Source organism: Hordeum vulgare, chromosome 3H (genome assembly GCF_904849725.1).
Source record: "Hordeum vulgare subsp. vulgare chromosome 3H, MorexV3_pseudomolecules_assembly, whole genome shotgun sequence".
Classification (NCBI taxonomy): Eukaryota; Viridiplantae; Streptophyta; class Magnoliopsida; order Poales; family Poaceae; genus Hordeum; species Hordeum vulgare.
In genome coordinates, this window is record NC_058520.1 from 156,359,506 (window position 1) to 156,431,594 (window position 72,089).

Below are 72,089 nucleotides of genomic sequence, written 5' to 3' on the forward strand. Positions count from 1 at the left end.
TTGTTCTCTTTTCTGGTGGATTCAATTCAAGCTTTTAGTGTTCATCATATCCTTTCTATTTGTTCAATGCTCCCCATGTTGGTAATTATTATCAAGTCTTCTTGTTTTTCATCTCTCTCTCTTCTATCCAGAGTGTTCAAGATATCTCAGAGTTTCTTGTTATGAATCCTTTCAACTATTTCGAGGTTCTCACGTCATCAAGTTTTCATTTGTATCGTTGCAATCTCTCTTTTCTAATCAATTGTTTCAAAGGTGGTTTATTTTGAGTGGGCCCATAACCCACAGGTTTTTCCCAGGATCTTACCTCGCTATTCTAATCTTTCCTTGAGATCTCTAATTCTTTTCAAGTGTGACATAAGTATGATTTCCGTTAGTCATATTTCTTCTTCAAGACTGATCTGAATTAATATGCTTCGTCGGCTCAAATTTTCCTTATTCATTATTCTGGAGTGTCTCAGTAATTTTGGTTGTGTCCCTTCTCATCATTCTAGTCTTGGAAGGCCGAAGGAGTGTTTCTATTAAATCTTGGTCCATTCTTTTGAAGATTTGTTAATTCAGCTTGTTGCTACCATTTCAATTGTTTCCAATCATGAGAATTCCTTCCATATCTATCCGGTGCATTTCAGATTTGTTTTTCTTTTCTTGATCCTCCAAAGGCCATCATTTCAGAAGATTTCTTCGTTCTTAGCTTTCAGCTTTCATTCTCAAATTCTTCTCATTTGTTGTCTCTTCGTTTATATCTCAATTATTCCGGCCCCTTGTTCAAGTTTTCTCTCGGGTGGATCAAGATGTCTTCATTCTCATGTATCTCCATTCAATCTTGGTATCCTTATTCATTTGCAAATTCTTACTGATGGTCTGTTAAATCTTTCTGTAATCGATCCATCCTCTTTTGTCCTCATGTAGCCTAGTTCATTTGTGTTATCCTCTTTCATTCCAAATTCTTACCGGTGTTTCTTTCAAGACTTCTTCAGTTTGTGCTCCATCTCTCTCTCCCGAATATTTTTCAAGAAGAATAAGTGTTATGCTAAATCTATTGCTTGTCATCAATTTAACTTGATAAAGGATGAGAATAACATAATTCTTATTCTTTTTCATCAAGGTGATTTCAATTCTTCTCCCGGAGTGGTTCATGATATTAATTCTTTATCCCAAGTTCTTCATCCTTTCCTTCCGGAGTTCCAAGTTTTCTCTGTTATCTCTTTGCGAAGCTTCATTAAATGTTTGCAAGGCTTCAATCTTATTCTTTTCAACATTCAACTCTTTATATCGTCCTTTCATCACGGTGTTCTCCAAGTGGTTATTCATGGTGATTCATCAAGGTTTCAATTTTTTCTCAATGTGTTCTTCAAGATGCTTGTTGGATACCTCAAATTTTTCTCTCTCTTGCATTCCAAAGTGCAATTCTTCCTCCTCTATCCTTTGAGGTGGTATGATAGCATTCTTGTTAGTGGAGGAGTCTCGAAGAGAATTTGTTTCAAGAATGAGATAATTAAACCCACCAATTCTATGGTCATGAGATATTTTTCAACCCATGATTTCTTCATTGAGCTATCTTGGTTTAGATTTCACCTAAAGCTTGTCTAAGGATTGTTGCTATTATGTACCTTCTTGGTGATAGAAGTTTTTCATATCTTGTTGCTTCCAAACACTCATTGTTTCCGCTAGTGGTTGGTTGTCACCTCATTATTTGAGATGGTTTCCATATGCCCACAACAAACTTGTTCTTTTCGTTGTTGGTTTTCCAACAACTATGTTCAATTATTCTTTCCAAGGGTGCTCTTCTAGTTCAATAGTGGTAGAATGTGTAATTTTCTTCCCCATTCTTTTCTTTCCAATGCTCAACTTTCAATTCTCTTGTTTGGAGATGTTGAGATCTTGCTCTTTTTATATCAATCATCTCGGGTTGTCAAGATCATGTTCTTTCCTTGCTTATCAATTTAGTTGGCTTGTTGTGAATCTTGTCAAGATCTTTCCATCTTATCAAATTTTTGGCCTCAATTTCCTACCGAAGTGCTGCCGAAATTTTGTGTGAATTCTTGCTTGTTTCTCATATCATTCTTCATCTCACTGCAACCTTCAAGGATCATTGGTTTCACTCGTTTGTCAAGAAGCAACTAAGTTTACCTATTACTCTTTCTCTTCCTCTTCCCCTTTCATTCTTAGATCTCGGTGCGAGATCTATTGTTAGTGTAGGAGAGTTGTAACAGCCCGAGACCGACACTCCAGAAGATTCCCCTTTTATTCTGTTGCTGCCGTGTGATTTGGCTGTTTGACACACTCATCATCGCATCATTCACATCATCCGCATTGCATTGGCACTCCATTGTCGTATGTTTTCAAAACTTGCATCCGTTGTTAGTTGCCAGTTCTCTCCGTTTTGGTCGTTGACCGTTTTGAGCCAAACCACACTCGCACGCGCCCGTGGCATCGTTTAAATTCTGTTTTTAAAGGTGTGTATACAATATTCTTGGATTGGGCCAAAAGTTGGCGTGCGGTCTTATTTAGATGTAGGTACGCTGCGTGCCAAATCTCGTCGCAATCGGAGTTCATTTGATACCCGAACCGTTAAACCTATAGCGGCACTATAGTCGATTTCTTTATCGGACGTTTTTCGGTTTTAAAACTATGTGCTGGGTCGCAAAGTTCCCTCTCTTCTTGCAGCCCGGACACTCTATACAACCCAACACCACCCACCTAACCCTAAACCCCCCGGCTTTGGAATTGTCTGATCGAGATAAGATGGTAAGAAAACGGGTGAAACTAGCTAACCCTAGACCTACCTGCTATAAATAGCAGCCTACCCCTGCCTAAGCTGAAAATCTAGATGTCCACCTCAATTTTTGCGCCCCACCAACCCAACCGCCACCTAGCTGTCCCTGTCTCCACCTCCAACCGCCAAGCCCGCCTGGACCCAGATCGGGCCCTTAGAAGGCCATCTGGGCCCGGATCGCTGCTGCCCTCATGCCATCGCCGCTCCACAGAGTTGAAGCTCCCGCGGCTGCAAGGGGAGGAGGCCCTCGACTCCGTCGCCGCGCCACTCCGGCGAGCTGCCGCCACCGGCGACCACCACGCCAGTACCCTGCGCCCCATCCCTCCTTTTCCCCATTCCCTAGCTCTCTTTAACCCCCCCTCTCGCCCTTATCGGCCTGCAGGAAAGCCATGGCCGCCATGGGGCTGCCTCAAGCTCTGCCGAGAGACGCCTATGTCGTCCTGCACTTTGGCCGGACCCACTTGTTGACCTGCCCGCGTCTACAACCACGTCCTCGCTGCGGGGACGATTGCACTGCCGCCTTCGCTCGTCCAGCCACCGCACCGCTCCTCCTGGTCGAGCACCTCGCCTGGATCGAGTCGGGTGTGGTGACCCAGCGAATTGGACTGCCTTGTCCCTAGAATCCCTCGACCGTGTTGTCCTACGACCAAACATGGTAGCCTCGTCCGCTGCACCGACGTGTCCAAGACGCAATGTAAGCGTGAGGGTATGCTGCATATGCTGTTAATATCCAACTTTACCATAATCAATCCGTAGCCCAACTAGTCAGCCGCGCAATGATTTATGTTCGCCCACCATTAAGTTTTATCTAGCTCAGTGCTCCTATGTTGGACACAAACACAACGCTAGCACACTGGCATGTGCCTTGTAGTGAGACCTAGGGGTCTTGGGTTCAAATCCCAGCTGCCCCATCTTATTTTTTTCCCTATGTTTTTTAATTGCTAAAACTATTAACGTGTTGTTTGCATTGGTTTGCTGATAATGTGCTAAAACGGTTTAATTCATAGCCAGTTAACCGTAGCTCCGTTGGAGATGAACTACATATGTAAACCGACTAGAATGGCGTGTAGTTTCACGTGCACCTCTTTTTTGGCTGTTTAACAAACATAAAACTTGTTTAGGTCAGATCTGGACAAATTTTGAAATTAACACATGGGGTCAGTTCAGAGATGCTATATGTCATTTCCGACCTCATTTAAAATGCCTAGATAGGTAGTTTAGTTGTGCTTCACCTCTTGCCATGTTTAAACAACATTTAATATTGCCATGTACCTAAACAGGAGTGAACTAAATAAGTCGAAAGCGGAGTTTCGTCGATATGCAACTTGTTGCATATTGAGCTTCACTTAATGTTTAGTGTTTGATTGTTGTGAATTGCCATGCCATGCCATGCATCATAATTTTAGTGTTTGATTGAAGGAGCGATTGACTACCCAAGGTGAAGGGAGCAATCAGTCGTCCATGCCGCATGAGGCCTAATAAGTCTTGGATTTGAAGATTGTGTAAACAGTACAACCACATGCTATATGGGCACTGGCTTGGTCAAGTAAGCTAGTCAGCCTTAGGTGTCGATGTCGCCGTACCGCAGATGGGATAGCTGCCTTGAGAGGAGTATCCTCGGCACATATGGTGGGACCGGTTTGAGGACGTACTCTCAGTTCCGTGCACCAGACTCGGTGGGCATGTCACATCTTTGGGGGATCTAGTCTAAAGACCTCGTCACAATCTCCCTGTCAGTATACCAAATGGTGTACTATACCAGCGGCCACTGGTGGCATCAAGACGAGATTGTGTCGTGTGGGTAAAGTGTATAACCTCTGCAGAGTGTAAAACTATTCGAATAGCCGTGTCCACGGTCATGGACGACACATGAATCTTTCTTGACATACAGGACCTGTCTTGCTTTTGCCTCTTTGCCCCAATTGTTGGAACCTATGATGAGTGTGAGCTGATCGAGGATCCTCACTTTGATGAAAGTTACTCTGGATATAAACATGTTCTCATCAAAACTACTTTTATCCAAATGCTATTGTTTTCAAATAAAATTAGCTTTTATGCAAATGAGCCATATAGCCTTCCTTTGAAGCCACATGTAGCTATTAGGACCTTCTCCAAAGGAGGCATGTTGAGTACGTAATGTACTCATCGCAATACTTTTGTTGACAACAGAGTTACATGAAGATGAAGATGACGACTACGACTACTATGGCGATTCGTAGGAGTGAGGTTACGTGGACTACATCGACTGCCTGTGGCTGAGATGGAGTCGCTACGCATTGTATTTTCTGCTGTTTTCTAATTGTAATAAATGTCATGAGACATTTTTCAATGTATGCCTTGGGGCTATATGTAATAAAAAGATTTTACGTATTGTGCAATGATACCATTTCGCTGTGTTGTCAACAATGATCCTGGGGTTGACAAATATACACAGGAGGGTCTGGAAGTAAATTCCGGGTTGCCACAGTGAGGGAAATACTTACTGCTCCTGTGCTGCATCACCCTTTCCTCTTCATGGGAAAAACCAACGCAAGCTCAAGAGACGACAGAAGGATTTCTCGTACCATTGCCGGGAAAGGACTTTTGTTGCTGTAGCAGAAGAATTTGTGGCGCCGTTGCCGGGGAGGATCAAGTCAAGAACTCATCCAAGTAAGTGTTGCAAACTCATCTCTTGCATTTACTTTGTTTGCCAGTTGCCTCTCGTTTTCCTCTCCCCCACTTCACAAATTTCCTTTTTCGTTTGTTTTTTCGTTCGCCCTTTTCTCTTGCCTACTCTTTGTTCGCTTGTGTGCTTGCTTGCTTGCCGAAGTCACCATGAATGAAAACACCAAACTTTGTGACTTCTCGAATACTAATAATAATGATTTTATTAGTACTCCGATTGCTCCTGCAACTAGCGCGGAGTCATACGAAACCAATGCCGCTTTGCTGAATCTTGTTGTGAAAGAGCAATTTTCCGGCCTTCCTAGTGAAGATGCCGCATCCCATCTCAATACCTTCATTGAGCTTTGCGATATGCAAAATAAGAAAGATGTGGATAATGATGTGATTAAACTGAAGCTTTTTTCCTTTCTCGTTGCGAGATCGAGCAAAAACTTGGTTTTCGTCTTTGCCCAAAAATAGTATCGATTCTTGGGATAAGTGCAAAGGTGCTTATATAGGCAAGTATTTTCCGCCGGCTAAGATTATCTCTCTCCGTAATGATATCATGAATTTTAAGCAACTTGATCATGAACATGTTGCACAATCTTGGGAGAGAATGAAATTGATGATTAGAAATTGTCCCGCTCATGGCTTGAGTCTTTGGATGATTATACAAATCTTCTACGTTGGCTTGAATTTCGCTTCTAGAAATATCTTGGACTCCTCCTCAGGTGGAACATTCATGGAAATCACGTTAGGAGAAGCCACACAACTCCTAGACAATATCATGACGAACTACTCTCAGTGGCACACTGAAAGGTCACCTACTAGTAAGAAAGTACAAGCTATAGAAGAAATTAACTCGTTGATTGCTAAGATGGATGAGTTAATGAATTTGGTTGCTAGTAGAAGTGCTCCTTTAGATCCTAATGATATGCCCTTGTCTTCCTTGATTGAGAGTAGCAACGCTAGCTTGGACGTTAATTTGGTTGGTAGGAACAATTTTGGCAACAACAATACTTTTAGAGGAAACTATGTTCCTAGGCCTTTTCCTAGTAACTCCTCTAATAACTTTGGCAACTCCTACAAAAACACTCATGGAAATTACAATAGATTACCCTCTGATCTAGAGAGTAATATCAAAGAGTTTATCAACTCACAAAAAAAAATTCAATGCGTCCATAGAGGAAAAACTACTCAAAATTGACGATTTGGCTAACAGCGTTGATAGAATGTCTAGTGATATTGATTCTCTGAAAGTTAGATGCGCTCCTCCCAAGATCAATATGGATGAAACTTTGAAAGCTATGCGTGTTTCCATGATTGAGAGCAAAGAAAGAACCGCCCAAATTCGTGCTAGACATGAATGGGTTAAAAAAGGCGTGTTCTCGTGATAAGAATCAAGAAGATCTTAAAGTGCTTGGTGTGACTCCCATTGAATCTTTGTTTTCTTGTGTCAAACCTAATGATGATGGGGCTGGATATGAATCCACTTTGGTTGAAAAGAGCCCCAATGATTCGGAGTCCATCTATCATGATGCTAAAAGCATTGAAAGTGGAGTAGAAGATATTAAAACTTTGAGTAGTAATGAAATTACTACTTTGGATTTCAAAGAATTCAATTATGATAGTTGCACCTTGATTGAATGCATTTCCTTGATGCAATCCATGCTAAACTCTCCACATGCTTCTAGCCAAAACAAGGCCTTTACCGATCATATCGTCGAAGCTATGATAAAATCTCTTGAAGAGAAACTGGAATAGGAAGTCTCTATCCCTTGAAAGATTCATGATGAGTGGGAACCTACTATCATAATCAAAATCAAAAACTATGAATGCAATGCTTTGTGTGATTTGGGTGCTAGTGTTTCCACGATTCCAAAGTCTTTATGTGATGTTCTGGGTTTTAATGAGCTTGAAGAGTGTTCTCTTAATTTGCATCTTGCGGATTCTACTTTCAAGAAACCCATGGGAAGGATCACTGATGTTCTTATTGTTGCAAATAGGAACTATGTACCCGTGGATTTCATTGTGCTTGACATTGATTGCAATCCTACTTGCCCTATTATTCTTGGTAGACCTTTCTTAAGGACTATCAGTGTTATCATCGATATGAAGGAAGGGAATACTAGATTTCAATTTCCTTTAAAGAAGGGCATGGAACACTTTCCTAGAAATAAAATAAGATTGCCTTATGAATCCATGATGAGGGCCACCTATGGTTTGAGCACCAAAGAGGACGATACGTGATTCTATCACCTTATGCCTAGCTAAGGGCGTTAAACAATAGCGCTTGTTGGGAGGCAACCCAATGAATTTATCTTTTTATTTCTGTTTTACTGCGTCCGCGCCAGCATAATTCTGTTGTGATTGTGTTTTTTGTGTTTCTTTTTGTGTTTGAGCCAAGCAAAACCTTTATGACTAGTCTTTGTGAGGGTTGTTTAATCCTGCTGGAAAAAGACAGAAACTTTTGGCTCACGAGATGATTTTTAATTTTTATTAAAAAAGATCTTTTGAGTTGATTCTTTTTGTTGTTGGTTGATACACCTTTTGCCCAGGCAGTCGGAATTTTTCAGAATTTTTGAGGTACAAGAAGTATACGAAGTATACAGATTGCTACAGACTGGTCTGTTTTTGACAGATTCTGTTTTTGTTGAGTTGGTTGCTTGTTTTGATGAAACTATGGATAGTATCGGGGGGTACTAACCATGGAAACGTGAGAATACAGTAGCCCAACACCAATATAAATAGAAATCAAGATTGCTACAGTACCTAAAGTGGTGGTAGTTTGTTTTCTTGTGCTAATGTTATCACGAGTTTCTGTTTAAGTTTTGTGTTGTGAAGTTTTCAAGTTTTGGGTGATGCTCTCATGGACAAAGAGATAAGGAGTGGAAACAGCTCAAGCTTGGGGATGCCCAAGGCATCCCTAGCCAATTCAAGGACACCAAAAATCCAAAGCTTGGGGATGCCCCGGGAAGGCATCCCATCTTTCGTCTTCAATCCATCGGTAACATTACATGGAGCTATATTTTTATTCACCACATGATATGTGTTTTGAGTGGAGCGTATTGTATCTTAGGAGTCTTTTCTTTTTGTTGTGTCACAATCATCCTTACTGCACACCTTTAGAGAGAGACATGCACTCATCGTGATTTTGCTAGAATGCTCATCGTGCTTCACTTATATCTTTTGAGCTAGATAGTTTTGCTCTATGTGCTTCACTTAGATCTTTTAGAGCACCGCGGTGCGTGACTTGGTAATTAGCTTATGCTATGAAAGTATTCCCAAGTGTGATAGGCATCCCAAGAGGATATAAAAACCTCCATCTTCATGTGCATTGAGTAGAAAGAGAAGTCTTGATTCCTCTCAATTAGTTTTGAGACATGGATTTGGTAATATTAAGAGCTATGTTAGTAGGGTGTTGTGAATCTAGAAATACTTGTGTTGAAGTTAGTGATTCCCGTAGCATGCATGTATGGTGAACCGCTATGTTAGGAAGTCGGAGCATAATTGATCTATTGATTGTCATCCTTTGTGTTGAGGTCGGGATCGCGCGATGGTTAACACCTACCAATCCTTCCCCTAGGAGTATGCGTTTAGCACTTTGTTTCGATTACTAATAAAAACTTTTGCAACCAGTATGTGAGTTCTTCATGACTAATGTGAGTCCATGGTATAGATGCACTTTCACCTTCCACCATTGCTAGCCTCTCTAGTGCCGCGCAATTCTCGCCGGTACACAAACCCACCATATGCCTTCCTCAAAATAGCCACCATACCTACCTACTATGTCATTTTCATAGCCATTCCGAGATATATTGCCATGCAACTCCCACCGTTCCGTCTCATGACTTGTGTCGTCACTTTCATATTGCCATCGCATGATCGTAAGATAGCTAGCGAGATGTTTCAACGTCATAAGCCAAGCTAGATCGTTGCACATCCCGATACACTACCGAAGGCATTTCCTATAGAGTCATCATCATCTTGAGCTGTGAGTAAATAAAAGTGTGATGGTCATCATTATTAGAGCATTGTCCCATGTGAGGAAATAAAAAAAAGAGGCCGAAGAGCCCAAATAAAAAAAGAAAGAAAAAGAGGCCCAAGAGCCTAAATAAAAAGAGAGAGAGAGAAAAAGAGAGAAGGGACAATGCCACTATCTTTTTCCACACTTGTGCTTCATAGTAGCACCATGTTCTTCATGATTGAGAGCTTCTTGCTTTGTCACTACCATATGCTAGTGGGAATCTTTATTATATAACTTGGCTTGTATATTCCAATGATGGGCTTCCTCAAATTTCCCTAGGTCTTCGTGAGCAAGCAAGTTGGATGCACACCCACTAGTTCTCCTTTTGATCTTTCACATACTTATAGCTCTAGTGCATCCCTTGTATGGCAATCCCTACTCATTCACATTGATATCTATTAATGGGCATCTCCATAGCCTTTTAATACGCCGAGTCAATGTGACCATATCCTCCTTTTTGTCTCACAACCACCGCCACACTCTATTCCACCTATAGTGCTATATCCATGGCTCACGCTCATGTATTGCGTGATAGTTATAAAAAGTTTGAGAAAGTAAGAGTGCAAAAACAATTACTTGGCCAATATCGGGGTTGTGCATGATTTACATTAGTTGTGTGAGGATGATGGAGCATAGCCAGACTATATGATTTTGTACGGATAACTTTCTTTGGCCTCGTTATTTTGAAAGTTCATGATTACCTTGCTAGTTTGCTTGAAGTATTATTGTTTTCATGTCAATTGCAAACTATTGTTTTGAATCTTACGGATCTGAACATTCATGTCACATGAAAGAAGTTGCAAAGGACAACTATGCTAGGTAGCATTCAACATCAAAAATTCAGTCTTTATCACTTCCCTACTCGAGGACGAGCAGGAGTTAAGTTTGGGGATGCTTGATACGTCTCCAACGTATCTATAATTTTTGATGGTTTCATGCTATTATTTTGTCAAACTTTGGATGTTTTATATGCCTTTCATATATTTTCTGGGACTAACTTATTAACTCAGTGCCAAGTGCCAGTTTTTGTTTTTTCCGTGTGTTTGACCCTTTTTAGAGGAAGATTTGAAACGGAGTCCAAACGGAATAAAATCCCCGAATAGATTTTTTTTCGAAACAAAAGAAGATCGGGAGACGTGAGAACCAAGGCAGGGGTCCCCAGGGACCCCACAAGCCCCTCAGCCCCGGTCAGGGGGAGGCCGGGCCTCACGGGCTTGTGGGCCCCCTGGATCTCCTCTGCCCTACGTTTTGCGCCTATATATTCTCTAAAATCCCACAAAAAATCAGGAGATCATAGAAAATACTTTTCTGCCGCCGCAAGCTTCTGTCTCTGCAAGATCCCAACTAGGGCACATTCTGGTGCCCTGTCGGAGGGGGGATTCGGACACGGAGGGCTTCTTCATCAACACCATGACCTCTCCAATGATGTGTGAGTAGTTCACCATAGACCTACGGGTCCATATCTAGTAGCTAGATGGCTTCTTCTCTCTCTTGGATCTTCAATACAAAGTTCTCCATGATCATCATGAAGGTCTATCCGATGTAATCTTATTTTGCGGTGTGTTTGTCGAGATCCGATGAATTGTTGATTTATAATCAGATTATCTATGAATCTTATTTGAGTTTCCTATGATCTCTATTATGCATGATTTCATATCCTTGTAATTCTCTTTGAGTTGTGGGTTTTTTTTGGCCAACTAGATCTATGATTCTTGCAATGGAAGAAGTGCTTGATTTTGGCTTCATACCGTGCGGTGACCTCACCCAGTGACAGAAGGGGTAGCGAGGCACGCATCGTGTTGTTGTCATCAAGGGTAAAAAGATGGGGTTTTCATCATTGGTTTGAGATTATCCCTCTACATCATGTCATCTTGCTTAAGGCGTTACTCTGTTCGTCATGAACTCAATACACTAGATGCATGCTGGATAGCGGTCGATGTGTGGAGTAATAGTAGTAGATGCAGAAAGTATCCGTCTACTTGTCTCGGACGTGATGCATATATGTATGATCATTGCCTTAGATATCATCATGACTTTGCGCGGTTCTATCAATTGCTCGACAGTAATTTGTTCACCCACCGTAATAGTTGCTATTTTGAGGAAAGCCTCTAGTGAAGACTATGGCCCCCGGGTCTACTCCACACCATATTTTCAGCCTTACACTTTTACTTTGTTGCACTTTTCGACTTCAGATCTCACTTTGCAATCAATCTTGAAGGGATTGACAACCCCTTTATAGCGTTGGGTGCAAGCTCTTTTCTCTTTGTGCAGCTACACTGGACTTGACGGGATTCTCCTACTGGATTGATACATTGGTTCTCAAACTGAGGGAAATACTTACTGCTCCTGTGCTGCATCACCCTTTCCTCTTCAAGGGAAAAACCAACGCAAGCTCAAGAGACGACAGAAGGATTTCTGGCACCATTGCCGGGAAAGGACTTTTGTTGCCGTAGTAGCCGCCCGGTCGTAAGCCGCCCGGGACTCAGCAATCCGGTCGTAATCCGCCTGGGACTCAGCAATCCGTTTGTAAGTAGCCCGGGACTCAGCAATCTGTTTGTAAGTAGCCCGGGACTCAGCAATCTGTTTGTAGGTAGCCCGGGACTCAGCAATCTGTTTGTAAGTAGCCCGGAACTCAGCAATGTGTTTGTAACTAGCCCGGGACTCAGCAATCTGTTTGTAAGTAGCTCGGGACTCAGCAATCCGTTTGTAAGTCGCCCGGGACTCAGCAATCCGTTCGTAAGTCACCCGGGACTCGGCAATCCGTTCGTAAGTTGCCCGGACTCAGAAGCCCATGAAGAGAAGCCCGTGATGGAGAGTCATAATATGCTAAGCCTAAATCCAGCTTGGACTCTATATGTAACTCGCCCCTTCAGCTTATATAAGGAGGTGCGAGACACCCCAAGAGGGTTAGGTTTTTTAGACATCTCAATAGACAGATTCACAGCTTAGGTCTAGACAGGACAAATCATGAGATAGAGAGATTAGACACCCACGAGATTAGTGGTGCCGAGTCTGCATCCTTATAATCGAGATCATCATCTTCATCAATGAAAAACAAGCAGGACATAGGCTTGTACCTCCATCGGAGGGGCCGAACCTGGGTAAACTCGCGTCTCTCGATTCCGACCAACCCCTTCACACCTAAGTCCTTGTACGAGAACATCTGTCGTGACAAAACCACGATAGTTGGCGCACACTACGGGGCTGAGCCCACCGTGTATTGTGTTCTTGAAGGGAATTCTTCACGGACCGAGAAGCTCGCGATTGTTCAATGAAGAAGAGCCAGAGATTTGTCGAATCTGGATTAGTGTTTGCTGTTCTGCATGTCGATGTGACGCGATCAGGTATGTTGAATCTGAACAAGAGATTTATTCCTGCCACCATTGTTATCGCGCGTTGCAGAGCTCGGCATGATTTCAGCTAAGCCGCCGTTCGGCCGCCCTATGCAAAGCCAAATTCGATGTTATTGAGCCGCCGTACTCCGCGTCATATCAATCCACTGTATTCCGCTGTTTCGCTACCGGACGAGATCGATTATTTGTTCAGCTGCCGCGGGTAATTATCTCTATACTGCACCCGAGGCACATCTGGCTGTATTGTCGTTGATCCCATCAACTCCCAAGGCAGCAGTTGTTCTTCTCGTGAAGGTCGTCGAAGTAAACAACGCTGTCAGATTCAACCCAATCATCAACTACCGAGATGGAAAAATCGGATCTGCCAAAGCAAGTTCATACGCAGAAAATACCAAACCAAAAGATCTATCTGGTGCAGCTGGCAATATAGCAAAGGAGTAAAAATATGCCACGACCCAAAGCGGGTCGAGGAAGGACATAGCGTCATGGTCGGCGACCTGCAGCGCGTGCCAGCGCTGCGCGCATCACGCTCGTCGCCTGCACCTCGCCCCAAGCTGGCCCGAGACCATGTCAGCACCTCGTCCTACTTCCGCCGCTTCTCCCAGCCGAGCCGGCGTCGCCCCTTGGCCGTTGTGCGCCCTTCGCTGCGCCCGCGCCGGGTTCACCTCCACCTGCTGCGCCGCCTGACCGCACCCTCCAGCTCCGCCTTAGTCGCCGCTGTTGGGGCTGCCCTCCGGCGACACACGCCGAGGCAGCCCTCCGGTGACAAAACGCCGGACGGAGGTAGAAGAAGATGAACAGAAACACTTGGTTATGGCGACGAACGCCCCGGCCGCCGAACGGCCTGTATGTTGGCTTCTATTTCACTCAACTGATTACACACACCTCGGTGGACACACCACACACGTACATGGCTATATATAGCCTCACACACGCACGCACACAGCCTGGCAACAACCTGCCCGGCTCTTATGCACACGACCTGCTTCACTACATGCACTCACGCACTAATAGCTGACTTGATCACCCATGATCCACATGACCCGGACCTGCCTCTCCGCACGAACGAAACTGCAGCTGTCCATGCATGCATGATGATCTGATCTCTTTTGCTGCCGCTTCTTCAGCCATGACCATACACGGCAAGACTTGGCCAACATCGGATGCTCGGACATCCACTACAGCTAACTACGTGCATGACCCATACAATGCGTGGTTTATTGCTAACACTCTCCCCCTAAACCACGACCTCGCCATCGCCGAAGTTGTTGCAGCTCCCGTCGTTGTCGTCGTCACAGCCGCGAACTCGACCTGGCACGCTGACGCCGGTCGTCACCGTGCCTGCTTCTTCACGATCGTCCCGCGCACGTACGCATGGCGATCCGATCTTCTCGTACGGGAGCCACCTGCTCATCCGTGAGACCTGGGACGACTCGGCGAACACGAACGCAAGCACGGACTCACGCGCCACCGAGACACGGCTGACTTGGGACAGCGCCACACGCCGTCGCAGCCACCACCTTCTTCCTCGGCGACACACATCGAGCTCCTCGATGACGCCACGCCCTGCACGCCCCGGCTCGCGCACACGATCACGCACTGACATGATCGGCGCGGCCGTCCTGCGCTCCGCTGGACGTGTTCTCCTCCGGTGATCCGCACGCCCTCGGCTCACGCCGCGCCACCGCAGCCTCTGCGCCACCACGCAGGTCCGCCGCGGCCTCCGCGCTCCCCGCACGCACGGCATGGCCATGCTCCACGTCCTCGCCGCGCGCACCCGATCGGCGCCGACGAACCTCACCTTCAGGGAGTCCCATACCTCCCTGGCGGTGAGCTTCGTCGCCACCTACAGCAGCACGTCCTCCGGCAGCGCTCCGAAGCTGCACCACCGAGGACTTCTCGTCCGACATGCTCCACGCGGACCCACGGTACGCCGCCTCCGCGTCCGCCATGACAACCGCCACGCCGTGCAACTCAACAGACCGACATACGGCCCGGAGCCCCGCGCAGCCGCCGGCGAACACTGTCATCGTCGGCACGCCTCCGGCACGGCAAACCACGCCAAGACGAACTGGCTCTGATACCAATTGTTGGGGCTGCCCTCCGGCGACACACGCCGAGGCAGCCCTCTGGTGACAAAACGCCCGACGGAGGTAGAAGAACATGAACAGAAACACTTGGTTATGGCGACGAACGCCCCGGCCGCCGAACGCCTGTATGTTGGCTTCTATTTCACTCAACTGATTACACACACCTCGGTGGACACACCACACACGTACATGGCTATATATAGCCTCACACACGCACGCACACATCCAGGCAACAACCTGCCCGGCTCTTATGCACACGACCTGCTCCACTACATGCACTCACGCACTAATAGCTGACTTGATCACCCATGATCCACATGACCCGGACCTGCCTCTCCGCACGAACGAAACTGCAGCTGTCCATGCATGCATGATGATCTGATCTCTTTTGCTGCCGCTTCTTCAGCCATGACCATACACGGCAAGACTTGGCCAACATCGGATGCTCGGACATCCACTACAGCTAACTACGTGCATGACCCATACAATGCGTGGTTTATTGCTAACAGCCGCACGGGCACAACTATCTTTGTGCGCTCGCGCTCCTCCATCCCGCCTTGGCCACAGAAGCGGTTCCCGCCGCACCGTGGCCACCGGCCTTCGCCGCCACAAGTCGCCTCTGCACGCCTTGCGCATCGCAAGTGGCTGCTTCACGCCGGACGCTTCCAAGTCGGCCTTGCCCTGCTGTCAGCGGCGCCTCTCTGAGTCGACTCGGATTCGACCTCGACTCCGAGTCGCCGTCCCCTTCTGGTGTCACCTCGGTCTCGCCCCAAGTCGGCTTCGCCTCCACCACCAAGCCGTCGGCCAGCGTTTCCGCCTCGGTTTCGCGTGTCTGAGCTGGCCGCAGCCTTTGCCTGCTTTCCCAGATGCCGTCGAGGTCTCCCAAACTGGCTACATGTATTTTGCTACCTGACGATACAAAGGCAGTACTCAGGTGCTGTTTTTGTGTTGCCAAAAGCTGAATTCATCTGTGTGGAACCAATGAGTGAGGAGGTTAATTTAGTGGAATAAAAGGAGTTGTACCATCATGACGCACCTATGCAATCATTACTCAGAAGAAGAAGAAAAGGAAGAAATACAAAAGAAGATCATGTGGTGTTTGGAGCTACAACAGATCAGTCAAAAGATAGACGTGCATCCACTATTTGTCTAGCGACGTTCGAAATTAAACAAGCATCAGCTTCTCATTGCATCCTAAAAAAATAAACCACGTGCTATCTTTCCAATTTCATTTTTATACATGTTATTTATTTAAAGAGAATTACTTTACTTTGCAATGTATTTTACACAGGGCAATTATTCATTGCAAAGCGGCACAATACCGCGGGGATGGAGGTGCGCCAACATCAATCTAGCACGGCGTTCGTTCGTATCACACTAAGGCGATTTACAATGACGCGGCCAACTTTCACATCTGCGCACCCAAGGCGACTTACAATGACGCGGCCAACTCTCACGTCCACGTGTCCAAGACGGATTACAATGACGCAACCGATTCTCAGGTCCATACAACTCTCTCATTCGACATCAACTCGCCGGTGTAGTGCTCGTCTGTACGAGCCGCCCAACAAACGGATGCAAGGCGCCTCTCACATGGTACGGTTTACATCAACCCGCTGGTGCAGTGCTCGCCTGTACGAGTCACCTAACAGAAGGATGCAAGACGACATCCACATATCATGTAGTGCTCACTTATAAAAGCCACCCAACAAAAGTACGCAAGCTGCCATCCCCACGGTCCAATCTACATCAACACATCAAGAGATTTCTTCATTACAATTAGTGGCTTTATATCTCGGAGATGGAGAGGGCACCAGCATGTTTCTCTACCGGCTTTTGCCACAATCAAGTATGGAGAATCTCAAGCCACCTCCTTGAGTCGACTTAAGACTCGGGGGCTACATAGACATGGCTTGCCAGATCCAACCAGGCTAGATAATTCAAGAACCTCAGGTCATTACAAGGGAAATTAGGGCGGTCTCGGGGGCTGATGCCTCATTGGCGAAATTATTTAAAGATCGCCTAAGAAGACAAGTCGCCATGATGCGACAGCCCAAGCATGGGTGCCCGACCTTATTAGTGGATGATTCATAAGCCGTCCAAGCATGGACGCTATCAGTATCAAAGAGCATAAGTCGCCATGCTGCACTTATTTCAAAACTGGATACTGGTAAGCCAAAGAGGACCAAAGTTGCCACGTTGCACGGTTCAAACATGAGCGCCTTATATGGTTTTCAGGATTAAGTCGACTTACTTGGGGGCTACTAGCTCCCAAGTCGTTTTGCAGTAAGAGCGTATACGCTTCTGCAATCCTATGTCTGGCTTTTCCCTAATCATAGGTCACTTGGGGGCTTCCACTCACCGAGTTCAGCCTGAATACCCTCTTGGCTAGCGAAAAATTAACGCATTACAAATGGTTATACTCGACTGTGTGTTGGACAAATTGTCGTATGGTCCCATGTACTCTTAGCGAGTCAATCCGCTTTTGGACCTTGAACTTGCCTTGGTTAAAAGATGAAAGGTACTCGCAAGAGCCAACGCATGGAAAATAGAGAAACCATTGGTTCACTGAACCTACTTCACTGAAGCCCGACTCGCGCCTGATCAGCCGGTCTAAATAATTCAAGCTATTGCAAAAGCCTTCTTGGGGTAACACTAGAGTTTTGCAAACTCGTCTTCTCCTGTCGCGACTCATCGAGCCGACGAATTTTATGATTATCTTTGTGGCACTGCCATAAAGTTTTCATAAAAAGTTTTATAACTCGCGGAGACTCACTGAGCCGGCTTAACCTCTTTTGGGTACCACTAGAGCCTTGAGAGCTCGTCTTATCCGTCGAGACTCACTGAGCCGGCTATGGTGTAAACAACACTATTCTGTCATATACATGCATCATATTGCATTGCATCATGCATCATAGATACATATCATGCCGGTCTTCAAATCGGGTCAAATCATAATTTTTTGCAGGAGCAAATATATCTTTGAATAGCCAATTTGGCTGGATTTTCATCATGGTTTATCATAACCAGTGTTAAATGATTGGGGGTTTTTAAAGCCAGCTCGGAAGAATTGACTATTGTCAAAGAGCCGCCCTATCACATATAATGTCGAGTCATCTAATTGACCAGCCCTTGGATTTCTTCAACTTGTGCTCTGTAGTAAACTGCAACACTTATGGATTTCTCCGACATATGGATTTCTCAAGGATATATTTTCCGGGTTACATTGCAAACCACGGTCAAGGATTTCTTTTATCACAAAGGCATCATCAGCTCATAGAGTGGATATAATTTTATTCTACAATGGAATGAATAGTCCCGAGTCGTTGCAGGCACACAACCCGGCACTTTGGGGCTACATTATTCAAATCAAGATTACATCAAAATATGAAAGTCCCATGTCGCTACAAGCATGCACCATGACACTTGGGGGCTAATGCAATCCGCTTTTCAAATCATCACATCATCAACAAACCCGGCTATCTCAAGGAGATAAGCCGGCCCTGGAGGGCTACATACCGTTCTTTATTCAACTATGGATTCAAGGAAGCACCGGCTCATCATTTTTATAATGATCTAGTCCTTGGGGGCTACACATTGCTGCTCAAGGTTACATCATCAGATTTACAAAGTCCTTCTCATTATTGCATAAAGACTCGGCCCTTGGGGGCTACATCATATGATGTTTTCTTTTCAAAGGAGAAGAACTTGGAAGTCCCGAGTTGCCGCAAGCAATCGACCCGTCACTTGGGGGCTACACTATTCAGATCATAATTTCTGAAGTCACAGGTTGCCACAGGCCAGACAAGCCGGCCCTTGGGAGCTACAGCACTAAGATGTTTCACAGATCATGAGGTTCAAGTTGAAGACCCAACCCATTACACACTAATGACCCGACCCTTGGGGGCTACAGGTAACATGGATATATCCAAAAATTAAAGAGCACATTTTATTTCGTCATGGAGGTGAAGCATTGGAGGCCGACTCAATGGCATATGTAATTATTTTGCAAACATAACCCGCTGAAGCAAGAGAAGCTGGTTCAACATTGTGTGGATTTCTTATTTCCCAAATTTTCATCAAGCCAAAGCATTGGAGGCCGACTCAATGGCATATGTATTTATTTTGCAAAGGACATGGGCCTGCAAGATGATTGTGAATAAGACTCATTCATATGGAGAAGAAACCAGATTTCTGAGGAGTCACTTCATAAACCAGCGAAGGGAGAGAGCCGGTCACTTTGCATATTTGCTATTCTTATTTCAGGAGCTTACCATGAATAAATTCAAGCTAACCTCGGGGCTAATGTCGGGGATATACCCCGCGGTATGACCCGACAGACAGTTATGACCCGCCAGACAGTCAAGTTCCAGAGACGATTCCCTGAAGATGAGTCTTGAAGAGAAGCCCGGTTGTAACCCGCCCGGTTGTAACCCGCCCGGGACTCAGCAATCGAGTCGTAAGCCGCCCGGGACTCAGCAATCCGTTTGTAAGTAGCTCGGGACTCAGCAATCTGTTTGTAAGTAGCACGGGACTCAACAATCTGTTTGTAAGTGGCCCGGGACTCAGCAATATGTTTGTAAGTAGCCCGGGACTCACAATCTGTTTGTAAGTAGCCCGGGAATCAGCAGTCTGTTTGTAAGTAGCCCGAGACTCAGCAATCCGTGTGTAAGTCGCCCGGGACTCAGCAATCCATTCGTAAGTCGCCCGGACTCAGAAGCCCATGAAGAGAAGCCCGTGACGGAGAGTCATAATATGCTAAGCCTAAATCCAGCTTGGACTCTATATGTAACTCGCCCTTCAGCTTATATAAGGAGGGGCGAGACACCCCAAGAGGGTTAGGTTTTTTAGACGTCTCAATAGACAGATTCACAACTTAGGTCTAGACAGGACAAATCATGAGATAGACAGATTAGACACCCACGAGATTAGAGGTGCCGAGTCTGCACCATTGTACTCGAGATCATCATCTTCATGAATGAAACACAAGTAGAACGTAGGCTTTTACCTCCATCGGAGGGGCCGAACCTGGGTAAACTCGCGTCTCTCGATTCCGACCAACCCCTTCAAGCCGCCACATGGTTGAGATGGCCTCACACCTAAGTCCTTGTACGAGGACATCTGTCGTGACAAAACCACGACATGGGTTGTTATGGGGACCCCCTTGATAATCCGTTCTAGTTTAAAACTGGTATGGAAAGGCCTAACTTTGGTACTATTTGCTTAATAACTAATGAACCGCATAGGGAGTAATTAACCCCGATGAAACTTAATCAACCCCCGGGCCAGTGCTCCTCATGTGTATTGGTCCAAATTAGAGCACCATGCGGGGCCAACCCGGGGCAACTCGGGAGAAGTCTATCAGGCCACCGTACGCTTCGCTTATCCGTCGTGTCCTGAGAACGAGATACGCGGCTCCTATCAGGTTCATCGACACGTCGGGTGACCTTGCTGAACTTGTTTTACCTTCCATGAAATATCTTGTGCATTGGGATTCCGGTGATGCTTTGGGTTATCTCAGAGTTGAGGTTTTCCACTAAGGAATCCGAGGAGATCGCGAGTTTCGTGATCGAGGCTTTCTATGCTGCTTGTGGTAACTTGTGATGGACTAGTTGGAGCACCCCTGCTGCGTTAAATCTTTCGGAAAGCGGTGCCGACGGTTATGTGGCAAACTTGGAAACTTTTTTTAACATCCGGTTATCCTTGAAGTAAGCTTAATTAAAATATGCCAAGTGAGTGCGTAACCGTGACTGTCTCTTTCGTGAGCTCCTTCTCCGATCGAGGACACAGTGGGGTTATGTTTGACGTAAGTAGGTGTTCAGGATCATTCATTTGATCATTATTAGTTCACATCCATTATGAGTAGATCATCATCCTTTTAATCTTTTACTCGTATGTTAGCCACCTCAAATAAATGCTTAGTCGCTTGTTGCAGCTTCACCACTTAACCATACCTCACCCACTAATATTTGCTAGTCTTGATACATTTGGAAATGAGATTGTTGAGTCTTTGTGGCCACAGAATACTACAACACCAGTTGCAGGTACAGGTAAAGAGTTACTTTGACGTGAGTGCGATGATTTTTCTATTTGAAGTTTCTTCTTCTTCATCATCGATCTAGTATGGGTTCCAGGCCGGCAGCCTGGGATAGCAAGGATGGACGTCGTTCTTTCATCGTTTGTTTTCGTCCGTAGTCGAACTTGCTCTTTGATACGTCTCCGTCATATCTACTTTTTCAAACTTTTTGCCCTTGCTTTGGACTCTAATTTGCATGATTTGAATGGAACTAACCCGGACTGACGCTGTTTTGAGCAGAATTGCCATGGTGTTGTTTTCGTACAGAAATGAAAGTTCTCGGAACGTCCTGAAAATTTACGGACATTTTTTCTGGAATAAAAGAAAAATACCTGTGCAAAGATCCACCTGAGGGGGTGTGCCAGTGGGCCGCAAGCCCACACGGCGCGACCACCCCCTAGGCCGCGCCATGCAGGCTTGTGGGGCCCACGTGGCACCAGCGCCCCCAATCTCAGCTCTATATCTTCCGCTTCGCTTGGAAAAAAACCAGAGATAAGGTTTAATCGCGTTTTGCGATACGGAGGCGCCGCCACATCCTGTTCTTCATCTCGAGGGCAGATCTGGAGTCCGTTTCGGGCTCCGGAGAGGGGAAATCATCGCCATCGTCATCATCAACCTTTCTCCATCGATAATTCCATGATTCTCTTCATCGTTCGTGAGTAATCTCATCGTAGGTTTGCTCGACGGTGATGAGTTGGATGAGATCTATCATGTAATCTAGTTAGTTCTTGACGGGGATTGATCCCTAGTATCCACTATGTTCTAGATTTATGTTGCTACTACTTGGCTATGCTTAATGCTTGTCACTAGGGCCCGAGTGCCATGATTTCAGATATGAACCTATTATGTTTTCGCCAATCTATGTGTGTTTTAGATCCTCTCTTGCAAGTTGTAGTCACCTACTATGTGTTATGACACGACAACCCCGGAGTGACAATAGCCGGAACCACTCCCGGAGATGACCATAGTATGAGGAGTTCATGTATTCACCGTGTGTTAATGCGTTGGTCCGGTTCTTTATTAAAAGGAGAACCTTAATATCCCGTAGTTTCCATTAGGACCCTGCTGCCACGGGAGGGATGGACAATAGATGTCATGCCAGTTCTTTTCCCCAAGCACGTATGACTACGTACGGAATACATGCCTACATTAGATTGATGAACGGGAGCTAGCCACATATCTCTCCGTGTTATAGCTGTGACATGATGAATCACATCCGGCACACTCATCCATCACCGATCCAGTGCCTACGAGTCTTTTACTACTGGTCCTCGCTACGTTACTTTGCCTAGGCTTGTCCCTTCCTACAAGAGGGATTGGGCCACTTTGCTGCTGCTACTACTGTTCCTTGCTACTCCGTTGTTACTTGTTGCAAGACTTTGTTGGCGCTAACATCCCGTCAACAAAGCTTTTTCTGGCGCCCTTGCCGAGGATTGCCAAAGCTTTTTCTGGTCCCGTTGCTATCGTACTACCTTGCTACTGATACTTTGCTTGCAGACACTAATTTTTCAGGTGTGGTTGAATTGACAACTCAGCTGCTAATACTTGAGAATATCCTTTAGCTTCCCCTTGTGAGCGAATCAATAAATTTGGGTTGAATACTCTACCCTCGAAAATTGTTGCGATCCCATACGCTTGTGGGACATCACTCTTCTTCAGAATGACTGTATATTGTCGTATTGATGTGCACTTGATGTAGCTTGTGGTGATTGTAAGCCAATTCCTTATACTCATCTTTTCAATACATGTACTTGTAACGATATCCATTCTTGCGAAACGACGAGATGCGCTTCTATCCCTGTTGAGGCCCTCGCGCCAAAATAAGCATAGGGTCGCATCTTGGGTGTTACACCCGCCTCCCCCTCCTCCCTCCCCCCTCCTCTCCTCTCCATCCCCAGTGGCAGCGGCGGCCGTTTCGGCCCCTCCCCGGCGGCAGCACCGACCGTTTTGCCCCGTCGGCCGGCGGCCGCTTCCACCCCTTCCCTCCCCCTCCCCTCCTCTCCTCGCCAGTCCCTCCTCTCCAAACTGCATGCCTCCCTACTAACTCTACTAACTCTCTCATTTTGCAGCAGCTGGAGAGAGGGAACCTCGAGAGCAGCTGGATATAGGGAGGACTATCATTTTGAAGGTAACATAACCCAGTGCTCATGTAGGGTTCAAACTTGTGGCTGAAGCGCTTGCGAAGTCTAGTGGAGATTATGATGATGACATACCCGATGACCTTTGGGATGTAGTCTCTATATTGTCATATTTTGATGAAGAGCATCTACCACTACTATGCTCATCTTGTGGACAATCCTAAGATAGCAAGAGCATTCATGAAACTAACCCAAACCAAGTAGTCTATTTGGTTGAGTATGTATGTGAAGAAGAATTTCTAAATTAGATATGGTTGTATGGTTGACAAGTATGTGAACTTGACACATGACTGATGTGCACTTTGGCTGCTTTTGGAGATTTCGTATGTGAACTTGACATGTACGACTCTTGCACTTTGACGCTTTTGGGATTTCGCATGTGAACCTTGTTATATGTGCACCTTGTTGAAAATTATGTTATGTGTTGTCATTTATGTATTATAAACTTGTCAATATCTATTGTTATGTTGTCTTTCTTCAAAATACAAACGAAATACTGCCAAAATTTTGAATTTTATGTCGTTCCAATTTTCATTACGTGCCTCCAACCAAACACAAGAATGGAACCGACTCGTTCTACTCTTTTGCTCCTACCAAACACATGAATGGAACGGATCCATTCCTCAGAATGAAACCATTCCATTACATGATAGTTGGCCCCCCAACTGAACAAACCCCTGAATAAAGCCAACATAAAAAACAAAGGAAATAAAAAAATAAAAAAATAAGTGCTGAAGGCCGCGCTGGGTCGGCCCAGTTGGGCAGCCGGCGAGCCAGCCCGCCGGTACTAATAAAGAGAAGGGGTGAAAAAAGCGAAGGGCGAGGGTTCGAACCTCGATCTCCAGGATGGAAGCGCAAGCAGCCAACCAATCATGATGGACATGGACTAGCGATTCATTGAGGGATCGACACCTGTTGATACAAAAACAACGACCGACCTTTAACAAACCGAATAATTTTCTACACTTACCGATGGCATATTGGGGCAATTCATACGAAATCTAAGGGCAAATTCATACAAAAATGTTCGTGCGTTGCAACGGCACGCCTTAGCCCAATAAACCTGGCTTGAGACCCTTCACGGTACACATCCTCTATTTCACATATAGCACTATCCATTTTGACCTTTATTGTCCTTCCCGGCCTCGTTGACAATGGCAATGTGTATAACTTCACTAACAAGTGCGACAATATAACAAAAGTAAATAATTAAGAATGTCTCGCAAACAATTTTATGATATCTTGCAAGGAAAAAATATGAAAAAACCTTCTTCATTGATGCAATGCCTTGGTACATGGGTATTTAGGAACATTATCTTAACATGTCATCCTTTTTGCCAATAATATTTTTAAACAACACACATTTGAATTCGTGCACAATACGAAATAGTAATTCAAAGGGTCTTTTTTGCGAAAGATTATTATCACAAAATCCTATTAGCTTGTTCTTCATATTCCCTGCAAAAAATATTTGCTGCCTCATACATAAAAAATAAACTATTATAAGAGCAAAAGTGAACTATAATTATAAATAGAGAAGAAGACTCTGTTCGGATGTACTCCGCTGCACAGCTCCATTCCCGGAGCTGGTGGAGTTATAGTTGAAATTTGTGGAGTGCCAGTTTACTGGCTCCACGGCTCTGTGGAGCTGGTGGGAATCTGAACGGCCCCGAAGTCTCTATATACATGAAACAAGTTTGTGCATCTTGTGTGCTTCAGGAGGTGGAAATCAACAACCCCGTGGAAAGAAGACTACTGTCTCCAACTTGTCGGTCTTAGCGTGTAAAAAATAGTACTCTCTCCGTTTCTTTTTAGTCTGCATATAAGATTTGGTCAAAGTCAAGTGATACAAAGTTTGACCAAATATATATCAAAAGATATCAACATCTATAATACAAAACCTATATGCTATGAAAATTAATATCATGATGCATCTACTAATATTGATTTCATATTATAAATGTTGATATTTTGTTCGATAAATTTAGTCAAAGTTTATGAAGGAAGTATGTCTTGAACTTATCAATTCGTATTCAAATATCATATGTATAGCTCGAACTTGTGTGTGTAGTAGTGGACCACGATAGGAGGGTAACAACGACTACATGCGCGGGTGGTCTGATTGGACAGGATTTATGTGTATGCGGAATTAAAAAAAGTATTCTTGCCGCGTCAAAAAGTAAAAAAGTATTAGAAAAACTTCCGTTGTTTGAGTTGGTTAATGTGTTACTAGTACAAATGCCCGTGCGTTGCACCGGGCTAGAAAAAAGTGCAAGGGGAAGGGGGGGTAAGCAAACCTTCCAAACCATATCCTCCAAGGGTGAACGGAGATGTTATGAAAACTTGGCCTTGTAAACCGACGAAATCACATTTGTGGAAGTTGTGACAAAAATAAAAACAAAAATGATGTTCGAACATGACTGAACTGAAGAACAAAAGCTCGTCTTGCTGCAGTGCAACTTTCTCTGCATTTCTCCTTATATTCCGCCCTCTTTCTTTTGTTTTTTCCTGCTGCCAATCACATGAATGGTCCTCTGAGCAGCAAGACAGTGAAGACGGGATGTTTTTATGTAGCCTTTGTGAAGTAGAGGTATGTTTCTTTGAACTGCTGGTGTTGATGTATGCTTTTGTATGCAAGTATTTAATGTGTTGCTTTTTGTGTAGGTGTTGAAGTACAGTAAGCATTGCAGAGTTTGTGACAAATGTGTGGACGGTTTCGATCATCACTGCAGGGTAACATACACCTGAATAAATATATCTCTTTTTATATATGATCATGAGCAATCCTCTTCTTATTTTGATTAGCGAGTATATATTAACTCACATGAATTTCTCAATTTCAACAGTGGCTCAACAATTGTATTGGAAAAAGAAACTATATGAGGTTTTTTCTTCTAATGACAACAACCCTTTTCTTGGTAAGCCTGTGTTCTCTATGATGCCTTTGGTAGATTGTTTTTACAGAAATGCTGCAGATAGCCCTGGTCTTAGTATAATGAGATCTAGTATAATCATGCAAGCATTTTCCAGGCATCAACTGCATTCTACAACGTAGTCGTTTTATGCATTTGAACAAGGTGACCATTATTGGAGAGAACATTTTATTCCTGGTCCTTTTCATCCTAGTTGACCATTGACAGGTCTGCATGGTTTGTACACTTTTGACCAGCTTATCCTGCAATCAGCCACTAGAGTATTGGTGCTAGTTCTCTGCTTTTTTCAGCGAAAAGAATTCTCTATGCAGATTGTGTCAAAGCTAGGAAGCAGCTTCTCCATAGCGCCTTTCATCATTGTGGTGCACGAGACAAGCCAAACAAACAGAAACCGAATTAATACCGAAGAACACAAGTTGTGGGCCGTAAAGTGGAAACGGTTGCAGGCCAAAGCTGTCCCCCTTCTACAATACACATGACTCATTGAAACCAACTTTCTCCTTCCTACATTTTATCTCTACAGCAGTTATCCTGTATAATGATTTCTTTTTGGTCGCTAGTCTCCTAACCGAAGATATGATCCCAGTGTCCTCGTTGGAATCATCGACAGAACCAGATAGTGACGACGATAGCCTTTGCCACTACGACTTGAATCTTTAACCATCGGAATACCCGGTACTCTCTCTACCAAACAGGCAAGATAGTGTTATCTTGAACTCTGTCCCTTCTCTAATGATTGATAGGTTTAGTGCCTGGTAGTAAGTGTATTTTGTGGTCTATTGTCCTCCTAGGAGGTCACTCTGTAGGCTTAGCAAACAATTCACTGAAGCCATTCAAGACCGGTTGCAGGGAAGACAGACCATTGACTTGACATGACTGTAATACATACAGAATAGGAAGGATAAGCTATAAGATAGAGATGCCTTGTTTACCTATTTCTTCTACAATTCACATGACTCATTGAAACCAACTTTCTCCTTCCTACATTTTATCTCTACAGAAGTTATCCTGTATAAAGATTTCTTTTTGGTCGCTACTCTCCTAACCGAAGATATGATCCCGACAACTGAGACTATATTCCCGTAGCCAATCACTATTACATATATCTGGTACTGCTCTTCAAAATGTGTGTGTACCAGTTTACTCAGAAGGACCGGAAGCAAAACCTTTAGAGATTGCCAAGAAGAAACTCTGAAACATTTGTTCTACATAAACCTGCAGTTTCTCCTACACGTGCTGGACTTCAGTTGGGTTGACCTGGGCAACAGAAGGAGAATGGTTTGGCTGGATGGCAACGGCTAAACAAACTTGGTCCAAACCCATGTTCATGGAAGTGTTCACCACAGCAATGTGGTCGATCTGGAAGGAGAGGATTAACCTGATCTTCAGAGTTGTGACGCCTTCCCACATGTCCTGGTTGTCAAGATTCAGAGAAGATTTCTTGTTGTTGCAACATAGGACAAAACCTGAGATGCTAGGGTCCATCACTGAATTTGCTAGAGAGATTGCTTAATTCGCCTAACTACTTTAATCCCCTGTAATCGCTTATACCTCTGAACCCTAGTACCTACCCGCCACCCAACACCACTCATACAACAGGCGTCGATCTATCAGACACAGAGCTAGGGGAAAGAAAAATCAAACATCGCTCGGTGTGATACATACCTCTCGTGTAGCCGCAGCAGGCGACATTGGAGTGCTCGGTGGATGATCTTCAACCTCCAGCGAAGTCGGCGCTTCTTTCTCCGACGAACTCGGCGGCGACATTGGATGTTTCGTGGCAATTGACCTGATGCAGATTTCAGCCGAGGTGGTGTCCTTCTTATAGCATCCAACAACAATCTAGGACGGGCACTTCATCAATTTGAGTTTCACAAGGACACGGTTTGTACTTTCAATCGGACTGCAACTAGAAGGGGACGACCCAGTATCGGGCGTTCCGGTGAGAACTCGTCCAGTCAGTGCCGCCGTCCCATCCGCGAAGCTTCGAATGCCGTTTCCTACTGTGGCTGGTGTCCGTCATCTCCAAGCTCTGATTCGCGCTCTCCTCGATCCTGGACCGCCGTCGACCGCAACAGCTGCTACGTCTTCGACGACGGCGCGTCCATGCTCTGCTTCGACACCCTCTCCGAGACGGCCGAGCCCATCGCCTCCTCGCCCGTCGCCGGCGAGAAGCCCCCTCCTGAAGACCGTAATGGATAAGCCGGGTAAGGGAACGAAAGGCTTTTTTTTCTAACTTAAAAACGTAGTGCAGGTTAATTATCAGAAAAGTGAGGGGTGTTTTTGCAAAATTACAACGACGTACGGCAGAAGCGCTGCGCGCTTTATTATTACTAGTAAAAGTGCCCGTGCGTTGCACCGGGCTAGATTGTTAACTTTTCGATCATGAATTTTGTATTTGAAAAGCCCGCGCATCCCCCCCTCATGTCCTTACAGTCAACTCACTTGTATGAGCCAACTGACAGACAAATGACAATAGACAAATGAAACTGTCCAGCACACATTCATGGCTTTAAAATTCCAGTGTAATAAGGTCACCTAATTCTTCTTGACATCCACATTGCATATAAAGTCGCTACCGATAGACTGAAACAAATAAATGCACATCTAAGGTAAAGAAAAAGGAAGGTGTCAAATTATGAATACCAAAGAAAGAGTGACAGACTATTCATGCACCAAACTATTCCAGTGTAATCCTCTCTTCGTTTAGTTCCCTGCAAGTAATCGTATGATCCCCATGGTCTCCAAAAGTATGTGAGCACATCATCCATGCAACAAACATTAGTAAATAAATTATAAGAATGCATCCTAATAGACCTCCTTGCCACTGCCGTGGTTCTCCTCGGGCTCTTCACTGTCAACATCTTGTTCACGCTGCCCAGTGGGTTGGGATGGGGTGTCCAGATCCTAACTGGAGGATGCCATCTCTTTGCCATTGCTGCTGCCTGGAGCTGCTTCTGATAGTCCAGCATTAAGCTTGTCTACTGCATTGGAGTAGCCTGATGCATCAGATTCTTCTTCCATTACAGCAACACCCTCTGATTCTGCAATCAAGTCAGCACTGCTTGCTTCAGAAACTGCATCCTGGATGTTCCAATGCTCCTCCAAGACACTAGCACCACCATAGCTGCTACCTGGAGCTTCTTCTGACATTTCGACATCAAACTCATCTACTACCATGTCGTAGTAGTCTGATGCATCAGATCTTTCTTCCACCACAACATCACCTTCCGGCTCTGCAGTGAAGGCATTGGCGCTGCTTATAGGCTCTTCATTTGGCACTGGCCACGTGTCAGCAAAGTTGTAGTAGAAATCAGCGGTACCATGGTTACCATCGGCAGCTGCAGCACTCCAGTTGGCTGCAAAGTGGGGGCCAAAGTAGTCTTGTTCTTGTGTGGATGTAGAAGACAGAGCCTCCCAGTAAGACGTGATCGAATCCAATGAACTGCTTGACCATTGCTTGAGCCAAGCAGCCAACTCCACAGGGTGTGATTCTTGAACTGACAGAAAGTTGGACGCCCTCGACAAGGCGGTGTTCGACATGATCAGGGAATCTGGTTGCAGCAGCACGCACACAGAAGCAGCACATGAATAGCATGAAGGCTAGGGGGAACAGGAACCTCAACGCGGATCCCTTCTCCTTCTTTTCTGGAGCTCGCACCCCAAGCTGAGGCTCTGGCGTCAGTGCTGCGCGAGCTCGTGGAGGAGTCGCCATAGGGTCCGGTGCAGAGACGCGAGCCGGCTCGGGCATCACCGCAGCAGCCTCCGATGACAGCAGCAGAGGAGGAGGCCGCGGCGAGCCCAGCAAGGGCTCTGGTGCCAGGACGCAAGCCTCGACGGAGACGGCATCTTCGGATGGAGCGGTGAGAGCTGACTGCTGCTCGGACAGGTGAATCTGCTGTGCTTGCTCTTGTTCCTCCTTCATGAGGTCTTCATCTCCAGCGAGCGGGTCGTCCTCCGTGGTGGTGGTGGCGTCGGTCTCGTCGCTGCTCTCTGTTGGAATTATGCCCTAGAGGCAATAATAAATATATAGTTATTATTATAATTCCTGTATCAAGATAATAGTTTATTATCCATGCTATAATTGTATTGAATGAAGACTCATTTACATGTGTGGATACATAGACAAAACACCGTCCCTAGCATGCCTCTAGTTGGCTAGCCAGTTGATCGATGATAGTCAGTGTCTTCTGATTATGAACAAGGTGTCGTTGCTTGATAACTGGATCACGTCATTGGGAGAATCACGTGATGGACTAGACCCAAACTAATAGACGTAGCATGTTGATCGTGTCATTTTGTTGCTACTGTTTTCTGCATGTCAAGTATTTATTCCTATGACCATGAGATCATATAACTCACTGACACCGGAGGAATGCTTTGTGTGTATCAAAGTCGCAACGTAACTGGGTGACTATAAAGATGCTCTACAGGTATCTCCGAAGGTGTTAGTTGAGTTAGTATGGATCAAGACTGGGATTTGCCACTCCGTGTGACGGAGAGGTATCTCGGGGCCCACTCGGTAATACAACATCACACACAAGCCTTGCAAGCAATGTAACTTAGTGTAAGTTGCGGGATCTTGTATTATGGAACGAGTAAAGAGACTTGCCGGTAAACGAGATTGAAATAGGTATGCGGATACTGACGATCGAATCTCGGGCAAGTAACATACCGAAGGACAAAGGGAATGACATACGGGATTATACGAATCCTTGGCACTGAGGTTCAAACGATAAGATCTTCGTAGAATATGTAGGATCCAATATGGGCATCCAGGTCCCGCTATTGGATATTGACCGAGGAGTCTCTCGGGTCATGTCTACATAGTTCTCGAACCCGCAGGGTCTGCACACTTAAGGTTCGACGTTGTTTTATGCATATTTGAGTTATATGGTTGGTTACCGAATGTTGTTCGGAGTCCCGGATGAGATCACGGATGTCACGAGGGTTTCCGGAATGGTCCGGAAACGAAGATTGATATATAGGATGACCTCATTTGATTACCGGAAGGTTTTCGGAGTTACCGGGAATGTACCGGGAATGACGAATGGGTTCCGGGAGTTCACCGGGGGGGCAACCCACCCCGGGGAAGCCCATAGGACATAAGGGTGGCGCACCAGCCCTTAGTGGGCTGGTGGGACAGCCCAAAAGGGCCCTATGCGCCAAGGATAAGAAATGAAAGGAAAAAGGAAAAAAAAGGGAGGAGGTGGGAAGGGAAGGGGACTCCCTCCCACCAAACCTAGTCCAACTCGGTTTGGGGGGGAGAGTCCTCCCCCTTGGCTCGGCCGACTCCTTGAGGGTCCTTGGACCCCAAGGCAAGGCCCCCCTCCCTCCCACCTATATATACGGAGGTTTTAGGGCTGATTTGAGACGACTTTTCCACGGCAGCCCGACCACATACCTCCACGGTTTTTCCTCTAGATCGCGTTTCTGCAGAGCTCGGGCGGAGCCCTGCTGAGACAAGGTCATCACCAACCTCCGGAGCGCCGTCACGCTGCCGGAGAACTCTTCTACCTATCCGTCTCTCTTGCTGGATCAAGAAGGCCGAGATCATCGTCGAGCTGTACGTGTGCTGAACGCGGAGGTGCCGTCTGTTCGGTACTAGATCGTGGGACTGATCGCGGGATTGTTCGCGGGGCGGATCGAGGGACGTGAGGACGTTCCACTACATCAACCGCGTTCTCTAACGCTTCTGATGTATGGTCTACAAGGGTACGTAGATCACTCATCCCCTCTCGTAGATGGACATCACCATGATAGGTCTTCGTGCACGTAGGAAAATTTTTGTTTCCCATGCGACGTTCCCCAACAGTGGCATCATGAGCTAGGTTCATGCGTAGATGTCTTCTCGAGTAGAACACAAAAGTTTTTGTGGGCGGTGATGTGCGTTTTGCTGCCCTCCTTAGTCTTTTCTTGATTCCGCGGTATTGTTGGATTGAAGCGGCTTGGACCGACATTACTCGTACGCTTACGAGAGACTGGTTTCATCGTTACGAGTAACCCCCTTTGCTCAAAGATGACTGGCAAGTGACGGTTTCTCCAACTTTAGTTGAATCGGATTTGAACGAGGAGGTCCTTGGATGAGGTTAAATAGCAACTCATATATCTCCGTTGTGGTGTTTGCGTAAGTAAGATGCGATCCTACTAGATACCCTTGGTCACCATGTAAAACATGCAACAACAAAATTAGAGGACGTCTAACTTGTTTTTGCAGGGTATGATTGTGATGTGATATGGCCAACGATGTGATGTGATATATTGGATGTATGAGATGATCATGTTGTAATAGAAATATCGACTTGCACGTCGATGGTACGGCAACCGGCAGGAGCCATAGGGTTGTCTTTATACTAACGGTTGTGCTTGCAGATGCGTTTACTATTTTGCTAGGATGTAGCTTTAGTAGTAATAGCATAAGTAGCACGACAACCCCGATGGCAACACGTTGATGGATGATCATGGTGTGGCGCCGGTGACAAGAAGATCGTGCCGGTGCTTTGGTGATGGAGATCAAGAAGCACGTGATGATGGCCATATCATGTCACTTATGAATTGCATGTGATGTTAATCCTTTTATGCACCTTATTTTGCTTAGAACGACGGTAGCATTATGAGGTGATCTCTCACTAAAATTTCAAGACGAAATTGTGTTCTCCCCGACTGTGCACCGTTGCTACAGTTCGTCGTTTCGAGACACCATGTGATGATCGGGTGTGATAGACTCAACGTTCACATACAACGGGTGCAAAACAGTTGCGCACGCGGAACACTCGGGTTAAGCTTGACGAGCCTAGCATGTGCACACATGGCCTCGGAACACATGAGACCGAAAGGTCGATCATGAATCATATAGTTGATATGATTAGCATAGGGATGCTTACCACTGAAACTATACTCAACTCACGTGATGATCGGACTTGGGATAGTGTAAGTGGATCATGAACCACTCAAATGACTAGAGAGATGTACTTTTTGAGTGGGAGTTTAGCATATAATTTGATTAAGTTGAACTCTAATTATCTTGAACATAGTCTAAGTCCACTTTGAATATATTTGTGTTGTAGATCATGGCTCACGCGACAGTCATCCTGAATTTTAATACGTTCCTAGAGAAAGCTAAGTTGAAAGATGATGGAAGCAACTTTGTAGACTGGGCTCGTAATCTTAAGCTAATCTTACAAGCTGGGAAGAAGGATTATGTCCTTAATGCTGCGCTAGGAGATGAACCACCCGCTACGGCTGATCAGGATGTTAAGAATGCTTGGTTAGCACGTAAGGAGGACTACTCAATAGTTCAATGTGCAGTCTTGTATGGCTTAGAACCGGGACTTCAACGTTGCTTTGAGCGTCATGGAGCATTTGAGATGTTCCAGGAGTTGGATTTTATCTTTCAGAAGAACGCCCGGATCGAGAGGTATGAGACCTCCGATAAATTCTATGCTTGCAAGATGGAGGAAAACTCGTCTGTAAGTGAACATGTGCTCAAAATGTCTGGGTACTCAAACCGTCTAGCTGAGCTGGGGATTGAACTCCCGCAAGAAGCTATCACTGACAGAATCCTTCAATCACTACCGCCAAGCTATAAGGGCTTTGTGTTGAACTACAACATGCAAGGGATGAACAAGTCTCCCGGCGAGTTGTTTGCGATGCTGAAAGTCGCAGAGTCTGAACTCCGTAAAGAGCATTAAGTGTTGATGGTGAGCAAGACCACTAGTTTCAAGAGAAACGGCAAAGGCAAGAAGGGCAATTCGAAGAAGAGCGGCAAGCCTGTTGCCAATCCGCCGAAGAAACCCAAGGCTGGACCTAAGCCTGAAACAGAGTGCTTCTATTGCAAGGGTATGGGTCACTGGAAGCGCAATTGCCCCTAGTATCTGGCAGATAAGAAGGCGGGCAAAGAAAAATCAGGTATATTTGATATACATGTTATTGATGTGTACTTAACCGGCTCTCGTAGTAGTGCCTGGGTATTCGATACCGGTTCTGTTGCTCACATTTGCAACTCGAAACAGGAACTGCGGAATAGACGAAGGCTGGCGAAAGACGAAGTGACGATGCGCGTAGGAAATGGTTCCAAGGTTGATGCAATCGCCGTCGGCACAGTGTCACTTCAGCTACCATCGGGATTAGTGATGAACTTAAATCATTGTTATTTAGTGCCTGCGTTGAGCATGAACATTATCTCTGGATCTTGTTTATTGCGAGACGGTTACTCTTTTAAGTCTGAGAATAATGGTTGTTCTATTTCTATGAGTAACATCTTTTATGGTCATGCACCAAATGTGAGAGGATTGTTCATATTGAATCTTGATAGCGATACGCATATACATAACATTGAGACCAAAAGAGTTAGAGTAAACAATGATAGCGCCATATTTTTGTGGCACTGCCGCTTGGGTCATATTGGTGTAAAGCGCATGAAGAAACTCCATGTTGATGGACTTTTGGAGTCACTTGACTTTGATTCACTTGACACGTACGAACCATGCCTCATGGGCAAGATGACTAAGACTCCGTTCTCCGGAACAATGGAGCGTGCAAGTTACTTGTTGGAAATCATACATACCGATGTGTGTGGTCCAATGAGCGTGGAGGCACGCGGCGGATATCGTTATTTTCTCACCTTCACTGACAATTTAAGTAGATATGGTTATGTCTACTTGATGAAGCACAAGTCTCAAACATTTGAAAAGTTCAAGCAATTTCAGAGTGAAGTGGAAAATCATCGTAACAAGAAGATCAAGTTCCTACGGTCTGATCGTGGGGGTGAATATCTGAGTTTCGAGTTTGGTGCTCACTTAAGACAATGTGGAATTGTTTCGCAGTTAACACCGCCTGGAACACCACAGCGTAATGGTGTGTCCGAACGTGGTAATCGTACTTTGTTAGAGATGGTGCGATCTATGATGTCTCTTACTGATTTGCCGTTATCATTTTGGGGTTATGCATTAGAATCAGCTGCATTCACTTTAAATAGGGCACCATCAAAATCCGTTGAGACGACACCATACGAACTGTGGTATGGCAAAAGGCCAAAGTTGTCGTTTCTTAAAGTTTGGGGATGTGATGCTTATGTCAAAAAGCTTCAGCCTGAAAAGCTGGAACCCAAAGCGGAAAAGTGCGTCTTCATAGGTTACCCAAAAGAGACAGTTGGGTACACCTTCTATCTCAAATCCGAGGGCAAAGTGTTTGTTGCTAAAAACGGAGCTTTTCTCGAGAAGGAGTTTCTCTCGAGAGAATTGAGTGGGAGGAAGATAGAACTTGACGAGGTTGTCGAACCTCTCATCCCTCTGGATGGTGGCGCAGGGCAAGGGGAAACCTCTGTCGTTGCGACGCCGGTTGAGGAGGAAGTTAATGATGATGATCATGAAACTCCAGTTCAAGTTTATGTTGAACCACGCAGGTCGACGAGATCACGCGCTGCTCCAGAGTGGTACGGTAATCCTGTCTTATCAATCATGTTGTTAGACAACAATGAACCTGTAAATTATGAAGAAGCAATGGTGGGCCCAGATTCCAACAAATGGCTAGAAGCCATGAAATCCGAGATAGGATCCATGTATGAGAACAAAGTGTGGACTTTGGAGATACTACCTGAGGGTCGCAAGGCTATTCAGAACAAATGGATCTTTAAGAAGAAGACAGACGCTGACGGTAATGTGACCATTTATAAAGCTCGACTTGTGGCAAAGGGTTTTTCACAAGTTCCAGGAGTTGACTACGATGAGACTTTCTCACCCGTAGCGATGCTTAAGTCCGTCAGAATCATGTTAGCAATAGCTGCATTTTTCGATTATGAAATCTGGCAGATGGATGTCAAAACGGCGTTCCTTAACGGTTTCCTTAAGGAAGAGTTGTATATGATGCAACCCGAAGGTTTTGTCGATCCTAAAAATGCTGACAAGGTGTGCAAGCTCCAGCGATCCATTTATGGACTGGTGCAAGCATCTCGGAGTTGGAACAAACGCTTTGATGAGGTGATCAAAGCATTTGGGTTTATACAAGTGGTTGGAGAATCTTGTATTTACAAGAAAGTGAGTGGGAGCTCTGTGGCGTTTCTAATATTATATGTGGATGACATATTGCTGATTGGAAACAACGTAGAGCTTTTGGAGAGCATAAAAGGTTACTTGAATAAAAGTTTCTCTATGAAGGACCTAGGAGAAGCTGCTTACATTCTAGGCATTAAGATCTATAGGGATAGATCAAAACGCCTGATAGGACTTTCACAAAGCACATACCTTGATAAAGTTTTGAAGAGGTTCAAAATGGAACAGTCCAAGAAAGGGTTCTTGCCAGTTTTACAAGGTACGAGATTGAGTAAGACTCAGTGCCCAGCAACTGATGAAGATAGAGAGCATATGCGCTCCGTCCCCTATGCTTCAGCCATAGGTTCTATCATGTATGCGATGCTGTGCACTAGACCGGATGTTAGCCTGGCCATAAGTATGGCAGGAAGTTTCCAGAGTAATCCAGGAGTGGATCACTGGACAGCGGTCAAGAATATCCTGAAGTACCTGAAAAGGACTAAGGAGATGTTTCTCGTGTATGGAGGTGACGAAGAGCTCGCCGTAAAAGGTTACGTCGATGCAAGCTTTGACACAGATCCGGACGACTCTAAGTCGCAAACCGGATACGTATTTATTCTTAATGGGGGTGCAGTAAGCTGGTGCAGTTCCAAGCAAAGCGTCGTAGCAGATTCTACATGTGAAGCGGAGTACATGGCTGCCTCAGAGGCGGCTAAGGAGGGTGTCTGGATGAAGCAGTTCATGACGGATCTTGGAGTGGTGCCAAGTGCACTGGATCCAATAACCTTGTTCTGTGACAACACGGGTGCCATTGCCTTAGCAAAGGAACCACGGTTTCACAAGAAGACCAGACACATCAAACGACGCTTCAACCTCATCCGCGACTACGTCGAGGAAGAGGACGTAAATATATGCAAAGTGCACACGGATCTGAATGTAGCAGACCCGCTGACTAATCCTCTTCCACGGCCAAAACATGATCGACACTAGAACTGTATGGGTGTTAGATTTATTACAATGTAAATCACATGGTGATGTGTGGACTAGATTATTGACTCTAGTGCAAGTGGGAGACTGTTGGAATTATGCCCTAGAGGCAATAATAAATATATAGTTATTATTATAATTCCTGTATCAAGATAATAGTTTATTATCCATGCTATAATTGTATTGAATGAAGACTCATTTACATGTGTGGATACATAGACAAAACACCGTCCCTAGCATGCCTCTAGTTGGCTAGCCAGTTGATCGATGATAGTCAGTGTCTTCTGATTATGAACAAGGTGTCGTTGCTTGATAACTGGATCACGTCATTGGGAGAATCACGTGATGGACTAGACCCAAACTAATAGACGTAGCATGTTGATCGTGTCATTTTGTTGCTACTGTTTTCTGCATGTCAAGTATTTATTCCTATGACCATGAGATCATATAACTCACTGACACCGGAGGAATGCTTTGTGTGTATCAAAGTCGCAACGTAACTGGGTGACTATAAAGATGCTCTACAGGTATCTCCGAAGGTGTTAGTTGAGTTAGTATGGATCAAGACTGGGATTTGTCACTCCGTGTGACGGAGAGGTATCTCGGGGCCCACTCGGTAATACAACATCACACACAAGCCTTGCAAGCAATGTAACTTACTGTAAGTTCGGGATCTTGTATTACGGAACGAGTAAAGAGACTTGCCGGTAAACGAGATTGAAATAGGTATGCGGATACTGACGATCGAATCTCGGGCAAGTAACATACCGAAGGACAAAGGGAATGACATACGGGATTATACGAATCCTTGGCACTGAGGTTCAAACGATAAGATCTTCGTAGAATATGTAGGATCCAATATGGGCATCCAGGTCCCGCTATTGGATATTGACCGAGGAGTCTCTTGGGTCATGTCTACATAGTTCTCGAACCCGCAGGGTCTGCACACTTAAGGTTCGACGTTGTTTTATGCATATTTGAGTTATATGGTTGGTTACCGAATGTTGTTCGGAGTCCCGGATGAAATCACGGACGTCACGAGGGTTTCCGGAATGGTCCAGAAACGAAGATTGATATATAGGATGACCTCATTTGATTACCGGAAGGTTTTCGGAGTTACCGGGAATGTACCGGGAATGACGAATGGGTTCCGGGAGTTCACCGGGGGGGCAACCCACCCCGGGGAAGCCCATAGGCCATAAGGGTGGCGCACCAGCCCTTAGTGGGCTGGTGGGACAGCCCAAAAGGGCCCTATGCGCCAAGGATAAGAAATCAAAGGAAAAAGGAAAAAAAGGGAGGAGGTGGGAAGGGAAGGGGACTCCCTCCCACCAAACCTAGTCCAACTCGGTTTGGGGGGGAGAGTCCTCCCCCTTGGCTCGGCCGACTCCTTGAGGGTCCTTGGACCCCAAGGCAAGGCCCCCCTCCCTCCCACCTATATATACGGAGGTTTTAGGGCTGATTTGAGACGACTTTTCCACGGCAGCCCGACCACATACCTCCACGGTTTTTCCTCTAGATCGCGTTTCTGCAGAGCTCGGGCGGAGCCCTGCTGAGACAAGGTCATCACCAACCTCCGGAGCGCCGTCACGCTGCCGGAGAACTCTTCTACCTCTCCGTCTCTCTTGCTGGATCAAGAAGGCCGAGATCATCGTCGAGCTGTACGTGTGCTGAACGCGGAGGTGCCGTCCGTTCGGTACTAGATCGTGGGACTGATCGCGGGATTGTTCGCGGGGCGGATCAAGGGACGTGAGGACGTTCCACTACATCAACCGCGTTCTCTAACGCTTCTGCTGTACGGTCTACAAGGGTACGTAGATCACTCATCCCCTCTCGTAGATGGACATCACCATGAATAGGTCTTGGTGCGCGTAGGAAAATTTTTGTTTCCCATGCGACGTTCCCCAACACTCTCGGAGGCAGCGGCCAAGCCGTCCTCGAGGCGCCTGACGCCAGCGCGGCCGTGATAGTAGATGTCGACGCGGGGGTTGGGCTTGTAGTAGAGGAACCGCTGCCGCGGCGAAGTGTAGTTGGTCTTGGGGTCGTACATGGCCGCCCGGGACGGCTCCGCGTCCACCGGATCGGCCGCCGCGAGCTGGTGGTTCACACCCACGCTGACGCGCACGGGGTCCTCCACCCTCGCATCGCGACGAGCATGCCCAAGGTGATGGCGTAGACGCACATCTTCCACAACCTGTTCTTCCACTCTCCTCCATGGCCTCCTCCTTCTCCTCCGCCGAGTTGAAGCAACAGTACTCCTCCTCCTTGGTCATCACTCTCGCGGCGGAGCCCCTCCTCTGGTGGATGCCGACGCCGTCCAGCGCCGCCTCCTTTGCCGCTTCACCGTTGGGCTTGATCGGCGGCTCGCAACAGTGTGCCTCGCAGCCGGCCGCGTCGGGAGCCGCGGAGCCGTCGGGTTGGCGGCCGCGGCACGGACCCTCACGTCGCTGCGGCTGGAGAGGGAGCATCTGGATAAGATGAAACAAAGGATCGCGATTGAAATTCTTACAAATATAGGGGGCGTTCTGAAAACACGAAGCGTTTTCTCGATCCATTTACATAGGGATTGCGGGTTGAATACCTAGAAATGGAGGGCTTTTATGCAAAAAACGCCGCGACGTACGACAAGAGCCGTCGGTGCTTTATTAGTAGGGATAGATTGTTTTTTTTCACCGGAGACTGAGTCCAATCTGGACGTTCCCGGTTTAAGTACCGCCTAACGCACAATTTTTCCTCCATGGGGATAGCTTCACACGTAATTGACAGTCCGAGGCGCGGTGGCCCTCAAACAAATCTTTTAATAGTCTACTAGCAAAAGGGCCCGTGCGTTGCAACGGAAGAAAAAAACCACCATCTTCAATGACAATGACCATATTATGTTCATATCTCATCGCATGATTTTGAAAACTTGTTCACAAATGCAAGAAAATAATTTTTTTAAAATTTTATTCACAATTCACAAGTTGAAACAATGTTCATATTTTTTAAAAACTATCATGGTTGTCAAAAACTTGGTAACTCAAAGAATGATTCTGAATTCTAAGAAACATTTTTTAAAATATAGTATAATATTTCGATCAACCATGACAATTGATTCTTCAAAATTCACTCAGATATATAATCTGAAAGACTCAAAAGTATTACTGTTGAACTGCATACATTCGATCATTCGTGAACAATTTTACAAATTCGGGAACATTTTTAAAATCGAGAACATTTTTTACTATTTATAAACTTTTTTAAAATTCCAAATAATATTTTATATTACAAACTGTTTTCAAGTATTTTCTTGAGAATTGCCGAATAATTCATTTTTTGAACTATCCAACATTTTTTAATTGCACTAAAGAAATTGCTAAAAATGATGGACTTTTTTTTATTCACGAATGTTTTCTTCAAAATTATGATTTTTTTAATATGCAAACATTTTTACAAAAATCCCGAACAATTTTTGAATTAGCAAACATTTTATGTTTTATCAAATATTTATGTAAATATATATTTTTGAATGTCGAAAGTTTTTTTGATTTATTTGAATTATAAAAAATAACAAAGAAGAGATAAATAATAATTAAAAAACTAAAAAACAGGCCGCTGCCCATGGGCTGGCCGAAATGGGCGTGCTATTTATTTTCCAGCGAGCAGAGCGTAGTATAGCTGGTCCCTATGCTTGGGCCGGCCCATGCGAGGATTCCCTGCAAAACGTTTTTTATAACTTATAGATGGCATTGGTGGGTAATATTAGAAAATTTTGATTGCAATTTTAATGACGTACCACAGAAGCAATAGGTGTTTTATTAGTAGGGATAGATATCTATATCTATATCTATTCTTTCCCTAATAAGAAAGCAGCTATTGCTTCTGCCGTACGTCATTAAAATTGTCATCGAAGTTGACTTAAATTACCCACTATGCCACCCATAAATAAAGAAAACGATTCGAATCTTTTTCTGTCCAGGTCACTGTCCTCTACGGTTCTTAAAGTGGGAGACCCTGATCTATCCTGAGCATGCTTGAGGCGTACTGGCTTGAGTGCCACTCTTTCTTTGGGGAGAACTAAGTTCGATCCCCGGTTCTAACACTTTTTTCTCCCCCTTCTCTTTTTTAGGAACTTTTTCTTTCTTTATTAGCACCAAGCATGCACCTTCTTTGTCCAAGCACGGGTTCATAGGCCTGCCAATCTTTTTATTTCAATTTATTTGTTTTCTAAATTAAATAGGTATTTTCAGAAATCCAAATTTTAACAGTTGCGAGTTCTGAAAAAATCATCAAATCATCAAATGTTCTAGAATCCAGAAAAGGTTTTGGGGAATCATAAAATGTTTACGGATTCAAAAAATTGTTGATGATTTTAGAAAAATGTTGGCATATTATAAAAGAATTCACGATATTAAAAAATATATTCAGCAAATAAAAAACGTTCATAATTTGGAAAATGATCATGTGTTTAAAATATATTCGTGAATTTTAAGAAAATATCTATGAAACTTTAAAAAAATGTTCACATAAACTAAAAAAAGCATGAATTTCAAAACTTGTTCTCCAATTTCAAAAAAGTTCAACGATTCAAAAAATGCTCGCTAAGTAAAAAACTATCTATGCATTTCACACAAAATATAAGTGGGCATCAAAATGACAAAATACGATCACATGGACACCGCGGACATCATTAACTAGGGTGGGGAAAAGATAGATGGAAACATGATGAACCACCATACTAAAATAAAAAAATAAAGGATGCTCATATGTTGGGGTATTGAGCCATATTTATTTTGGTAGGGCGTAATATTTATATATAATACAGAGTGCTTCTTCCTCCCTCAGGAAATAATTCTTCTAGAAAAAAATATAAATTTCATGTAACAAGTTAAAATGGAATCTTCTCTATTGCAATTGGAAACATGTCACATGACTACCGAGCTCGCATTGTTTGCAAATTCTATAGTTGACAATGTTGATGTGTATCTTTGACACCATTCATTTGAACCACCAAATAATAAAAGTTGTTTGATTGATAAAATGTTTTTCAGTTTTCTAAGCACACCTTTATTTATTTTGTATTCTCTCTAACACATGGTTTATTATGCTTTTACAAAATGTCGAACCAATAAAAATTTGTGCTCTGTTGCAATGCACGGGCCCTTGTGCTAGTAATAGTAAAGAAAATACGATTTCTGGTCATCCATCATGGCATTTTTACGAAAAAGTCTCTGTGTTTTCAGTTAATCAACCCGCAGTCCTTCCTTAAGTGAGAAAAACGTTTCGTCATGTCACTTTTACAAAAAAGCCTCCGACGTTTCTTGAAATCAACACGCAGTCTGGATTTAAGTCAGAAAACCAATTATTTTTTGCATTGTTCAGAAACCCCCCTGATGTTTCAGGTAATCAACCCGCCCTCCGTATTTTAACAAAAAAAACCCTAACTTTTCAGTTAATCAATCCAAATTTTATCTAAAACAAAATTATTCATATCTTTTAAACCGTAACTCCGATTTTAACATGTTATATATGAAATTTGATTAAAAAATATGTAGAATCTAAATAGGATGTTATTTTAACTGTTGAATACTTCTTAAATATTAATTTTGGTGCAAACTTAATCTGTAGGGTATGGTCCTTTTTTTCTCTTTTTCCGACGACGATACGAATTGCAATAAACATCCATTAAATTAAAACCAAATTGAGAGGAAAGAAAACATCGTTAACCACACATGCTCACCTTTAAAAAAACTTGTGGGGAGAAACAACATATTTTTTATCTTATTCTGAGTGACTGTACATTCAAACGCGTTTTCGTTGTGTGAGCACTAAAGTCATCGTCGGCAACATAAATGTGATGCATGTGAAAATATATTGCTTCCAAAGCGTGTGTTATTTTCTCTTCCGTTGCAACACACGGGCTCTTTTGCTAGTATTAATAAAGCACATATTGCTTCTGTGGTACGTCATTAAATTTGTCGGTAAAGTTTGTAAAATTACCCACCAATGCCACCCGTAAGTGACAAAAACAATTCGTTTTTGAACATCAATTCGCCTCTTTCTTTCTAATTCTAAAGGACGCGGTTCCCATATTTTATCACACGCACAGGACTATCCCAACCGGTTGGTTGTGCGCTGTCTCACCGAGGAGACCCAAGTTCGATCCGGATCGCGCCCTACCCTTTTTATTCTTCTATTTTGCACTTAAAAAAAATCTCTTTTACCTTTATTTCGATAAACTTTGCATACATGTTAATCATGGATTAATGAAATGTCAAATTTGTAGACAAAAAAGTTTCCATATATACAAAAATTGTACAGTGCGTATGGACAATAAATAATATATTTTTCTTTTATTTTGAGAAATATTGATCATGTATTTAAAAAACTTTAAATGTGCATAGGAAAATGTTTCCGGTGTATAAGAAAACATATACAAAAATATATAATGTGTATGGAACAAAGTACACATAAAAAATAGAACTTTTCAAAAATGTTAATCATGTATTCAAATAATGTAAAACATGTATATAAAAAATGTTCATGATGCATACAACATATGTAAAATGTGTATTAAAAAATTAGACATCAAAACTCAATAATGTTTTGATGTCACACGCAAAAAAATGTTTCTAATGTATAAAAAATATAAAATGTTGTTTATACAAGCTTTACATAAACAAATGGCTTAGCTTTGGTTTTTCATATATATAAACTGTTTTGCTAATTACTTTTTTAAGAATATTGATATTGATACTCAACCTGAAATATTTGGTATGCATATACTTCTAAATTAATTGTTTTCGATGGAACTGTCTAATATGTTTACAACCAAATTAATACTTCACTTAGATTACAAATGCAAACACATATATCACCAAGATAAAAATAATATTCTTATGCATATGTTATCATTACTTAACAAAACATACTTTATCATTTTCATCATAATTCAAATAACATTCATGCGAAATAGAAGAATAAAAATACCCTTTTATTCTTCTATTTCGCACTTTTTCCAAAAAAAAAAAATCTTTTTTGCCTTTATTTCGATAAACTTTGCACACATATTAATCATGGATTAAAGAATGTCAAATTTGTAGACAAAAAAGTTTCCGTATATACAAAAAAATGTACAGTGCATATGGACACTAAATAATATAATTTTCTTTTATTTTGAAAAATATTGATCATGTATTTAAAAAACTTTAAATATGCATAGGAAAATGTTTCTGGTGTATAAGAAAACATATATAAAAATATATAATGTGTATGGAACAAAGTAGACATAAAAAATAGAACTTCTCTAAAATGTTGGTCGTGTATTTGAATAATGTAAAACATGTATATAAAAAATGTTCATGATGCATACAACATATGTAAAACGTGTATTAAAAAAATTAGACATCAAAACTCAATAATGTTTGTCATGTCACATGCAAAAAAATATTTCTAATGTATAAAAAATATACAATCTTGTTTATACAAGCTTTACGTAAACAAATGGCCTAACTTTGGTTTTCATATATATAAACTGTTTTGCTAATTAGTTTTTTAAGAATATCCATACTGATACCCAACCTAGAATATTTGGTATGCATGTACTTATAAATTGGTTGTTTTTTATGAAGCTGTCTAATATGTTTGCAACCAAATTAACACTTCACTTAGATTACAAATGCAAACACATATATCAGCAAGATAAAAATAGTATTTTTATGCATATGTTATCATTACTTAACAAAACATATTTTGTAATTTTTATCATAATTCAAATAACGTTCATGCGAAATAGAAGAATAAAAATTACCCTTTTTATTCCTCTATTTCGCACTTTTTTTATTTTTTTTTCTCTTTTTTGCCTTTATTTCGATAAACTTTGCACACATGTTAATCATGGATTAAAGAATTGTCAAATTTGTAGACAAAAAAGTTTTCATATATACAAAAAAAATGTACAGTGCGTATGGACAATAAATAATATATTTTTCTTTTATTTTGAATAATATTGATCATGTATTGAAAAAAAATTAAATGTGCATAGAAATTTTTTTCCGGTGTATAAGAAAACATATACAAAAGTATGTAATGTGTATGGAACAAAGTAGACATAAAAAATAGGACTTTTCAAAAATGTTAATCGTGTATTTAAATAATGTAAAACATGTATATAAAAATGTTCATGATGCATACAACATATGTAAAATGTGTATTTAAAAAATTAGACATCAAAACTCAATAATGTTTCTGATGTCACACGCAAAAAAATGGTTCTAATGTATAAAAAATATACAATGTTGTTTATACAAGCTTTACGTAAACAAATGGCTTAGCTTTGGTTTTTCATATATATAAACTATTTTGCTAATTAATTTTTTAAGAATATCGATATTGATACTCAACTTGGAATATTTGGTATGCATGTACTTAGAAATTGATTGTTTTCGACGAAGCTGTCTAATATGTTTACAACCAAATTAAGACTTCACTTAGATTACAAATGCAAACACATATATCTGCAAGAAAGAAATAATATTCTTATGCATATGTTATCATTACTTAACAAAACATACTTTGTCATTTTCATCATAATTCAAATAACGTTCATGCATTTCAAAAATGTCCTAAAATTTTAAGAACATAATGTGATTACCACAATTGGAGATTATGATTTTTTTTCTTTCGTTGCAACACACGGGCCTTTTTCCTAGTATGCATAAAGTACGGAAATGTGTTTTGGATCTCAGGTGCACATGATCTTGGAATCCTGACCATCGGTTCTCCTCGGGATGCGTGACGGGTGAGGTATTCCAAAGCGTATTTTGCTTCCTCGCTTCAGTTTTGAACATTGCAAATGTCCCACCACTGCATCATTTAAAGCTCCAACACCCATCACGCATCTGTGGATGCTGACGGAGAGGCGGCGCTTGCCTGTCGCCGTTATCTGTGTCGTTGGGGCCACAAGAACGGTAACTTAGTCGGTGTAACTTATACACAACACGCCACATAACCCAAGCCGAATAAATGCCACTGCTTGCACATAGCAGTCGAAACCATCCATGACGAATTCCTTCTCCGCCTTGCAGCAGACTAAGGTGCGGGAACTGCTGCCACTAATCCCGTGTCCTTTCTGGTGAGAAGATAATATCCTTGGACATCCTCGACCTCGATAAATTCTCTCGGACGCTCAAGCTTCGTTGGTTATGGTTTGTTTTGATGGACCCTCTCAGGGTCTGGGTTGGCCTCGAAACCCCATGCGACGACAAGGACAATGACCTTTTCTACGCGGCCATGAATATTACCATTGGGGACCATTTGAAGACGAGTTTTTGGCACTCCTCTTGGCTCAATGGTCAAAAGCCTAAAGTCATTGCTCCGGGCATCTTCGCCCTTTCAAAGTGCCCCAACAACTGCGTAGCTAATGCAATGCACACCAATGCTTGTGTCAGGCATATTAACTTACAAGGCGGTCTGTGAGTTATCCTTCTCCAATAATTTTGTGATCTTTGGTCGAGAGTTCAGCAGATCAATCTTGCTCCGGGTGTTAGTGACAACATCCGCTGGAAGTTCACGGTGGACGATTGCTACTCCACCGCACACCATACAGGATGCAATTTGCCGGGTTGATTAAGTCTGCATTGCCGCAGATGGTCTGGAAGATTTGGGCACCTCCTAAGATTAAATTCTTCTCCTGGCTCGTCCTACAAGATAGAATCTGGACTGCTGACACGCTGCAGCGCACAGGATGGCCAAATTATGGCCTTTGTCAGCTTTGCAAGCAGAAGCCGGAGTCGGTGGCCCATATTATGTTCAAATGTCATTTCTATGTGTGGGTGTGGAACTTCATTTTCAGTTGGCTGGGTTGGCAATCTTCAACCCTCTCTTGGGTCGACCTTCATACGGTGAATCAATGGTGGGTCTCGAATAACAGCTAACGGGTCGACGTTCATCCCTTCCCCACATCCAGCCGTAGAGCCAGTGTATCACGCCTCGTCTCCTATCTCTGTGCCACACTAGCCACCCCTCCTACTCGCGAACCAGACGTAGTCCCTCTCGTGTTTCCCTTGCCTGGATATACCATGGCAGCAACATGCTCCCCGGTGTTAAGATGTATGTAACGGTTTCGGTTGTGCATGTCTAGATTATAGAATCCTCGACGCCCACAAGGCCTGCGTGCCGACTCCCTTGGGCAGTCTCTCCTCCTCTTGTATATAAGGGCATGCTCTGTGTAATGATAATCATCAGTGAATATTACATCATTCAACTTGGTATCAGTTACCAGGCGACGCCATGACCTCCCCTACCTCCGACTCTGGCGCCCCCAACTCGGCCGCATCTCCGAGCTCCCTCTCCTCCAACACGGCGCCGCCTCCGAGCACCACCCCGGTCGCCTCCGCCGCGACGTCGCCGATCTCTCTCTCTAGTCCACCTCCCTTCACTTTCCAAGCCACCACCGGCACACCGATCTCCCAATTTTCCCCCCTCTTCACCACCTCCACCCCGGCACCCTCTCCTCCTCATCCTCGCCACCCGATCTTCAATGATCATATCACCAACCACATCAAATTCCTCCTTAACCCCGCCGACCACAACTATCACAAGTGGAAAATCGTTTTTCCTCATGGTGCTTGTTCGTTATGGCGTCTCCTTTTTGATCGAACACCCCCCACCCCCAACGCCGACTCCCAATACCGGGAGCTCGACGCCCATGTTGCACTCACTACAAGAAATATGTCAATAACGACCTTTTGCTAGTGACGCTGGAAGGAACGGTCATAAATCTATGACCATTTGACACCAATTGGTCGTAAGCTGTCCGGAGGGGTCCTAACCCCAAAAACGACCTTTTTCATCAGAAAGGTCATAACTTGCTTACTGGAAAATGTCATAAAGCAGACAGCACCTGGCACTGCCTTATTTCTAGGTGATAATGACCAATATGAATGGTCGTTACTAAATAGTTCGAATGCACTAGGCTGGTTACGCAGCCACCTCAACAGCCTCGCTTACGTGTCACTTAGGTAGGACCCATTTGACAGGCAGGTGAGCACACAATGACACGAGGGGCCGAGCGCTTAATTCCTGAAAAAAGCTGCGCGAGCGGGGACTCGAACCCACACCCACGACCGAGCGGGGACTCTAAGTGTGTGCTACCGCTGGGCTAGAGAGGGACTGTTGCTCAGGTATCGGTATTCGGGTGTATATTATATTCAATCGCGGGTCTCTCGTATCATTGACAAGTGGGACCGACGGGGACGACCAACACTTAGCCAATTTCCGACACGGGCCAACACTTAGCCAGTTTCCGACAGGGGCCACCACTTAGCCAGTTTCTGACAGGGGCCAACACTTAGCCAGTTTCCAACACTTAGCAAATCTAGATCTCGGGGGCGGCGGCGACCGACGGGGACGGGGCGGCGGCGATCGACGGGGATGGGGGCGGGGGCGACCGACGAGGATGGGGGCGGCGACCGACGGGGGTGGTGACCAGCGGTGGTGGTGCTGACGCCACGACCACCTCACCCATCGGCAGTTGTTGTTGTTGTTGTTGCTGTTGCTAACTACATCAGAGAGGTGTTGCTGATCTATCTACATCAGAGAGCTGAATTGAGATGTTGCTTGTTGCTGTTGTTTTCAGAACTGTTGTTTCCTGAAGTTTTCAGATAGCTGTTGTTTTCTGACAATAAATAATGCGCGAGCGGGGGCTCGAACCCACGACCTGGCGCTCATTTCACTGGGTATCTACCACTCGGCTAGGAACAGGCTGTTAGTTTTCTACTCTATGCCCACTCTTTTCAATACATAAAACTAGTCAAACCCACTCTTTATGATCAGTGAAGCAAAATAGAAGCAGCTACCGTGATCGTTGCAGCACATAAACTCATAATACATTCCAACATCAAAAGTAAAACATTCCAACAGTTCACAACAACCTGCCATAACATTCCAGCAGTTCACAATAACCTGCCATTTGCGCAAAAGTAAAACAGTTCACAATAACATCTAGATCATGGAGGGTGACTAAATGGGACCTAGAGCCTTCAGGAGGGCTGCATGCTCTGCCCTGGTCTTGATGTCTGCAGCACTCGTCGATAAACCACGTGCATGCGACATAAGGTGTTCATAAATCCCATCCTTGGGCTTTGGCTTTGTGGTGCAGTATGGGCATCTGAACATTCCCCTCTTGAAGTACGCCGCCTTCCCCTTCTCCCTGATCTTCTGGGCTTCCTTCTCAATGAAGGACTCTTTGTTGCCGTCCTCCACATCATCTCCAGAGTTATACTGCACACACAAATTAATTGCAGGAACACATTATGCATTCATATAGACATTATGGAGCCAGAACACACACTTCTGTTTCAGAATGATGCAATGAACAAACATCAGATAATTCCCATTTACCAAATTTTAATGAACAAACAAAGAAAAAGTCATGTACAGTAATCTAAGTAAACAAACAACATTAAAACACTCTCTACATCAATTTCATTAAAAAGCCCACCAACATGCATTCATATAGTACTTACGCTGAACTAAAATAGTTGGGATTACCTCATACGGGTCGTCGTCGTAGTAGTCAGAGTCATACGGGCTCTTGAACCGAGTCTTGGCGAGTTTCCTCTTCATGCTTACAGCTTCCTTTTCCTCCGATATAAGTAATTCGATTAGTACAAACTATGTAACACAGTATTCAAAAGGTCAGGCATTCAACAATGTGCTTCTAATTACATTCATAGTGCTGCTGCATCAGCCACCCTATTCAGGAACATACATAGCCTGATTTATACAAAATAAAATTTAAATATTGCACAATTGAGCTGCTCAGCCCCTGCCGTGCCCCGGTGAGGGGATAACCACACCAAATCTATCAACATATCCGGCACAAAATAAAATCTAAGCACATGTAGCAATCAAGATCCCAATTCAAAACCTAACTCTTATTAAATCCTTACTAATAATCCCAATAAAATGCAGGAGAGGGGGCAGACCTAGGCGAAATTTAGGAATGGGTGTTCGTATATATCAAGCACATGACCTAGGTGAAATCTTTACTAATAAGAGAAAGATTCCGTTGATTCAAGCTAACAAAATGCAAAAGTTCGCCAACACATGCAAAAGCATAGTGTGTTCTGCTCTCTGAATATATGCTAAATCTCCTGCTTATCAACGCTAACTATGAAAGCAGGGGAACGGGAAGCATTACCACATCCACATGCACAAATCAAGATTGAAATTAAAGAAATCCAAGTCTAAATAAATCTATGTAGCATTCAAGCACGAGTCAACTATAAAAAACCCAGGAAACCTCATCTAAAAACCCACCTCATCGTCGTGAGCCTGCGCAGCACCGCTCGAGGTCGTGTCCTCCTGCTTCGGCACCTCCTTCTCAAGATCCGCAGTGACGACAGCGGTTGTGGTCGTGTCCTCCAGCTTCGGCACTTCCTTCTCAAGATCTAGAGCGGCGACAGCGGTTGCGGTCGTGTCCTCCTGCTTCGGCACCTTCTTCTCAAGATCCGCAACGGCGACGGCGCGACGAGCGCCCTCCATTGGGTGTGGGAGACGAGAGCAACGGGGAGATGGTGCGACGGGAGAGAGCGAGAAGACGAAGTGGGAGGAGTGCGAGACAAGGCGACGAGGGAGACGATGCCCCGGAGGCAGTTCCCTCTTTATATGATGTGACAGTTCCTGCAACGTCCCGTCCGCCACGTGCCGTCCGGGACATCTTACAAAAAAACAAATGGCATAGACACCTTAAAAAAAAGAAATGGCCCGCATGCAAGTGTCGGCACGAACCGGTTCGGTCGGTCTTTGTGTCTGGCTCGAACCTGGTCGACCGAGCCAGTCTACTCCTTCCCGCATCAGCTCTTCTTCTCTGCTCGCGCTCTGCCCCCCTCGTCGCCGAAGCTCGTCGGCCGTCACCACCTCCGCCACGCCATGGGTTACGAGGATGAGAGTAGCAACGACCTATCGAGCCTGGACATCAGCTCTTCCTCGGACGGCATGATGTACCGGGTAATTTGTAGAGCTAGGGTTAGGTTTAGGGTTTCGGTTTCTTCACATTGGGGATTTATCTATGTTTCTTGGTTCTTCTTTAGATCCCTGCAAGCATCGACGACGAAGACTACATGGGCATCGAGAATTCTACCCTGGATGTTTGCTTGGAGCATGGGCTGCCGCCTGAGCGTCGCATAGCATTCAAGGATTTGAGACAGGGTGAAGATTTTTAGTGTGTGCTCAGCCGGTTAGTTCTATCTTCTTTAGTGTTAGACATGCATCAAGTTGCTTCTGTTTTTTCTATCTGGTTATTCCCTGCAATTTTGTTTGTTTAGCTCAAAATATTCCGACTGTCATTGTTTGTTTAGCTCAAAAGATTCAGACTGTCATTGTTTGTTTAGCTGAAAAGATTTAGACTGTCAGTGTTTACTAGATCACTGTCATTGTTTGTTTAGCTAAAATATTCAGACTGTCATTGTTTGTTTAGGTAAAAAGATTCAGATTGTCAGTGTTTACTACATCACTATCATTGTTTGTTTAGCTCAAATATTCAGACTGTCATTGTTTATTACTGCACTGTCATTGCTAGTTTAGCTAAAATATTCTGGCTTGTTACAACACTGTCATTGCTTGTTTATTACAGCACTGTCATTGCATGTTTATTACAGAATTTTGGCTTGTTATTTTCTGGTTATTTTGTATTGCTGAAGTACTGGGTATTTTGTATTGCAGCCACCTCAAAACTGTGGTTTTGTTGGTTGGGTAGACCAAGAGTGGCCTCCCACAATGCAAAATGCATTGTTAAAACTGTGGGAAATGTTGGAAGATAGCAAGAGTGCTAGGAGGGATGATAATTTGGAGCATTCACTGAAAATTCACCTCCTCACAGAGGAGAAAAGAAATCTTGATGCAAACTATGACAAACTAGTAGAAGATGTGAATCAACTGCTCAACCTTGCAGAAGCTCAAGGTAGGGTCATTAGGACCCAGAAGGCAAATCATTTGAAGGAGAAGGAGAAGCTTACTGAAGAGAACTACAATTTAAAGCTTCAGGTTGATGAGCTGAAGATCCAGATTGCTGATCAGTTGAAGGCGTTGGAGAAGAACCAAGAGAAGTTGAAGATGATCAGGGACATTTTGGATGGATGAGCTGATCAGATGAAGATGAAGTCCACTATCTTATGGTTGATGTGTTGTTGTGTTGCTGTGTTGCTCTTTTGTACCAATGTTGTAATGCAAGATGATCAGGATCTCTATATTATGTATGATTAAGTGACTCCACTATGCTATGTTTGTAACTGTACTATGCTATTGTTGGTGTGTTGCTCTTTTGTAGCAATGTTGTAATGCAAGATGAGAATAATCTCTTAATTATGTATGATTAAGTGACTTTATCTTTGTTCAACCCAAGAATGTTGATAGATTGGTTGATCTTGTTGTATCTTATTTGTTCATAGATTGGTTTAAGTGACTTCTTATTTGTTGCAAATGTCTTTAAGTGCCCATGAAAGTTATGTGAAATCTGCTAGCTAAAGAGAACTAGACTGGTATATGTTATTTGTTGTATTATGTGAAATCTGCTAGCTAAATAGAGCTCTTAATTTGTTGTATTATGTGTTTAAGTGTCCATGACAATGAAGTGTCCTAACTTGTTGCTATAAACAGATCATGACCATCAATCACACATAAAAAGACAATTATTTTTAAAAGTGTTCACACAAATGAGCTATGATGTGTGAAGATTCATGGCTTTCAAGCCACATGATCAATCTCATGGCCATATTCATGACATAGTTGTTGAAATGGTCTCATATTTTGCATAATGGTGCATGTTGGAATGAAAAACAATGTTGATTAAGTAAGTTTTCATCTTCCTTGTATGAAAAATTCATTTTTCATTTTTCAAGTGCCCGAAATGAGTTTTTTTGTGAAGGACCTACCATATATTTGTTTCAAAATTGGTCCAAATCATTTTTCTAACATACTAGGCCATATTTAATGTACAATTGACAAAATGGTTGGGTGTCAAAAGCTTTTATCCATCTCTCGTGAAAAAGACAAATCTATGTCGAATCAGCTAGAAGCGGGTCAAATTTGAAGTGCGGCTGCCTTATAGTTTCCTCTTTATTTTTTTCCAAAAATCATTTCTAGGTACACAAATATCTATTTAATCATAGAAACACCAAAAGGTTTCCAAGATTCAACCACTAGGTAGGAACGGTCATGCCTGTCGTTTCGACAACATTTTGAAACGAGCATGAAAAATTCAAAACAAATCAAAAAAATGGGAAACCTTTGCATTATGTCATCATATGTGATAAAGTTACCATGTAAAATAATAAACTTCTAATACGATAATTATTTTTAAAAAGTGTTCACACAAATGAGCTATCATGTGTGAAGATTCATGGCTTTCAAGCCACATGATCAATCTCATGGCCATATTTATGGCATAGTTTGTTTAAATGGTCTCATATTTTTGCATAATGGTGCATGTTGGAATGACAAACAATGTTGATTAAGGAAGTTTTCATCTTCCTTGTATGAAAAATTCATTTTTCATTTTCCAAGTGCCCGAAATGAGTTTTTTTGTGAAGGACCTACCATATATTTGTTTCAAAATTGGTCCAAATCGTTTTTCTAATATACTAGGCCATATTTAATGTACAATTGACAAAATGTTTGGGTGTCAAAAGCTTTTATCCATCTCTCGTGGAAAAGACAAATCTATGTCGAATCAGCTGGAAGCGGGTCAAATTTGAACTGCGGCTGCCTTATAGTTTGCTCTTTATTTTTTCCAAAAATCATGTCTATGTACACAAGTATCTATTTAATCATAGAAACACCAAAAGGTTTTCAAGATACAACCACTAGCAGGAACGGTCATGCCCGCCGTTTCGGCCGCATTTTGAAACAAGCATGAAAAATTAAAAAAAAATCAAAAAAATGGGAAACCTTTGCATTATGTCATCATATGTGATAAAGTTACCATGTAAAATAATAAACTTGTAATACGACAATTATTTTTAAAAATTGTTCACACAAATGAGCTATCATGTGTGAAGATTCATGGCTTTCAAGCCACATGATCAATCTCATGGCCATATCCATCGCATAGTTTGTTTAAATGGTCTCATATTTTGCATAGTGGTGCATGTTGGAATGACAAACAATGTTGATTAAGGAAGTTTTCATCTTCCTTGTATGAAAAATTCATTTTTCATTTTTCAAGTGCCCGAAATGAATTTTTTTGTGAAGGACCTACCATATATTTGTTTCAAAATTGTTCCAAATCAATTTTCTAACATACTAGGCCATATTTAATGTACAACTGAAAAAATGGTTGGGTGTCAAAAGCTTTTATCCATCTCTCGTGAAAAAGAAAAATCTATGTCGAATCAGCTGGAAGCGGGTCAAATTTGAACTGCGGCTACCTTATAGTTTGCTCTTTATTTTTTCCAAAAATCATTTCTAGGTACCACTAGGTAGGAACGGTCATGCCCGCCGTTTCGACCGCATTTTGAAATGGCCATGAAAAATTCAAAAAAAAACAAAAAAATGGGAAACCTTCGTGTCGCATCATCACATGTGACCTACCAACTAGAAAAGATATATAAATTTGAGTACCGATGTCTTCTTGAACTATTCGATATGATTTGAACCATTATTTCTACAATGTTTAGTCGAGAAAAAAAGCTGCATGAAAAACGTTTGTATCAAAATAACACATGGTTGCAACAAATTTGACGAAAAAATGTTGCATGCACCTGCCAGCGAGGCGCGCCGGGTGGAGGCACAATGCTCCCCAAGAAGCAACAATGCCGTGATTCCACTATTGGTGCCCTTGAAGGCGGTGACCGAACGTTTACAAACAAGGTTGGGGGAATCTCCACACAAAGCTTGGAGGCTCCCAACAAGACCACGAAGCTTCACCACAATGGAATGTGGCTCCGAGGTGACCTCAACCGTCTAGGATGCTCAAACATCCAAGAGTAACAAGATGTGCAAGGGATTAGTAGGGGAATCAAATATCTCTTGGTGGAAGTGTAGATCAGGGCCTTCTCAACCAATCCCTTGGAAATCAACAAGTTTGATTGGCTGGGGAGAGAAATCGGACAAGAATGAGCTTTGGAGCAACAATGGAGCTTGGGGAGGTAAGAGGTAACCTTCTCAGGGAAGAAGACCCCTTTATATAGTTGGGGAACAATCCAACTGTTACCCCCCCCCACTCACAGCACTAGCAGAGCAGTACTACTGCTGCTCGCAGCAGTACTACCACTGCTAGGAGCGGTAGTGAAAAACTACTACCGTTAGCCCTTTTGCACATACAGGGGAAAACATGTTGGAGCTCCATTGAAGCAAGGGAAAGGTGGTGCAATGGAAATGTGTACGTGTTGATTCCACCCAAACCTTTCTGAAGCGTACCCCCTCTTAATAGTACGGATTTCCTATGATTCAAATCCACCAAAGAGAAACGTAGAAAGCAACCGTCTTTGAAAGACTCCGAGGGGCACTGAATTGTCTTGTGCCTAGTCATGGATTATCTGAAATGCTCGATGCACACAATTAGTCTGCACATGCATTGTCATCAATCACCAAAACCACTTAGGGAGAAATATGCCCTAACAATCTCCCCCTTTTTGGGGGATTGATGTCAATACAGGATTTGCACTAAAAGATATAAAAATAACATGTGCAAACCCAAAATCTACAAACTACAGACAAGCTCCCCGTGGACGTGTGCATACTTTAGAGAAAGGACATGCTCTGTCCAGCATAGAACCAAGGAAAAGCACCCTGATACGTCTCAAACGTATCTATAATTTTTGATGGTTTCACGATGTTATCTTGTCATCTTTGGATGTTTTATGTACCTTTTATATCTTTTTTGGGACTAACTTATTAATTCAGTGGCAAGTGCCAGTTCCTGTTTTTTCTGTGTTTTTGGCTCTTTTCAGATCTGATTTTGGAACGGAGTCCAAACGGAATAAAATCCCCGAAATGATTTTTTCCCGAACGGAAGAAGATCAGGGGGCTTGTGGGCCAAGCCAGGAGGGCTACACGGAGCCCACAAGCCCCCACTCCGCCACCAGGGGCGGCGGTGGGCAGGCTTGTGGCCTCCCTGGCGCCCCCCTGACCTAGATCTTGCGCCTATATATTGCCCAAAAATCAGAAAAAAATGAAGGGATCCACGAAAATACTTTTCCGCCGCCGCAAGCTTCCGTTTCCGCGAGATCTCATCTGGAGACCCTTCTCGGCGCCCTGCCGGAGGGGACTTTGGAGTTGGAGGGTTCTTCATCATCATCATCGCCCCTCCAATGACTCGTGAGTAGTTCACTTCAGACCTACGGGTCCGTAGTTAGTAGCTAGATGGCTTCTTCTCTCTCTTGGATCTTCAATACAAAGTTCTCCATGATCTTCATGGAGATCTATCCGATGTAATCTTCTTTGGCGGTGTGTTTGTCGAGATCCCATGAATTGTGGATTTGTGATCAGATTATCTATGATATATATTTGAGTCTTTGCTGATTTCTTATATGCATGATTTGATATCCTTGGAAGTCTCTCCGAGTCTTGGGTTTTTTCTGGCCAACTAGATCTATGATTCTTGTAATGGGTGAAGTGCTTGTTTTTGGGTTCTTACCGTGTGGTGACCTTTCCCAGTGACATTAGGGGCAGCAAGGCACACATCGTATAGTTGCCATCAATGGTAACAAGGTGGACTCTGTTGTAGATATGAGATTGTCCATCTACATCATGTCATCTTGCTTAAGGCGTTACTCTGTTCTTTTGGACTTAATACACTAGATGCATGCTGGATAGCGGTCGACGTGTGGAGTAATAGTAGTAGATGCAGAAAGTATCGTTCTACTTGTTTTGGACGTGATGCCTATAGATATAATCATTGCCATAGATGATGTCACAACTTTGCGCGGTTCTATCAATTGCTCGACAGTAATTTGTTCACCCACCGTCTACTTGCTTTCATGAGAGAAGCCACCAGTAAACACTACGTCCCCCGGGTCTATTCACATCTATCGTTTCCACTTTCGTTTTAATTTCCTTTGTTACTTTGTTGCTTTCAGTTCTCACTTGGCGAACAATCTATAAGGGATTGACAACCCGTTCATAGTGTTGGCAGCAAGCTTTTCGTGTTTGTGCACGCACTTGTGGTACTCCTTCACTGGATCGATACCTTGGTTCTCAAACTGAGGGAAATACTTACCACCGCTGTGCTACAGCACCCTTTCCGCTTCGAGGGAACACCAAGGCAAGGCTCCAAGGCCACGGGGGAAATCCTTTGCATATTTGCCTAGGAAGTCCCTCAAGGCGTAGCCGTAGCAGAAGGATTCCTGGTGCCGTTGCTGAGGAGTATCAAGCAACACTCCTATTTCTGGCACCGTTGGAAGGTCTTTTGTTGCAGTAGCACAACCCCCCTTAGATTTTATAGACGAGAGAATCCTTGCAACAGACTGAATAAACACTAAGCATGGAGGCAAGGCATATCATGTGAGCATGACGATAAGGGCACATAATAATTAGACTCACAACCTACTAACATACTGGATAATGATGAGACAATAAAGACAGAGGAGTGATAGCATATGTCTCACACCATATGATAAAGTACGACGTCTCCTCGTCTAACACACAAAGCAAAAACAACCAAAGTAGCAACAAAAGTTCAACAAATAAAACAAGGAAACTTGCAAATCCTACACTCTCTCCCCTTTGGCATCGGGACAACAAAAAGGCATAGAGGACACCTACGACACGGGTGGTATCTCGAAATGAAGAGGACTCACCCATCGGACTCCTCAACGTACTCCTCATCAGTCTCGTCTTCTATCCCCTGATCAAACTCCTTGTCAGACTCAGCCCACTAAAGTTCCTTCTTTTTCATCCAAGCAGCTTCAGGAGTGATGTCTTGCTCAGACCCACTGGAGATGTGCACGTCGAGCTTCCTCATAATCATCTTGTCACACTGACGGCTCTCCTTTTGAGCAACATGAGTCATGTACTGCCCCTCCGCCTGCATGCAAAACAAGGTCTTCATCCGGTCCTTGAGCTTCTTGGCCCAAGATGGCTCGATAGAGGAAGGCCCATGTGACTTTGGAATGCCCTCAGCCTCAACCGCAACCTCATCCTCATCAGTATACACAGTGGCAGCAGTAGGTGTAGTGGTGGTGTTGGCCCACTTGTTCTTATGTCGCAGCTTAATAGGCCCATGGCGTATCCACCCGGGAGCTTGGAACTCAATAGCTGGCAAGGCCTCTGCCCACTTCTTCTGGATCAGATAAAAAAAATAAGGGCCATAGATGGGGACCTTATGGTGAAAAACTGCCGACTGAAGCTCACTCCACGTGACCACCAAGTATGAATGAACCTGGTCCTTTGTAACGCCCTGGAGACACCCGCCGGCCGTCGTTACTCCTGGCGGGATCTAGATTGGCCCCACATATCAATACTACTCTTTTCTGCACACTCTGTCCTCACTCATGCGCACCCGGGATGAACTTCCCGGTCGGTCACCCATCCTCGAACTACTCCAAGCCGAGCACGCTTAACCTGGGAGTTCTGTTTGAATGGGCTCCCGCAAAAGAAGAAATTCCTTATTGATTTGAGTAGTCTATCACCCCTAATAAGCTAGGCTATCACATACACCACCACTCAGAGGAACCAATGTCCTCGTCGGGCCACATGAGTGTTCCCTCTTGGTACAAATGTCTGTGCATCCAGTCCAGTACATGTACCATGTCATGTGCCACGACAGGTCACAAACGTCATGAACAACATGACCGCGCACCTGTCCGCAAACATCCGTGTAACCGCGAGGGTCAGCTCTGATACCAAACTTGTAATGCCCCGGACACACCCGCCGGCGGTCGTTACTCCTGGCGGGATCTATACTGGCCCCACATATCAATACTAGTCTTTTCTGCACACTTTGTCCTCACTCATGCGCACCCGGGATGAACTTCCCGGTCGGTCACTCTTGATAGCCCACAAGTATAGGGGATCGCAACAGTTTTCGAGGGTAGAGTATTCAACCCAAATTTATTAATTCGACACAAGGGGAAGCGAAAGAGTATTCTCAAGTATTAGCAGCTGAGTTTGTCATATTCAACCACACCTGAAAGATTAGTGTCTGCAAGCAAAGTATCAGTAGCAAAGTAGTATGATAGCAACGGTGCCAGAAAGAATCTATTGACGGCATACTATTCCTAACTGTTGTATCAATGGCGCCAGCAGATAGCACGTTGACGGGGAACTATTCTCCCCCAGCAACGGCTCCAGAAAAGGGTACGTTGACGAGTAACTATTCTTCCCCGACAACAGCGGAGTAGCAAGGAACAGCAGTAGCAGCAGAAGCAAAGTAACATCAGTAGCAACAGTAGGAGCAAAGTGACAACAGTAGCAACAGTAGCAGCAAAGTGGCCCAGTCCCTTTTTTAGCAAGGGACAAGCCTAGACAAAGTAACGTAGTGAGGACCAGTAGTAAAAGACTCATAGGCAGTGGATCGGTGAAGGATGAGTATGACGGATATGATTCATCATGTAACAGCTATAACACGGAGAGATATGTAACTAGCTCCCGTTCGTCAATCAAATGTAGGCATGTATTCCGTATGTAGTCATACGTGCTCAGGGAAAAGAACTCGTATGACATCTATTGTCCATCCCTCCCGTGGCAGCAGGGTCCTAATGGAAACTACGGGATATTAAGGTTCTCCTTTTAATAAAGAACCGGACCAACGCATTAACACACGGTGAATACATGAACTCCTCATACTATGGTCATCTCCGGGAGTGGTTCCGGCTATTTTCACTCCGGGGTTGCCGGGTCATAACACATAGTAGGTGATTACAACTTGCAAGATAGGATCTACAACACACATATATTGGCGACAACATAATAGGTTCATATCTGAAATCATGGCACTTAGGCCCTAGTGACAAGCATTAAGCATAGCCAAGTAGTAGCAACATCAATCTGGAACATAGTGGATACTAGGGATCAATCCCCGTCAAGAACTAACTCGATTACATGATAGATCTCATCCAACTCATCACCGTCCAACAAGCCTACGGTGAGATTACTCACGAACGATGAAGAGCATCATGGAATTGTCGATGGAGGAAGGTTGATGATGACGATGGCGACGATTTCCCTCCCCGGAGCCCGAAACGGACTCCAGATCTGCCCTCCAGATGAAGAACCGGATGTGGCGGCGCCTCCGTATCGTGAAACGCGATGAAACCTTCTCTCTGATTTTTTTCCTGGGCGAAACGGAAGATATAGAGCTAAGTTTGGGGGCGGTGGAGCCACGTGGGTCCCACAAGCCTTCACGGCGCGGCCACGGGGGTTGGCCGGGCCTGTGGGCTTGTGGCCCACTGGTCCACCTCCTCACGTGGATCTTTGAGCAAGTATTTTTCTTTTATTCCAGAAAAATTCTTCATAAATTTTTAGGACATTCCAAGAACTTTTATTTATGCACAAAAACAACACCATGGCAATTTTGCTGAAAACAGCGTTAGTCCGGGTTAGTTCCATTCAAATCATGCAAATTAGAGTCGAAAACAAGGGCAAAAGAGTTCAGAAAAGTAGATACGACGGAGACGTATCAACTCCCCCAAGCTTAAAGCCTTGCTTGTCCTCAAGCAATTCAATTTACAAACTGAAAGAGACAAAAGAAACACTTTGACAAACTCTGTTTGATCTTGTTGTTGCAACTATGTCTAACTCATATCCAGAGTTTCAGCAAGATCACAAGCAAACCACATAAGCAAATGACATCTAGGTCTCACGGTAAACTCATATCAATGGCATAATCAACTAGCAAGAAAATAATAATAAGTCTCAAATGTCAACACTTCAATCAAAACAACATGAAGCAGTACGAATAGATGGTATCTCGCTAGCTCTTTCTGAGACTGTGATGCCAACTGTTCTTCCCCTTTGCAACGGCACCATAAGAATGCTGCTAGCACTCTCCAGCAATCGAAACTAGAAGAATGTTGTTGACGGCCCACAAGCGCATGGGATCACAACAGTTTTCGAGGGTAGAGTATTTGACCCAAATTTGTTGATTCGCACGACGGGAGGTGAGATAATACTCTCAAGTATTAGCAGTTGAATTGTCAGATTCAACCACACCAGAAAGATTAGTATCTGCAAGCAAAGTAGTAACAACAAAGTAGCGAGTAACAGCGGTGTAACGAGCAATAGCAGCGGCAAGGAAAAGCAGTAGTGACAACAATAGCAAGTAGCAACAGTAGCAAGCGACAGTAGTAGCAACAGTAGCAGCAGAGAAAGACAAGTAACAGCAGTAGCAACAGTAGTAGCAGCAGCAGAGAAAGACAAGTAACAGCAGTAGGATAAACTCGTAGGCAATGGGTCGGTGATTTGGTTGGATGATATTCATCATGCAACAGTTATAACACGAAGAGATATGTGACTAGCTCCCGTTCGTCAATGTGATGTAGGCATGCATTCCGTGTGTCGTCATACGTGCTTAGGGAAAAGAACTTGCATGACATCTATTGTCCATCCCTCCCGTGGCAGCGGGGTCCAAAAGGAAACTACAGGATATTAAGGTTCTCCTTTTAATAAAGAACCGGACCAACGCATTAGCACTTGGTGAACACATGAACTCCTAAAACTATGGTCATCACCGGGAGTGGTTCCGGTTATTGTCACTCCGGGGTTGCCGGATCATAACACATAGTAGGTAACTACAACTTGCAAGATCGGATCTAAAACACACGTATATTGGTGACAACATAATAATTTCAGATCTGAAATCATGTCACTCGTGCCCTAGTGACAAGCATTAAGCATGGCAAAGTAGTAGCAAGATCAATCTCAGAACATAGTGGATACTAGGGACCAGTCCCCATCAAAACTAACTCGATTACATGATAGATCTCATCCTACTCATCACCGCCCAGCGAGCCTATGAATAGATTACTCACGAACGGCGAAGAGCTTCATGGAATTGGAGCGGGAAGAAGGTTGATGATGACGATGGCGACCATTTCCCCTCTCCGGAGCCCAAGACGGACTCCAGATCTGCCCTCCAGATGAAGAACATGTGGTGGCGGCGCCTCCGTATCATAAACGCGACGAAAACTTCTGTCTTTATTTTTTATGGGACGAAAGGGATCTTATAGACCTGAGATTGGGGGCGGTAGAGCTGTGTGGGCCCCACAAGCCTGTCCACCGCCACCAGGGGGTGGTGGCCGAGCCAGGGCTTGTGGCCCACTGGCCCACCCCCTGAGGTGGAACTTGGCGCATATATTTTTCTTATTTTCCAAAACTGCTCCCCATAAATTTTCAAGACGTTTGGAGAATTTTGATTTCTGCACAAAAATAAGACCGAGGCAATTTTGGTGAAAATAGCGTCAGTCCAGGTTAGTTCCGTTCAAAACATGCAAATTAGAGTCCAAAACAAGGGCAAAAGAATTTGGAAAAGTAGATACGATGGAGACGTATCAACTCCCCCAAGCTTAAAACCTTGCTTGTCCTCAAGCAACTCAGTTGACAAACTGAGAGAGAAAGAAAAACTTTGACAAACTCTGTTTGATCTTGTTGTTGCAACTATGTCTAACTCATAACCAGAATTTCAGCAAGATCACAAGTTAACCACATAAGCAAATGACACAAAGGTCTCACGGTAAACTAATATCAATGGCATAATCAGCTAACGAGCAAATAATAATGAGTTTCAAATACCAACACTTCAATCAAAACAAGCATGAAGCAACATGAATAGGTGGTATCTTGCTAGCTCTTTCTGAGACCGCAAAACATAAATGCAGAGCACTTTCAAAGATCAAGGGCTGACTAAACATTGTAATTCATAGCAACGAAGATCTAGTCGTAGTCATACTCAATATCAATCAAAAGCAAAGCATAAAAATGACAGAGGTGCTCTCTAATTGGTGCTTATATAAGAGGAAGATGACTCGACAGGAAAATAAATAGACAGACCCTTCGCAGAGGGAAGCATTGATTTGCAGAGGTGCCAGAGCTCAAGCTTTGAAAACACAGATAATAAATTTTTGTGGCATGCTTTCATTGTCAACGCAATAACCAAGAGTTCTCAATATCTTCCATGCTACTCATGTTATAGGCGGTTCCCAAACAGAAAAGTACAGTTTTAACTCCCCCACCACCAATCAATCACACTCCACGGCTAGCTGAATCCTCGGGTACCGTCCATACTAACATCAATCCGGGGGGAGTCTTGGTTTACAGTTATGTTTTCGATTTAAGCGTGGAACTGGGCATTCCAATTACCGCCCCCCTTTCTCGTGAATGACAGTGAATAAACACATGTCGAGGATAACACTCCTAGCATGGAAGATACCAATAGCCCCCTGTCACCACATGAGCGGTTTGGGCATGCAAAACAGATTATTTCTTGAAGGTTTAGAGAATGGCACATGCAAATTTACTTGGAACGGCAGGTAGATACCGCAAATAGGTAGGTATGGTGGACTCTCATGGAAAAACTTTTGGGTTTATGGAAGTGGATGCACAAGCAGTATTCCGCTTAGTACAAGTGAAGGCTAGCAAAAGACTGGGAATCGACCAACTAGAGAGCGACAAGAGTCATCAAGATGCAATGAGTTTGACTAACATTGAATGCAAGCATGAACATGATATAAATCACCATGAATACGAACATCATAGAGGCTATGTTGATTTTCTTTCAACTACATGCATGAACATGCGCCAAGTCAAGCCACTTGAAACATTCAAAGGAGAATACCATCCTATCATACTACATCATAGTCATCTCAAAATCTATGTTGACAATCAAGACAAGCCATTATAAGCTCTCAGCTAAATAAGCATGGCATCAGAAACTATGATCTCTAAGTTGTCATTGCAAACATGGTTCTCTCACAACAAAGCTAAATCTGGGTCAACAAGCTAGTCATATTTACAAAAACAAAATAGATAGAGTTCATACCAGCTTTTGTGTCTCAGTCACTTCATCATATATCATCATTGTTGGCTTTCATTTGCACGATCAAACGATGTGAACAATAATAAGCGCATTGGACTAAGCTGAATCTGCAGGCAAACACAAAGGAGAAGACAAATTAATATGGCTCTTTGAAAGCTAAATAGGTAAGCATGCAAGAACCAATAAACATTGTAACCAATATCTTCTACCTTTACACAAAGAAAAATAAAGCTATTTACACGGGAAAACTCCCAACAAGAAAAAGAAGAAAGAAAAATCTTTTGGGGTTTTCTCAAAAGGACACAAAACAAGAAAACAAGAAAACGAAAATAAACTAGCATGGATAACACACTGGCAAAGTGTAAACACCGGCTAACAAAGTGAAAGCATAAGCATGAATGTAAAGTCGGTGAGAACACGTACTCCCCCAAGCTTAGGCTTTTGGCCTAGCTTGGTCTACTCCCAAGGTGGGAAATAACCAGCTCCAGGATACTCCGGAGCAGACTGTGGATGCCACTGGTGTGTGAGCTCCTCTGGCTCCCACTGATAAACTGGCGTCTGGTACTCGACTGGCGGCTCGGGCACGGGCGCCTGTGGTTGGGCCAAGCCCCAATATGCGTAGATGTCCGCGGGCATAACAGTGTACCTGCCTGCATGAAGATCGAACAAAGAAGGAGCAGGCAAAGTAATAGTCTCTCGAGTACCCTGACTAAACACTAGGTTATAAATCATCCGTCTACTAGCATCTCTATCCAGAAAATCATGGCGAACCATGCTGTCATAATCCAGATATCTCTAAGGGAGAAGCATCTCTCCTTCCTCTCCCAGTCTAATGGGTATCTCAAAGTGTCTGGCAAGACAGGTAGCATAGATACCTCCATAGACGACTCCCTTAGAACGGTTCAGGTTCAACCGTTGAGCTACTATAGCGCCCAAGCTATAAGTCTTATTGTTATAAAGGCCTTCGTGCAAAACCTCAAGGTCTGGAGAACTAAGTGATCCAGCCTCCCCACGGCCAATCAAACATTTTCCCACAAATAATGAGAAGTACCGAAGCACAGGAAAATGTATGCTAGCAATTCTAGCGCGAGACACTCCTCTCTCCTCTCCAACAGCAATAGAACGAATGAAATCCTCCAAGTCCCATGGACGAGGGTCACGGATATCCCCAACATAAGGTAATTTGCATACATTGCAAAAATCCTGCAGCGTCATGCACTGGGGGACATCGTAAATCATGAACTCAACCATGGGAGGATTCTTCCTCGGATAAAAGTTAAAGCTTTGAACGAAAATATTGGTGAGGAGGAGGTATTGTGTGCACTTATCTTCAACGAACGCAGTAAGACCTGCGTTCTCCACCAAGTAATAAAAATCTTCATAAAGTCCGGCGGCGCGCAAAAATTCATCACTTGGCCACTCGCACGCTCGAACTTCTGTGACTCGAGGGACCACGTACTTGGTGTGATTCTTCTCATCCTCCTTGGGGTTACGGCTTGAGGAGCCTCTCAAGAACCTCCTCATCTTTTCCTTTTTCTAGCTCTGAAAATTTCTGAAATTTTTAGAGACTTCGAAAGAGAAGCGAATAAAGATCAACCCAACTTGTAACTACTACTCCTACTAGTGCCTAGAGACCATATCACACGCTAAAACTACTTGGGACTAGCTAAAATCAACTTTTCAAGCTCAAGAACAGGGTCACCAAGGTAGCAAGAATTTGCGAAGGATAAAGCACTAGAGCAAAAACTAATTGGACCAATGGAGGAGTCACTTACCAAGGAGTAATTTCCCCAAAACGGTTCGGAGAATGGTGCTTTGAGCAAGGAGATCGAAAATCACAGCCAAATGAGCAACAACACGGGTTTGAGCTGCGAAACAATTTTTTCTGGAGGTGGAAGAAGTGGCTGGGAGCTGGAATGAGTGGAGGGGGTGCCTATGGGCCCCACAAGCTTGCACCCCACCACCAGGGGGTAGGTGGCGGTGGCAGGGCTTGTGGCCCACTAGTCAGGCCCCCAGGCCAGCTCTGAGGCCCAGAAATTTTCAAAAATTCCAGAAAAAATCATACTAAATTTTCAGGACCATCGGAGAACTTTTATTTTCGAGGTATTTTTCTCCGGGACGCTAAAACAGAAAATTGGAAAAGCTAAATTAATTCTATCATTTTTCTTCTAAGCAACAGAAAATGAAAGCTTTAAAACAGAGGTATGTGACTCTTTGATTCATCCGTTTCATGGTCATCGAAAGAAATCCATCAATGGGGTTGATCAAGTCCTCATGAAAAAACCTTCTCGAATCTTAAGAGAGAACGGAGAATTTTCTAATAGCCACTAAGTCACCTCAATGGGGATATATATCTCCCCAACAAGCAAATCATACTTCATCTTGACACGAGGAATAGGGCATTCAAAGCTCCGAATGAGAATCGATGAAGTCTTTTCGATAGCATTGATGCAATGTACTTGATATCATTTCTTCGGAAAGTGCACGGTGTGCTCATTACCGTTGACGTGGAAAGTGACATTGCCTTTGTTGCAATTTATAACAGCCCCTGCAGTGTTTAAAAAGGGTCTTTTGAGGATGACAGCCATGGCATCGTCCTTCGGAATATCCAAGATAACAAAGTCTGTTAAGATAGTGGTGTTAGCAACCACAAGAGGCACATCCTCGCAAATGCCGATAGGGAAAGCAGTTGATTTGTCGGCCATTTGCAGAGAAATGTCAGTGGGTGTCAACTTATCCAACTCAATTCTACGATAAAGAGAGAGCGACATAACACTAACACCGGCTCCAAGGTCACATAAGGCAGTTCTTACGTAGTTTCCTTTAATGGAGCAAGGTATAGTGGGCACTCCGGGATCACCAAGTTTCTTAGGAGTTCCACCTTTGAAAGTGTAGTTGGCAAGCATGGTGGAGATCTCAGGATCTGGTATCTTCCGTTTATTAGTCACGATATCTTTCATGTACTTGGCATACGGAGACATCTTGAGCATATCAGTTAACCGCATCTGCAGAAAGACGGGTCTTATCATCTCAATGAAGCGCTCAAAATCCTCATCATCCTTTTTCTTGGATGTCTTAGGAAGAAAGGGCATAGGTCTCTGAACCCATGGCTCTCTTTCTGTACCATGCTTCCTAGCAGTGAAGTCATTCTTATCGTATTCCTTAGGCTGTGGGTTATTAGGATTGACCGTAGGTTCAATCTCCACATCCTCATCATTGCTAGGTTGAGCATTATTATGAACATCACTGTCCATATTGTCACCAGGTTCATGTTCATCACCAGATTGTGTTTCTGCATCAGACGCAGAAATATCATTAGGTTCTTCCGGTGTGACAGTATTTGGTGAACTGGCATGCAGGCTTCTATCATCCTTCTTCTTCTCCTTAGGATGACTAGGTGTATCAGCATTGATTCCTTGAGAATCTTGATCAATTCTCTTAGGATGACCTTTAGGATACAAAGGTTCCTGAGTCATTTTGCCTCCTCTAGTAATGACTCTGACAGAGTTGTCATTTAATTCATTGAGCAGGTCATTCTAAGCTTTAAGTACTTGTTCTACCTGAGTACTAATCATAGAGGCATGTTTACTCAGAAGCTTCAGATCATTGACATTTCTATCTACACAAGCACTTAAATGGCTAAGCATACGAGTACTTTGTTCCAAATGTCTGCTAACATAATCATTGAAACTCTGTTGTTTGGCAACAAAGTTGTCAAATTCATCAAAGCATAGGCTAGCAGGTTTATCAAAAGGAATATCACTCTCATCAAACCTACGCAGAGAATACACTTCCACTACATGTATCGGGTTATCGAGACCATGGATCTCTTCGATAGGTGGTAGATTTTTGACATCTTCAGATCTAATGCCTTTCTCTTGCATAGATTTCCTGGCCTCTTGCATATCTCCGGGACTAACGAATATAATACCTCTTTTCTTAGGAGTTGGCTTAGGAGGTGGTTCGGGAATAGTCCAAGCATTATCGTTGATCAAGATGTTATTCAGTAGAGTCTCAGCTTGTTCTACAGTTTGTTCCCTAAAAACACAACCGGCACAACTATCTAGGTGGTCTCTAGAGGCATAGATAAGTCCGTTATAGAGGATATCAAGTATCTCGTTCTTCTTAAGAGGGTGATCAGGCAAAGCATTCTGTAGCTGGACGAGCCTCCCCCAAGCTTGTGGAAGACTCTCTTCTTGGAGTTGAGCAAAGTTGTATATTTCCTGCAAGGCAGCTTGCTTCTTATGGGAAGGGAAATAGTTCTCACAGAAGTAATAGACCATCTCCTGGGGACTACGCACACATCCAGGAGCAAGAGAGGTGAACCAGGCTTTAGCGTCATCCTTTAGAGAGAAAGGAAACAACTTAAGGATATAGTAGTGGCGGATCTTCTCCTCATTAGTGAAAAGGTTGGCTATATCGTGTAGTTTGGCAAGATGGGCTATGACCGTCTCAGACTCATAACCCTGAAAAGGATCAGATTCGACTAGAGATATTATCTCAGGATCGACAAAGAATTCATAATCCTTATCGGTGATAAAGATAGGTGAAGTGGCAAACTTCGGGTCATATTTCATCCTAGCTTCCCGAGATTTCTCCTTCCACTTGAGAAGTAGTTTCTCAGCGTCATAGGCATCCTTACACGCAAGAAAATCCTCAGCTATCTCTCCCTCCATAACATAACCCTTAGGTATATCGGGCAATTCATATCTAGGAGAGCAAGATCTAGCAGGAGCAAAAGCAGGTTCTATCTCAATAGTATCGGCAGTATCAGAAGCATCATGAGCATTGGTAGTAACTCTAGCAGTATGAGCATCAAGGAACACTCCTAGTGGAACATCAGGCAAAGCAGTATCAAGCATAACATCTCTAGCAGTATCAAGCATAGTATCATCAGGCATAGTATCAGGCATAGTATCAAGCATAGCATATCTAGCAGTAGCATCATAAGCATCATCAAGCACAGGCGACATATCAAGATTTCTAGCAGGAGGTGGTGTCGCAAACTTACTCATAACTGAAGGTGAATCAAGTGCAGAGCTAGATGGCAATTCCTTACCTCCCCTCGTAGTTGAGGGCAAGACTTTGGACTTCGGATCCTTCAGATTCTTCATAGTGATCAGCAGATATAAATTCCAAGTGACTCAGAGAATATAGCAATACCTCCCCGGCAACGGCGCCATAAAAATGCTTGATGCCAACTGTTCTTCCCCTTTGCAACGACACCAGAAGAATGCTGCTAGCACTCTCCGGCAATCGAAGCTAGAAGAATGTTGTTGACGGCCCACAAGCGCATCGGACCGCAACAGTTTTCGAGGGTAGAGTATTCGACCCAAATTTGTTGATTCGCACGACGAGAGGTGAGAGAATACTCTCAAGTATTAGCAGTTGAACTGTCAGATTCAACCACACCTGAAAGATTAGTATCTGCAAGCAAAGTAGTAACAGCAAAGTAGCGAGTAACGGCGGTGTAACGAGCAATAACTGTGGCAAGGAAAAGCAGTAGTGACAGCAGTAGCAAGTAGCAACAGTAGCAGCAGAGCAAGACAAGTAATAGCAGTAGCAACAGTAGCAAAGCAAGACAAGTAACAGCAGTAGGACAAACTCATAGGCAATAGGTCGGTGATTTGGTTGGATGATATTCATCATGCAACAGTTATAACACGGAGAGATATGTGGCTAGCTCCCGTTCGTCAATATGATGTAGGCATGCATTCTTTGTGTCTTCATACGTGCTTAGGGAAAAGAACTTGCATGACATCTATTGTCCATCCCTCCCGTGGCAGCGGGGTCCAAAAGGAAACTACGGGATATTAAGGTTCTCCTTTTAATAAAGAATCGAACCAACGCATTAGCACTTGGTAAACACATGAACTCCTCAAACTATGGTCATCACCGGGAGTGGTTCCGGTTATTGTCACTCCGGGGTTGCCGGATCATAACACATAGTAGGTAACTACAACTTGCAAGATCGGATCTAAAACACACATATATTGGTGACAACATAATAATTTCAGATCTGAAATCATGGCACTCGAGCCCTAGTGACAAGCATTAAGCATGGCAAAGTAGTAGCAACATCAATCTCAGAACATAGTGAATACTAGGGATCAATCCCCATCAAAACTAACTCGATTACATGATAGATCTCATCCTACTCATCACCGTCCAGCGAGCCTACGACTAGATTACTCACGAACGACGAAGAGCTTCATGGAATTGGAGAGGGAAGAAGGTTGATGATGACGATGGCGACGATTTCCCCTCTCCGAAGCCCAAGACGGACTCCAGATCTGCCCTCGAGATGAAGAACAGGTGGTGGCGGCGCCTTCGTATCGTAAACGCGACGAAAACTTCTCTCTTTATTTTTTCTGGGACGAAAGGGATCTTATAGACCTGAGATTGAGGGCGGCAGAGCTGTGTGGGCCCCACAAGCCAGCCCACCGCCACCAGGTGGTGGTGGCAGAGCCAGGGCTTGTGGCCCACTGGCCCACCCCCTGAGGTGGAACTTGGCGCAGATATTTTTCTTATTTTCCAAAACTGCTCCCCATAAATTTTCATGACGTTTGGAGAACTTTGATTTCTGCAAAAAAATAACACCAAGGCAATTCTGCTGAAAACAGCGTCAGTCCAGGTTAGTTCCATTCAAATCATGCTAATTAGAGTCCAAAACAAGGGCAAAAGAGTTTGGAAAAGTAGATACGATGGAGACATATCAGACCGCAAAACATAAATGCTGAGCACCTTCAAAGAACAAGGGCTGACTAAACATTGTAATTCATGGCAATGAAGATCCAGTTACAGTCATACTCAACACAGTTAAAAGCATAGCAAAAAAATGACAGAGGTGCACTCTAATTGGTGCTTTTGTAAGAGGAGGATGACTCAACAGGAACATAAATGGACAAGCCCTTCGCAGAGGGAAGCATTGATTTGCAGAGGTGCCAGAGCTCAAGCTTTGAAAACAAAGATAATAATTTTGGGTGGCATGCTTTCATTGTCAACGCAATGACTAAGAGTTCTCAACATCTTCCATGCTACACATGCTATAGGCGGTTCCCAAACAGAAAAGTAAAGTTTTGACTCCCCCACCACCATTCAATCACACTCCACGGCTAGCCGAATCCTCGGGTACCGTCCATACCAACATCAATCCTGGGGGAGTTTTGTTTGCAATTATATTTTTGATTTGAGCATGGAACTAGGAATTCCAATTACCGGCCCCTTTCTCGTGAATGATAGTGAATAAACACATATCGAGGATAACACGCCTAGCATGGAAGATACCAATATCCCCCTATCACCACATGAGTGGTTCGGGCATGCAAAACAGATTATTTCTTGAAGGTTTAGAGAGTGGCACATGTAAATTTACTTGGAACGGTAGGTAGATACCGCACATAGGTAGGTATGGTGGACTCATATGGAACAACTTTGGGTTTATGGGAGTGGATGCACAAGCACTATTCCCGCTTAGTACAAGTGAAGGCTAGCAAAAGACTAGGAAGCGACCAACTAGAGAGCGACAACAGTCATCAAAATGCATTGAGATTAACTAACATTGAGTGCAAGCATGAGTAGGACATAAATCACCATGAACATGAATATCATAAAGGCTATGTTGATTTTATTTCAACTACACGCGTGAACATGCGCCAAGTCAAGCCACTTGAATCATTCAAAGGAGGATACCATCCTATCATACTACAACGCAGTCATCTCAACATTCATATGGGCATCCAAGACAAACCATTATAAGCTCCTAGCTAAGCAAGCATGGCATAAGCAACTATGATCTCTAAGTTGTCATTGCAAACATGTTTCCCTCACAACAAAGCTGAATCAGGCATGATGAGCTAGTCATATTTACAAAAACAAAATAGATCGAGTTCATACCAGCTTTTCCAGGCTCAGTCACTTCATCATATATCGTCATTATTGCCTTTCACTTGCATGACCGAACAATGTGAACAATAATAAGCGTGCTCGTGCATTGGACTAAAGCTGGAATCTACAGGAAAACACAAAGGAGAAGACAAAGTAATATGGCTCTTTGAAAGCTAAACAAGTATGCATGCAAGAGCCACTAAA

The 72,089-nt window shown here is 43.8% G+C and overlaps 2 pseudogenes; both read right to left on the minus strand.

The window, feature by feature from the left end:
- Positions 1–13,972: 13,972 nt before the first annotated feature.
- LOC123439719 lies at positions 13,973–14,549 on the minus strand (annotated as a pseudogene).
- A 13,995-nt stretch (positions 14,550–28,544) lies between these two features.
- On the minus strand, positions 28,545–39,095 carry LOC123439720 (annotated as a pseudogene).
- Between the last annotated feature and the right edge of the window lie 32,994 nt (positions 39,096–72,089).